At 52.6% G+C, this 68,732-nt stretch overlaps 3 protein-coding genes across 6 annotated transcripts in view; all 3 read left to right on the top strand.

Annotated features, from left to right (window-relative positions):
• The first annotated feature begins 7,275 nt into the window (after nt 1–7,275).
• Nucleotides 7,276–16,724, top strand: actr5 (actin related protein 5). Its single transcript, XM_088937507.1, has 9 exons — nt 7,276–7,658; nt 8,238–8,476; nt 9,558–9,727; nt 10,113–10,330; nt 10,517–10,681; nt 12,050–12,157; nt 12,724–12,863; nt 14,421–14,553; nt 15,136–16,724. The coding sequence occupies exons 1-9, from the start codon at nt 7,281–7,283 to the stop codon at nt 15,460–15,462; spliced, it is 1,878 nt and encodes a 625-aa protein (XP_088793633.1). The 5' UTR covers nt 7,276–7,280; the 3' UTR covers nt 15,463–16,724.
• Nucleotides 16,725–21,491: 4,767 nt separating this feature from the next.
• Nucleotides 21,492–59,086, top strand: ppp1r16b (protein phosphatase 1, regulatory subunit 16B). 3 transcript variants are annotated; one of them, XM_088937278.1, is made up of 12 exons: nt 21,740–21,912; nt 22,832–22,915; nt 32,426–32,799; nt 45,094–45,164; nt 50,328–50,473; nt 50,913–51,016; nt 52,524–52,648; nt 53,458–53,583; nt 54,103–54,178; nt 54,423–54,552; nt 55,504–55,642; nt 55,882–59,086. In XM_088937278.1, the coding sequence occupies exons 3-12, from the start codon at nt 32,556–32,558 to the stop codon at nt 56,314–56,316; spliced, it is 1,596 nt and encodes a 531-aa protein (XP_088793404.1). In that variant the 5' UTR covers nt 21,740–21,912; nt 22,832–22,915; nt 32,426–32,555; the 3' UTR covers nt 56,317–59,086. The 3 variants fall into 3 exon arrangements, with proteins under 3 accessions (XP_088793402.1, XP_088793404.1, XP_088793405.1); XM_088937276.1 differs by lacking the exon at nt 22,832–22,915 and having other exon boundaries at nt 21,492–21,912; XM_088937279.1 differs by lacking the exons at nt 21,740–21,912; nt 22,832–22,915 and adding an exon at nt 32,159–32,232.
• Nucleotides 59,087–64,613: 5,527 nt separating this feature from the next.
• Nucleotides 64,614–68,732, top strand: part of mims2 (mitochondrial inner membrane scaffold 2) — a 9,137-nt gene continuing 5,018 nt past the window's right edge. The window contains exons 1-3 of one of the 2 annotated variants that reach the window (XM_088937275.1): nt 64,632–65,173; nt 65,267–65,358; nt 68,034–68,194. In XM_088937275.1, coding sequence (XP_088793401.1) covers nt 64,822–65,173; nt 65,267–65,358; nt 68,034–68,194 — 605 coding nt within the window. In that variant the 5' untranslated portion in view covers nt 64,632–64,821. Of the gene's footprint in view, nt 65,359–68,033; nt 68,195–68,732 lie in introns of both variants that reach the window. The other variant, XM_088937274.1, reaches the window with a different exon arrangement.

The following is a 68,732-nucleotide window of genomic DNA, read 5'->3' as shown; positions in this document are numbered from 1 at the left end:
ATAGATAGAAGAGCATGTACTGTACCTCTATGGACCTGGTGTAGGAACAGGGCAACACAGTCTAATTATCAGTTGCGTTAAACTCTTAAGTTGTACCATTTTTGAAACATTACAGTGTAATTATTACCCGACTATTAGTCTCAGCTGCGTGTGGCTTGAAAGCCAAAAGAGCTGCTGAAAGTTACTTTGCTCACTGGAAATCTTTTCAAAGACTAAAACAACTAGCATCAAATACATACAGTACGTAGTAACAATTTATTAATATCAGTATTAGTGAAACAGGAACTGTGAAGCACTGAACAGTGCCAACTTTACGCAAAGGGCTGACTGATATATATCCACTGGACAGGATTCAGCATCTAAATATGTTATAACTTCCGTGGATACTCACGTTGAAGAACGTTTACTGAATACACTGGCTTATTGTTCAGTCTACAAAATTAAATATTTTTAGAAAAACATCAGTTCGGGGCAAGTTAAAGATTCGAAAGAACCGAGTCTGACAAAGCGAACAAAAGCGAAAAAGGGAAGGTGAGTTGAGCGCGGGCAGAGGGCCAGAGGATTTAAAGCGAATTAAGTCGTGGAAGCCGTGAGCCTGATGCCCTGTCCCTTCCTGCCCCTCTCCTGTCACTGTTCCCTGAGCTGATTATCCCTGAAGGAGCTGAAGATCTGCTTCTGATCATCCCGCGGCTGTGGCGGAGATAAACACACAGTCCGCTGCCCCCCCCCCCCCCCCAGCATCAACAATCCCACAATCCCGCCTGTCCATCGCTGCCTGGGGGGGGCGGGGCGGTGCCACTGGACACCAGCACTGGCCCGCTGGCCAACTGGGCCCTCACTGCCAGCTCCATCCATCACCCACGCGCCTGGCGTGAAGCATAATCCGTCTGTGGCGATCCTTCACACGCCTGGTTCAATAACCTCCAGTCACTCCCGTCAGAACGCAGGTACAGACTCCCCAGCTCCAAACCCAGGAGATTCAAGTCCTCCTTCACACCTGCAGCCATACCGTTACTTGACACTTGACCTTCTGCCTCAGTATGCGTGGATCTCGCTGTTTCTGTCGTTTTGTTTTTCTTCTGTCCGTCTGTACACCAACACTGCTGCAGTAAAACACCCCCCCCCCCCCCTCCAGGGATAATAATAAAGACTCTCTCTCTAAGACATAAACTGGGGATTGTTTTTCGGACTGGCCAAAATCTTGCAGTTGAAACAACACCCGGATAAGCAGGTGATATTTTATCTGCAGGCAATGAAGGATATCCTCCCGGTTTGAGATAAAATTGCTCCTTGCTCCCTCTCCTTCTATTTCCCCTTCCACGTGAATTTGCGCCCCTGTAATCCCACCGGCCTGTCCGGTTCACGCGTGGGGCGTGTGAATACAGTCGCGCAGAGGGGGAGCAGTGATTTGGGCTCCCGGCTTGTTCAGTCGCAATGACACACCCGGGTGTGCCAACGGGGGGACACGCACAGCAAGCGAGTATCTTTGGATAAGAGCGCCCGGCAGCTGAACAGATCACGATAGACCGACGTTCTCCAACATCCGTCCCACTCTTAAACATTTCACGAGCGTCTTTATTGTCATTCCATTATTGTCTCTTTAAAAAAAAAACATTTTTTTTTATCAGCTACGAGCTACGAAATTGCAACAGTAGGTGTTTTCCAAGCCTTAGAAATTATTCTTATTCTTATTAATATTTTCGGGCTTCTGCTATTGAAATAACTTGCAGCTTTTATCCGAATAAAGGGTATTGACAAAGACATTCTTAATAATCGGCATCATGATCGAGACCTCGTCCGCCTGCACAGACTTCGCTTTTCGCGTCGAGGTTTCACGATATCGCAATCCCGTGGCGTTTCGGGGGCAGCAGCAGCAGCCGCCGCAGCAGTAAGAAGGACACTATTATCGATAAAGATCATGTTCAGGACAAAGCAGGCACCGCCTACGTCTTTAAGAACCGGTCACAGTCAATAATCAAGAAGTAAAAAAAAACACAGGCGACCATAGCAACAAGTCCTTAGCAACCCAAAACTCTCGTTCATCTGCTGGACACCTTATTTACAAAATACACAAACAAAGGAAATAACAACCCCCACCACCACCACACACACACACACACACCATGAATCCGGCCTAAGTCTGGATCATAACATAACGAATAAATGTTTTTGTTTTTTGTCTCGGCAAGCGTTACTGAGGGACATCGGGAACGGCGAGAGCGCTGCGGGACCGGACGGAGCCGCCGGCAGGATGCTGCTGCTCGCCCTGTTCGCGTTGAGGAGGAGGCGGAGATGAAGAAGAAGCAGAAGAAGCAGAAGAAGGAGGAGGAGAGGCAGAAAAAGCGCAGCACTTACCCCGGAAACGTGCCTGCGGCCAGGGCATGCGGGCGGCGCGCGAGCAGTCTCCCCCCTCCGCGAGCGCTGCACGGTCAGTGCGCTCGTGCGACAGGTGCTGCCGCGGTACTTGCCCTCTGCGTGACGTCACGGCCGTCACGGGCGCCTCGCTGGGCACCCGCACGTGCTTGGGAGGTGGGGGGGGGCGGGACGCTGCGAGCGGATCGATACCAGCCGCCGCCCATAAACGGGACCCGACCCGGTCCCGCTCAGACAAAGACCGACAGAGACGCGACGATTAGAGTACACCCTCACTGGACAGGCAGAGGAGAGAGCACCTCTGGGTCAAAGAGTTCACGCTAAAAGCCCAGCCGCCGATCCAGTGTCCCCGGAGAAATAGTCAATGATTATCACCTTTTAGAATATCGACAAAGACACACCAGAAGAGACACACCAGACATGAACCTGACAGAAGAGAAAACCCGGTCCGGGCAGGGATCGTTCCAGGCGCCGGCCCGGGTCGGGGGCTTTCACACCCGCCCGGCCTGTCGGAGGGCCCCCGCCGAGCCCACGGGGAGGAGCGCAGGAGACGCGCTGTGGGAGCAGGGGGGAGCAGGGCGGCGCTCTGCCCCCCTCATCAGCTGGAGCTCGAGGGCCCGACCTCCACACCAAGCCTCTTGAAGCCATTCCCTGCCTGGGGCGGGAGCTCGGGCCTGGGAGCTCAGACCTGGGACGGTCTCCCCCCCCCCCCGGAGCACAGGAACAGCCCTGAGCCCCCCCCCACCACCCCCAGGCTGTCCGTATCTCTCGGCCTGCTGGGAAGGGAGCCCATCGCCGCTTCCTGCCATTGTGAGCGTGGAGTCGTGCCCGGGGTGGGGGGGCCTAAACTGTGGCTTCCCCCCCCCCCCCCCACCCCGTCCAGTGGGCCTGGCGTGGCTGTTTCTTGCCGTTGCCACGGAGACAGAGAGCGAGCCAGCCACCCCCCCCCTCCCCTTTGCCCTTTGCCCTTTGCCCCCTGTGTGGCCGAGGCGAAGGAAGGAGGGAGGCTTCCTCCTGAGGGTGTGGCGCGGCAGGAATGGAGAGTCCAGTCACAAAATAAAGCCCCTTCCTCCGTCCCAGTGCTGCGATCTTCGCTGCTGGCTGCTCTCCCCTAGTGGCCTTCGAGGGGCAAAAAAAAACTCTTCAGTGGGAGACGAGCTTCGTCTCCGTCTAGTGTCATTCTGCGCTCCGAAGATGATTTCACACAGGAAAGCACATCCCGCATATACCTGGAGATGCTGCGTCCCCGCATAATGCAAGAAATCAAAGAACGGATTCCACTTCTCCCCATGTTTATTTAAGTTATTTATTATTATTTTTTAAAATGCTTCTTCTTTAAATTAAATTTCATGTTGTGTACAACCCACTAAACATTTGCACGCCGTCTCTTGCATCGCCCAGCACGTACCCCAGGACCGATGCGGCTGTCTGTTAAGTGCCGTTTGGGAAGGTGTTAACGAGAAGCCTGCAGATGAGCAGAGCGGCCCAGCTGTGCTGGGGGGGGGGGTGCGGCTGCGTTTGCACACAGGCTTATGTTACACTGACATCAGACAGCTTTCAGACCAGAGTTCCTGTGGGCGCTACACACCTGTCACCTGTTGCATCAGCTCCTGTTTTTCTCCGTCTGCTGTCTCCTGGCTCTGTGGAGGACACAGGGAGTCACAGTGCAGCCCAGCAAAGGTTTGAAATGAGTTTTAGTTTGGCACAAAAAAGGCCATTCTCTGGAGAACACCCAGGAAGACACACACAGGGCATATGGGAATAATAATAATAATATATACAGAATAATAATAATTGCTTACACTTACAGTATATAGTGCTTTTCTGGACACTGCACTCAAAGCGCTTTACAGGTAATGGGGACTCCCCTCCTCCACCACCAGTGTTCAGCCTCACCTGGATCATGTGACAGCAGCCATAGTGCGCCAGTATGCTCCCCATACACCAGCGATCAGTGGGGAGGAGAGCAGAGTGATGGAGCCAGTTCATAGATGGGGATTATTAGGAGGCCATGATTGGTAAAGGCCAGGGTGAAATTTGGCCAGGACAGCAGGGTAAAACCCCTGCTTCCACACATAGCCATTCCTGATGAGGTGATCAGGCCAGGCCAGGATGGAACCCAGGTACAGTTAGGTTCTACAGATTCTTCGTGTTTCCAGGTGACACTCTGGGGCTCCGGAGTTATTCCTGACCTGTGACAGTGTGGGTCCCGGGACGCCTCTCTCTCTCCTGAGGGAAGACGCAAGCGGATTCCCAGCAGAGAGCTGCTGGGAACATCTCTTGGCTTGGATGCTGACATGTGCAGTTAAGCTGGATTCCTTTGAAAGTACTTAAGGCTCTGGCAAGCACTTACTGTACCCGACAAGCCCTCTGTGCATCTGCCATGAGTGAATCTCATCACACTTTCGGCGTGGCACATGTGTACGCGTTTGTGTGTTTGTGCACTGCTTACTTGCACTCTCTGCAGCTCTGTTGGCTACTGGAGAAGCGCTTTTTCAATCACTCTGTCTATTAACACCTTTCAGATGGAGAATTATCTACTGTAGCCACTACACATAAATTTTACATGAAAGACAAATACATAAAACATACACATTATGAAATTAAAAGAAAGAATTAAGTTAGGTATTGAAGGCCACTGCGAAAATGTGAGTCTCGAGGCGAGATTTTAAAACTTCAGCTTTTGTATGGAAGGAGCTTATTGCAAGGAAGGGCACTGCACTAGATCGTGTTTTCACGTTCCTGGTGCATGAGAAAACTCGTTAAACCCTCATGTACAAATATGACAAAAATAGCATCGTTAAAACAAGAAAAAAAACTAATAAAACCATAACCTTTAGAATGAAAAGGTCAAAAAACCCACCTCTTCCTGCACCAGTCTCACATTCTTGTGCTCAGTAAAACAGGAAATAACGGAAGAAAGTCCATTTGATGATTAGAAATAAAACATGTCCGTATCTCAGTGTTTGCATCTATTTACGCACGCAATTGTGCAATGTTTTTTTTCTTAAATAGAAACCTGTGTTATGTGTTCTCTGCAGGGACGTAAAGTACAGTAATATCGCGAAACATCAAGAAATATATTTTATGCAAAGGAATTTTTTTTTGCCCTGAAATGGGAAGAAAACGGGGACCGTAGGTGTAATTTCTTCCTCTCCTCTCTCTCGCCATGCCAGAGTGAATCATGCCTCGCGTACAGCACGTTGGACTGCCCAGAGAACAGGCCCGGACAGGCCAACGCCCACACACCAGCCTGCACCAGCGTCAGCACTAATCCTTCTGCGAGCGCGGAGGAACAGCAGCGCTTCTTGTGCCTCTGGCTGTGTGTGGTCTGCGCCTTTAACAGTGAACGGAACGAACAGTGGCTGCCATTACACCTGACAACAATTGGCACAATGGCTGTTATTGAAGCGGTAGAGTATCCCAGTGTTAATAGTTATTTTAAGGCTGCTGTTGTGCCACTGATTCATAAACAACATCCAGCCCTGGGATTAAGCCTGACCTCAGTGTATCACGTAGTGGGATGAGAGGCAGGCAGGCATGCCCTCACACAAACTGCAGAGGAAATAGCTAAGCAGCCTTGACCAGCAAGGCTAAACAGATGTAAAACTGTAAACAGGAAGGGGGGGCTTTTTATATCATTGGAAATGGCATCAGAAATCCTTGAGAGGCACACCAGCGTCGAAGCAGAAACTGCAGGTCACAGACTCCTGCCGTGCCCGACAGGAGCACAGGAGGGATTGAAGACAGGAGCGTGTCAAGCTGTCCGTGCCGGGCGAATCCGAGCGGAAGCGATGTTTTCCTTGGGCTCCAGGACAAACCTCCCTGGGATTCACCCTCTTCGTCTGAGGGTGCCGGGATGCTGGTCATTCGTTTCCTCTGTAATAACGGTTTAAAATTAGCGTGCTACCGCAATGAAAAGCATTTTCGCAACAGCATTGTTTAAATGTTGGTGAACTGTCGTCTGGTTCGGGGTTTAGGGTTAATCGTTCCAGTTTTTTCGGTGCTCGGAAGCTTCACAGTGTGAAAACTCTTTTGTGCATTAACGGCAACATCTCATCTCAACTCCCCTTTCACACTTGAAAGGCTGGTTAAGACGCCACCTGAGTCTTAAGTTACAGGCGGTCTAAGTATGTAATTAACTGTATAATTAAAATACATCTCATTGGATTCCACGGTGTTTCAGAGGTTGCTTTAGCATTGATAATGTAAATGTCACTGAAGACCATCAGAAAAGTCCTGTGTTTGCCTAACTATAAGTATAAGGTTGGAACAGAAACCCAGCCCTCAAATCTTAATTTTGCAAGATTTGAATGCTGCTATGTTCACATTTCAACTTGTTTCAGTTACAATTTATTATATATATATTATTTTACTAGAGCTGCATATCTTTAAAATGTGAGGTATGAATTGGCCATTTCCTTTTTTATTTTTGAAAACGTAAAATCGGTTAGAACACATTTCCAATCTTACTGGAAATCTAATTTTAATGCAAATCCTGACCTAAGCGCAGCCGTTAATACAGTCCAGACCACATGCTATATAAAACCTAAAACCAAACAAAATCCTTATATGATTCCTTATATTTATAATTTTTTTAAACAAAACGGTTGTGTAATTTGTAAAAGTAATTCAAATTATCGAAATGTTCTCTTACATTTTCTATAACGTTGCAATTCACTTTTTTAACAAGAATGAATCTAGATGTTTAAAAGGTACTACGGTATTTACGTTTTAAAAAACAATACTCGTTACTCCTGTAAAATGCAATATCGTGAGGAGAGGCGAACTGATGGAGTTTCAGAGAGTTTAAAAACTCGATTAAACTCATAACACCGACAGAAGGAATTCGGATCGTTGCAGTCGCCGTGCGCCACCCGGACGTATTTTGAAGTCACACGTCCAAGATGGCGGCGCCCGCGGCGGCTAAAATCTTCTCCTTTCAAGATTACCGGGCGGTGCCAGACCCGGTTCTGGAAGTCAGCCCCGAATGCCTGCAGCCGTCGCCGGTTCCGATAGTCATAGACAACGGCTCTTTCCAGACGCGGGCCGGCTGGGCCTGCGCCGGGGACGAGTTTTCCGCTCCTCGGCTCCAGTTCAAGTCCGTGGCGGCGCGCAGCCGCGGGGCGGCCCGCAGCGAGACCCAGATCGGCAACGACATCCCGAACCTGGAGCCGCTGCGGTGGCTGCTGAAGAGCCAGTTCGACCGCAACGTCGTGGTCAACTTTGAAATCCAGGAGCTCATGTTCGACTACATCTTCATGCACCTGGGAATCGCCACCGAAGTGAGTCAGGCCGTTTGTCTTTCTTCACAATTCATACATGTCATAAATGTATGCTTTGTTGATTAAACCACACAGAAACAAATGACTGCCTTTTGTCTTTCACTTGGGCCTAATATTAGTTTTCATATTCCTTATTAGGACATTACGGTTCACCTGTGTTGACTCGGGAGCACATATGGGTCGCACTGTATCTCGGTTTGCTGGGCACGGCGTTGCACAGTAACAGCATCCTCAATCGTAAAACTGTAGCTGACAGGATCACTTCTTGCGACTTATTACATTTCTAAAACGGAAAGCTCAGAGTACTAAAGCGATGCTTGCAAAACAATCTTCGGATTTTTCACGTCAAATATTAGACGGAGCCCTTTTCATCCACGTATGTGTTTGTGGTTTTTTTTTGATGCCGGTGCAGTGCAGTTGTGTTTTTCAGGCATGTGGTTTCATAATGTTGGCTTGCAAGGTGCCTGTCCCCCCCCCCCCCCCAGAACCCTCCTTTCCTCTGCAAACTGTTCTGAGACGACCAGGCCAAAGTAAGGAGCTGTGCGAGAGTGTACCGGGTGTTTGTCGCTGTCCTGGCAGGGTTGTGTGGAGCACCCCATCGTGCTGACCGAGGCGCCCTGCAACCCCCTTCACTGCCGGCAGATGATGTCCGAGCTGCTGTTCGAGTGCTACAGCGTCCCGCGGGTGTCGTACGGGGTGGACAGCCTCTACAGCTTCTACTACAACAACATCCAGCGCAGCCTCTCTCCCCCGCACACCGGCATCGTGATCTCCTCTGGCTACCACTGCTCGCACATCCTGCCAGTCGTCAACGGCAGGTAAGGCGCAGGGGCCACTCTCTCTCTCTCTCTCCTGCGGCTTGAGGATCTCTCTCTCTCTCTCTCCTGCGGCTTGAGGATCTCTCTTTTGTGTGGAAAAGCCCCTCACTCCCGGTCCTGCTGGGGATTGTGGAGCAACAGGGGCTTCTGGTTCTCTTAGTGGCCCTTTCGATGGTATCGATCATTTGATTCAGTCGATCTTCATTGCTAGAGGTTTCAGCTGTGGTGACATGGAGGGGTTTGCTCCGGATGAACTGCGGGCCCTGGAGAGACAGAACACTGAAGACCTCGATGTGCGGGTTGGACCCGTCTCATTTGAGGCCTTTCTGACGTTCTGTGTTCTCTAGAAATAAATCTTCAGTCTCTAGGAGCAGGAGTCTTAGTCTAGATGTTCTCAGACAGTAATAGGTAACACTGGTTCTTGAATGACGGGGTTCCTGCAGGGTTTAAAGATTTACTGCAGGGTTTACTTTTTAATTAACAACAGGAAAACATGGCTCTTTTCTTTTCCTTTCAGCATGGAATACACCTCTTTTTTTAAGTATGATCCTAGCTGGTCTCTTCAGGTGTGATTAACAGTTTTAATTTGTGTGCTGTTTTCTCTACAACTAACCACTGTCAAAGGAGAGCCAAAGTTTTTGTTTTCACCTGGCTGGTCATGATGGTGATGTTTATTTTCCACACTCTCTCTCTCCAGATGGTTAAGTTAATTAAAAGCCTGATTGTCAACACATGCACCTACAGTACGTGTATAATAGTTTGCTTTTCCTAGTACTTTCTAAATTGCAGAAAAAAATAAAGTTTTCTTGATTGACTTGTGCTGTCAAAGTAAATCCGGTGTCTCCAGTCCATGTGCAGGAGGTGAGGTGTGTCTGCGTGTTTTCTAGCTCTAGCTTAGAGCAGCAGGACCTGAAAAAATGCAACAAATTGGTCCAATTAAGTCATTAAGGAGTGGATTTAGGTGGTTGGCAGCAGACATGGAGTAAAAACCTGATGAGATGCTGGCTCAACGAGCTCGGAGACCCCATACTTGCGTCCCTAGGTGATACGAGAGTACAGCGTGTTTTTTTTTTTCTCGCAGGCTTGACGCCCGGAACTGCAAGCGTGTCAACATGGGGGGCAGCCATGCAGCCTCGTACCTGCAGCGCCTCCTGCAGCTCAAGTACCCTGGTCACCTGGCGGCCATCACCCTGAGCCGCATGGAGGAGCTGCTGCACGAGCACAGCTACACCGCCCTTGACTACCAGGAAGGTCAGAGCCCAGAGTCGGGGAACCTGGTGCAGCCATTCGCGATCTTTAATTGTTTAATTCATCCTCAACAGGGGTTGGTTAAGCAATTAATCGTCTGTTCATTGACAAAAGATCAGTCGCACAAGGAAATGGAAAGGAATCGGCTGAAGTTGCTCGCTCTTGTTGTAGATACAGGGCCAGCTCTTGTGCTAGGGATTGCACTATTAATGCAATCCTCCGCAGGTAACAGAATGATGACATGAATAACCAGGGCTTTGCAGGAACATGACTAGAGCCTTGTGGTATTGCATTAGTTGGACAAGACGAGCATAAACGTTGCATAGAAATAACTGCTCCTGCCGCTGCCATGAGCTTTGCTCAGCCTGCTCTGCTGCTTCCCCTGTAGAACTGGAGCGGTGGCGCTGCGCCGATTTCTACGAGAGGGAGGTCCACCGGATACAGCTGCCCTTCTCCTCGAAGCTGGCGGGCAGCACGCTGAGCGCGGAGGAGCGCCAGGAGAGGCGCACGCAGCAGCTGCGCCGCCTGCAGGAGCTCAACTCCCGGCGGCGCGAGGAGAAGCTGCAGCAGGATCAGGAGCGGCTCGAGAGGCTTCTGACGGTGCAGGTACAGCGGCGGCCCGGCGTCTAAACCCGCCCCAGCACGTTACTGACGCACATGGACGATCAGTACCAGGCACTCCTGCACAACACTACACCCTACATACCTGCAAAGTCCACTTTGTCCACTTGCTGCTCGGCAACTTCTAGACCTGCAGCACGGTTTCTCGTTTTGTGCGTTCCTCCTCTCCAGGAGCTCCTAGAGGACGGTCTCCTGGACCAGTTCCACAAGGCCCTGGTGGAGCTCAACATGGACTCTGCAGAGGAGCTGCAGTCCTACATCAGCAAGCTCAGCCTGGCTGTGGAGCAGGGCCGGCAGCGCGCCCTGCAGGCGGAGGGGCCCGACAGCAAGCCAGAGGTGAGGACGGCTGCGCACATGCTCCAGCTGCGCACAACACAGCAGTAAAATACAATCCTGCTGCGCATGGCAGAGCGGCGACGCATGCTCCAGCTGCGCATGGCAGAGCGTTGACACATGTGCCAGCTGCGCATGGCAGAGCGGTGACGCATGCTCCAGCTGTGCATGGCAGAGCGGTGACACATGCGCCAGCTGCGCATGGCAGGGCAGTAAAATACAAGCTAGTTGCACACCGAGGAGAAAGAAATAAGTGTTTAGGAAAGTTTTCCACAAGCAGGGTGGTCGCTGCTATCCAAGCAAACATGGGTTTATTTTTATCACTTAAGTACTTAATGCAACAAAGCTGAAGAACTTGAAAATATCCCCATGCCAAGTGTTACCACTGCAGAAGCCTCTCATCTAAAAAGAGTCATAAAATGAAGAAAAAAACGAATCCCCTGACTCTGTATCTGTTGATGAGCATGATGCACTACCCACCTCAACCACAAGGTGGGGCCATATATCACTGCAATATGGAGGGAGCATTCCTGTCTGTGTTTTAATTTTAATGGGACGTTGTTCTTAAGATAGAAATAACCCCATTCCCCAGTGGTGCCTGTGGTTAAACTTATTGACAAAAAATGGCACTTTATTTTAACGACACCCTTTCTTTTTTTTCGTTGTTTTCGTAAAACTGCGACCGTCTGAAGTGAAGCTCATCTTCTGGTTTAAAAAGGCAGAAGCGGGTGGAGTGTAAGACGAGCTGGTGCACAGTGCCCCCTGCTGTCCGTGACCGAGCCCTGCACCACCTCTGTGTCGGGTCTCTCAGCTGGTGAACCCCGGCTCCTCTCCCTCTCCCTCGCCAGTCTCCACTGCTTCGGCTCACTTGCCAGTTTGGTCTCATTGTCTCTGATTTTGTTTTTTGAAACCCCAGTGGTGACGAGCCTGAAACGGAAGTTAGAAGTCATTATTCCGCGTACTAATGGGGATTCGTTTTCATAAGAAACATCATGCCCCTTGTTTTTTAAAACCCTTCATTCAGCTTCCATAAAGCAGCTTTTTAATTTTTTTCCAGTAATGGGAACGCTGATCTAACCGTTAATAACCGTTGCTAACCGTTGTAAGTGAAATTCCCAAACCTGTGATTAGATGCAAGATGAAGATATTCCAATGGGCAAAGTCTTGGGTCAATCAAGGCTTCAGTTATGCAGTGAAGGTGGGGTGGAATGAAAAGCAGCAGGTGTGAGGCTCACCAGGACCAGCACTGGGCACCACTGCCTTACAGGAAGGCCCTGGCGTGGCTCGGGTTGCTCAGCAGTGCGGCACGGTGCTTTAGGACCCTTCAGAGTCGTTGTCGTGTTGGTACAGTCCTGTACCTCTGTCCTGCAGACCCCTGAGCTGGAGCAGTCCATGGAGGAGGGGGACGGTGTGGCTGAGCTCGAACCCGAGTTCAGTGAGGACCAGCCCGAAGCAGACAAGCCTGCTAATCCTGCACAGGTAATGAAGCATTTTATGGGTATACATAGCATTTGTTCTGATTGACCTATATGCTTAGTAGACATTTATTCAAATATATTTTAAGGAGAGAGTTTTTTGAAGTATATATATGTATTAAATGTTTATAAGCCTTCATATATACTGTGCATGTAATGACCGACATAAACACTTAACAAATGAGTACTGGAATTGATGGCATTAGTTGCATTTCAGTATATACAATGTATTTATAAACATTCTTTCCAGTATTTGCTATCGATATTCAAAGACCCAGAGAAGAAGTTGAGTTGAACCAGGACCAGAGGAAACCGTGTGGGAGTGCTTTTAAAATCAAGAACAGGAGGCGCTTCTTTACACAAAGGGCTGTGGGGGTCTCGACCCAGCTGCACAGCCATGTTGTTGAAGCCAGTACCTTGGCTTCTACCAAGAAGAAGTGTTGTGCCCCTGTGTTGATGAGATCCTTGGTTTAATAAGCTGCTGTCTGCCAGACGGACCGAACGGCCTGCGCTCCTTTGAATCTTTTCTTACGGTCTCATGTCTTCCTCCCACTCCTGCCTGCCCGCCAGCCTGTGTTTAACCTGGCAGAGTATCACCAGCTGTTCGTAGGCACGGAGAGGCTGCGTGTGCCGGAGATCCTGTTCCAGCCCTCCGTCATCGGGGAGGAGCAGATGGGCGTCATGGAGACCCTGCAGTACATCTTGGACAGGTGGGCATGTGCATGCACTCCCCCCCCCCCCCAGCTGCTGCAGCTCTCATCAGCGGCCTGCCATAGCCGCAGGGCTGCGTCGCACTGCGCTGCGAGCACACAAGCGTGTTCCTTCGTGCTGGCTCGGTGCAGCTCACAGGGGCTCTCCGGTGCGCCGGCTCTGTGTCACGGACACGCACGCACGCTGTCCCGCACTGCCTCTACGCTGCAGACGCACAAGCTCTGCCTCTGCACTGCAGACGCACAAACGCGCTGTCCCGCGCTGGCTCTGCTGTGGCCAGCCACATGCAGACTTGCAGCATTCCTTTCTTTTTCAAGGTTTTTGCTCCCAGCGGGGGAAAAAAACTGTTCACAGGTTCCTGATTGTCCACCTAACAGGATGCAAACTAAGCAAATCAAAGGAAAATGCATGTTTTGCATCTTTACTGTACTGGGGAGATAGAGATGTAAGTGCAGTAGATATAGACATAGAAAAAGCGAAGTGTTGCCATGGCTGCAAAGTCCTTCTGTCATGTTACTCTGTGAGCCTTGTGAGGACCTAAGAAACCATTACTGCTTCTTTTTTTCTTCCTCCTCTTATCTCTTCTGTAATCGTTTTGAGCTCAGGGCTTTTGCTTGTCATGTATGGGGCAGGTGGTTCTGTGCTCTCTGGGGACTGGTGCTTTTCATGAGGGGTAAGAGGGAATGGGATCAACAAACCAACCGTGAGCCACTGTCATCAAGGAAGAATACCAGTCCTCTAATGCACAGAATTACATTTCTATCAACACAGATTTAAAGGGAAACTCAATTTTAGATTTAAAGGGAAATGCAAGTGAGATCAATATAAATTTAACAAACCTAAATGCAAATTCTAAAGGAAACACAGCAAAACATGACATGAAAAGTTGATGGGGGGGGGGGGGGGAGCCGTGTGATGTATAGGTCTGTCGATCTTGGCAAAGGCGCAGGCATCGGTGCCCTTAGGAGCATCTGAGTTGTTTAAGCTGCAAGAGCCGCTCTTCCCAGCATCCCTCTGTCCGTCCCTCAGCAGGAAGACACTTATTCCTGCTGAGGCCCGTGGCACCCTGGGAGCCTTTCAGAGAGGCACGGGGTGCAGGGAAGGCCTGCGCCCTGGAGGGGGCGCCAGAACATCACTCTCTGGGTTCAGAAAACCAAAAACCAGGGCTCCTGGGTGGTGCAAGGAGACACTGTGCTGTAGGCGTTGCTGTCCATTGGATGAGAAGCTATATCCAGCTCCCGACTACTTAGTTGTTAATGACCCTATAGCACCCTTGGCCAGGACAGGGTTATTAACTGAAGTCCACTTCAAACTGGCACAGTTTAGCCTCCCTCCGTTACCTCCTTAATCAGATCTGTGGAGTGGTTTCACACGGCTGCCACTCTGCGCCAGCAGTCCCACTTCGGGGCGCCCTCTTCAATGTGAAAGCCCCCTATCGAGTTTTTGTGGCGGGGGGTGGGGGTGAAAAGCGAAACGAAGGGCCTGACGACACGCCCCACAAAGCAGTGCCCTCACGTCGCCCTCAATATCAGCTGTGGGGGTTTTTTCGGGTGCAGGTACACCCCGGAGCAGCAGGGGGCGCTGGCGGGGAACGTGTTCCTGACGGGAGGCAACCTGCAGTACCCCGGGATGAAGGAGCGAGTGGAGAGAGAGCTGCTGGCGATCCGGCCCTTCCAGTCTCACTTCCAGGTACGGAACGGAGGCCCCTGGGGGCTCCGGGGAGCGGCATGCCGTGTGAGAGTTCGGGTCCTGGCAGGGCGTCAGGGTGGGATTGACATTGAAGGCCAGGGTTTCACCATCCCCAACATCCATCCGTTTTCTGGCTGCGTCTTCCCATTCAGGGAGTGAGCGGGGGGCCGGAGCCTATCCCGGGAAGTAGGGTACACCCCGGACGGGATGCCAGTCCATCTCAGGGCACACACGGACACACTCGCACCAGGGCCGGTCTTCCCGGAAGCCAATTTACCTACCAGCACGTCCCCACCGCCCACAGCTGAATCGCACTTTCATAGACGGGGTTACCCGCTCTGACTCTCTGCCTGATAGGGTGGTAAGAATAGTTGTGGCGGGAAGGTAGCAGCTGAGCGAAGTGGCGATGGGCTGAGGTGTCTTCACGGTACCGTATGGGTGGCTTGAATCGGAGCAGAAAGCAAGGGTGTCTTAAACTCCGACGGAGTTCCAGTTTAAGCAAGGCGCTGTCAGGTTTGTAATAACCGCAGTGAATGTCTTCGCTGGGGATTTGCAGTGTCTTCTCTGCCTCGGCCTCTCTAGGTGACCCTGGCATCGCGGCCGGCGCTGGACGGGTGGTACGGGGCCCGGGAGTGGGCCCTGCGCCATGCCGGAGGGGAGGAGGGCTGGGTGACCCGGAAGGACTACGAGGAGAAGGGCGGGGAGTACCTGAGCGAGCACTGCTGCTCCAACACCTTCATTCCCATCAGCGTCGCCAGGCCGCCGCCCCGGGCTGCCGACCCGCCCCCGGCAACCGCCTCCGTCACCGCGACGACGGTCGCCGCCCCTCCGGCCACAGCCTCGGCCCTGGTCTTGCCTGCAGCTGCGGCCGCCGGCGCCCCACTGGCGCAGCCGCGGGTTCTGGCATGACCGCTCCCCCTCCGCAGCCGTAACAAACTGACCGGTCAGAGCCGAGCCCTGAGGCCCGGAAGCCAAACACACCCCTAGCAACCGCCTCCATCGCTGCGGCAACACGGGGAGCACAAGCCATCACAGCTGCCGTAAGAGAGAATAGTGCTGCAACAAGTCCCTCACCATTGGCTGTGATCTACTAGGAAGTGGATGAAGGTGTTGGGCTCCTAACACAGTGTCAGGGAGCCATGTGATCTCTTGCTGGGTTAGGCCACTAGGCCACATTCCGCAGTGTGGCCCCGCATCTCGGTTTCAGTCCCAGCGTGCGTCGGGGAAATATTGATGGGGAGCCTGTGTGTCGAGACTGCAAGGGTGGGGAACCTGCAGCCATTGTGGATCCTTTGAGCTGAAGCACTATGGCGGCCCTGCTCCTTCCAGCACCTCTCTCAATGATGCACCACGTTGTAAAGGAAGACGGAAGTAACTTCTCTTTTTTTGTACTTTTAGTATTTTGCCATCTTGTAAATACGTTTCTGCAGTCTTACCTTAAAGTGAATGGTGCCGTTTTAATAGGAATTCCCAAGATCCGAGAAAATCCCTGCAGATGGGGTGGCTTGTTTATTTATTAGACCGGCAGGTTCACCCTGGCAGTGAATTAGCAACGTCTGAATTAGCAACGGACCAATATTCAGAAAAACGGGCGCCGGAGTGAGCTGATCTTCTCCTTGCCTCTCCCATTTATAACCACCCCGTTATCGGATTCATCCCGTATCAGAATCTGGCTCTTCCTGATGAGTATCCCAGTGCTTATCGTGGACATACAGGACACAAGTGGGGCTGCTGAGAGAGGGGCTCTTGAGAACATTCTGACAAACAGATTTTTCTATTCTATCCATTTCTAAATGCCACCTCTGTGAATTGATGACAGATGTGAGGGCCCTGGCCGTTTCTCAAACCGAACGCCTCGATCAGCACCCTGGAGAGGCGCTGCTGTCGGTGCCCTCAGGGACGATTTTAGTAAGCGGACCCCTGACGCCATCTGGAATCGATCCGCCGCGTGGCCCGAAGAAAAAATTGGCGTTTCCTAAGGGCAGCTGCGCGAGAGAGACGGCAGAAGGGAATTGGAGCCATTGTTTTAATTAATCTGCAGGCTGTCGATTTCCGGATCGATCAATGCACGTCCCTTGCAAAGTGTTCAGATGTCTTGAAAAGAATCTATCTATTTTCCAGTGTTGGATTGGTCCACGATCCCAATAAAAAATGATTTTTAGTTTTGCAAACCTCTTTGTTTCGGGCTGGTTTCTGTAACGGAGAGGCAGGGAGAGGGATAGTGGGTCTTGGGCCCAGCGGGACGGGGGTTGGCAGCCACACTTGTGCCTGTCTGAGTGGGTGCCAGTGCGGAGGCCGGGTGGGGAGGCAGCGCGATGCTGGTGGAGAGCTGAAGCCGTGTGCTCCTGGGCTTTCCGCGCGTGGCCACAACTCCTTCTGCAGTCTGGAGTGACAGCGCTGCAGCGTGGGCGATGGGCCCTGGGCGGCGCTCTCCTGCTCCCAGCCTGCCGCGCGGCCTTCCCACAAGCCCCTCGCCCCCTCTCCCTTGTCCGCCTGCCGCTCCTCTTCCCGTTGCAGCGGGTCGCACGTGGGTTCGAATGCGTCTGCAGTCCCCCGTCCCGATGGTCCAAGATCGTATGCACGGGTTAAACACTCCCTCCCCCTCAGTGGGCCGGGGGGGGTGATCCGCAGTGCTCGCCCTGAGGGATCAGGTGAAGCCCAGTCGTGAAACCACTTCCCCAGGCTTGGCAAGTGGCTCTGAGGCCTCCTCTGCACCCATGCTGGGTGCCTTGTGAAGCAAGAGAGATGGGTGTTGATGAGAAGGAACAATCGGAAAGTGCTTTCTGCTCTCTGAGCAGCTGGGAGCTGTACTGAAGGGCAGCGTGGAGTGGGGTTGGGGTGGAGACTGCTTTTCAAAAGAAAGTCATGACATTTCTGGTGTGGAGGATTTTTTTTCAGGTTTTAATAACTGTATACACCCTCTTGTTAATTATAAAAGATAATCCTCTCGTTATATTACAAGATAAAAACTGCTAACTGTAATGGATTGGAGAGGCGAGTGCCTGAAGAAGACTACACAGCTTATGTTCTGCAGTGTTTCTTTACTGTACCTTCCAGCATGGAGTGAGCCTTCCCTCGTTCAACTGCAGTGGACTCCTGGTTTCAGAAGTAACTTCCCCAACACCCCACTGCTAATGGGGTGGTGTGAGGAAGGAGATGGTGCAGAAGGAGGCTGGGGGCAGAGAGTGGGCTCTGTTACAGCTGTATAGGTGACAGGCTTTAGAGAACTCAGGAATGGTAAGACACAAAGCCTGCTAGCCTCCTTGCAGAGGGGTTATTAACGAAGCTGTGTTTGTGGACAGTAGCTGCCCGTAAGAATCCGGCTGCGTTTAGCAAAGCGGGGAATTTGTGGCATTTTTAACATTATTTCCCAGGTTGCAGGTTAAAAATAAACAGTCCCTTAGTGAACAGCCTACAGTATAGCTTGTGCCTAACTTTAGAAAAATTGAATTTATATTTGGGTCAGGTGAGCTTCTCCAGCTGATATTAATGCGCTCTTGTATTTTTGTAGAATATATTTGCCCTTCCGGTTGATCATGCCTTGTGTGTTTCTTACAAAGCAGCATTTGTCCTAAAATACAGTGCGAGTTATTTTGAAGGTTAGTCATGTGTGCGAAGACTGTTCAGTCAAGAGTGCCAGAACAGACGAGCGAGAGTTGATAGATGTACATTCCCTGTGGCCGGTTCCGTGGCGGTACTGAAATTCTGCCCTCCGGCGTGTGTAGCTGTTCCGCTCCATGCGGCGCATCTGTAATGATCGGTTTCTGTGAACGCAGCTCCTCACACGTCTTCATCACAGGCTGAGCCTGATCTGGAGCTGTCGCGGCGTGTGGAATAGAAAACGCTTTTGGAAAAGGTGGATGATGTGACACCTACAGCACAGCACCGTCCAACTTCCAGCATAAGCCAAGGGAGAGAGGAGGGTTACTGCCATTCAAACCCTGCCAGAGCCGAAACACAACAGAAGGGAGCAGCTGCTGTTTTTTTTCATGCGAGAGGGGAAATGAAGTAAAAACAAACAGAGTACGCTCTAAGTATGCCTTTATACCCCCTGCACGGTGGCAAAATGGAATACCATACAGCGTCTGTGCCTGTTATTTCGTCTGGGTTCCATTTTTTTCTTGGGGGGGATAATAATGAAATCCCTCTCTTCCCCACGTGGAAACGGAATTCCCGGCAGTCGCCTCGGCAGCGTGATCGCTCAGGACGGCAGGACACCGCTGGCATTCCGGCGTTCCTAACGAGGCGCGCTGTCACGGAGAGAGCTCCGCTACCCTGCAGTCCCCCGGTCTCGCTGAATTCCAGCAGAGGCGCGTCCCGGTCTCTTCGTGCCTCGTCAGCCCGGGGGGAAAGGTGTCAAAACCAAAGGTGACGTGTTTTTTTTTTTTTTGCCGCCTTGTGGAAGGCTCGATCCACGGCGCTGTGACGCATTCTTGAGATGTCTCCCGCAGCACCGGCCCGTCGCTTTCCTTGGCTCTCCGTTGCCTTTCCCTGTCCCTCCTGGTCATGGCTGTTACATTGTTCTCCCCCTGCCCCGCTCTCTGCCTTTTGCAAAATTGCATTTTATCTTGTGACTCTATTGACCTCCCACTCTCCATAGGAGGACCAGGAGTTTACGTTGTTTTCTGAAATAACATGCAATCCTAAATCCTTAAAAAAAAAACATTATACTGAGATGTGTCCCAGACCTAACATTATTTTCCCCTCACGGATTTCTCTACATCAGGTCTTCAGTCCAGTGGGCCCACTATGAGTTTGTGTCTGTTGTGTGCTTAGTGTCCTCACAACTCTGTATAGTAACATTTACATCCATCAAGCGAGCTAAAGCAGATTCACCTTATTTTCTCAACTGCTTTCATTGCAATCGTGTAGCAAAGCAGCCACTCTGCGCCTGCAAACCCCCTCTGCAGGGGATGAACTATTTCACTGGTTGAACTGAGGGGGGTCTGTAAAGAGACGCGGGACCCCCCAGGTGATCTCGCTGTCCGGCCATTTCTCTTTCTCTTCCCCTCATTTCATTTGCGTTGTGCTCCTGCTCCAGGTGGGGCTCTGCTCAGGTGGGCTCTGCCCGGCCCCACAGTGTAGGCCTGTTCAGGAAAAGGAGGCGGAGGCGGAGGGGGGAAGGGGGGGTTGCTGAAATAGTGTGGGACACTGCGGATGTTTCCGTTCTGTTGCACGGCTGCCTGAGCGCAAGTCGGAGCCACAGGTGGAGGCTCTCTGCAGCTTCAAGCAGGCGGCAGGAACAGTAAGTGTCCTCTAGGGGGCAGGAGCGCGCCGTGTCTTCCACTTTTCTTAATGATATTTACATTCAAGGAACGGATCCATAGACACCCATCAGATCTGTTTGTCTGTATGCAGACACTTTGATCTGTTCTACGAAGGAGGCAGGAGGAGGTGTTTTGACAACAGCGTGAGGAAAGTATTTCAGTAACGGCGTGAGCTGACCTCACGGGGTCCGTATGAGAACTGGGACGACTGACGACTCTACGGTTTGACACAGAACCCATGGATTCAGCAGTTTTGGTGTGTGTGTGTGTGTGTGGGTGGGGGGGGGGACATAGTTTTCAGCCTCTCCATCTCTCTTTTGTGATGTATTTGAAGCGGCGGGACAGATTTAGTCCCACACAGCGGAAAGAAACCGTACGATCGCGATGCATCACTGCTTCTTTGAAATTCAGTTTCATTTCTTCTCGCGCAGTCCGCCGAGGGTTAATTTCCATTCCTCTTCGTTTCCAGCCGCACCTCCCAAACCTCTCATCGGGAGGTCCGAGCCGGCCCTGCGGGGGTGGCAAGGGGGTCCCAGGGTGATGTGGTTCGCGCGAGGGGCGCTTATGTCTTGGCCCCGGGTTCCAGGAGCGGGGTGGACAGCTGCCCGTGACATTTCTTGTCGGCGGTCCCTCATGGATCCGTAGTCTTCAGAAATCGCTGCTACTTCTCTAGAAGCCTCACAGCCGTGTTGCTGAAGCAGATAGCCTGGCCTCCTTCAAGAAGCAGGGGGATGAGGTGCTTGAATCGACTCAACTGCCACCGAACGGGGCGAATGGCCTACCGGCTGTGTTCTTATCTTGTGTATTTTAATCCGTAGCTTTCATCGTTTAGGGGAATCTCAGATTATCAAACAACAGATGTCAAGTTACGATTTACTCGCTTTTTTTTTCAGACGTGCAACGGACGCCCGAAATTGTTCCCGTCTTGACGCACATAACCGCGTCTAACGATCATTATTTTTCAACGCCAAAGTGACGCCGCGCACGACGAGCGGCCGTCTGAGCTGGGCTGCTTGTCCCTCGATACCTTCACACTCAAGGCCCTGCTATCGCCCTGCGCGTCCTTGTCCTTGGGTGAGAAATAAAAACAAAGTATTTTTAACCCACAGAACCGCAGCCCGTAGTTGCTGTAATAGTTGACCCCTCGCATTGAAGTTAAATAGCCCTACCACGAACACCACGGTGGCCCTGTTTTACAGTAACTGTGTCACTCTTCTGTGATCTAATATCACACAGCACGGGGACAGTCTGAAACAGGCTGCCTTCTCTTAGCGCTTAATAACTGAACATCCTCAATTAACACTTAATTAACGACGCGGGCTTCACGGGCAGAGCTGCAGCTGTCAGTAGCGGATACAGGGAGGCTCGGCGGTGTTTTAAGACGAATTTTGACAGCTATACCTCCGGGGTTCCCCCCGTGTAATCTTGGTACGTACAGTACAGCAAATATCCAGCGCGCTTCTGCACGTATCGCCCAATGGACATAGATGTCAAAACATTTTCCAGGGGGTCTAGAGATGGTATTTTATACACCAGTGAATAAGCTTGCAGATTCGTACTGTGCAGTTAACACTGCCAGTAAAGTCGCTGTTGGCCAGCGGAGGCGCTGTGGTTGCCATTATCTCGTTTCCTCAACGTTTAAAGCGTGCGGGCTTTGCCAGCCCCGGCGCTGTGCTAAACGAGCCCCCCGAATCCCGGGTCAGGCGGAGATGCGACGCAGTATAGGGACAACGAGCCGGTGGCCTCCGGCGCATTTTCCTGGATTTCCGTCGGCCAGCCGGTCCCCCAATCCCCGCCCCCCCCCCTAAGTCGTCTCGCCGGCCCCGCCCGGGAGGAGTGACTGTGAGTCGGGGGTGGAGGCGGTTCTGCATCCTGCAAGCGCTCATGTTTATCGTCTCTAACCACTTCCACGGCTTTTTTCTTTGCTTCTTGCTTTTTTGGGGTGTGTGTGTGTGACTGTGTTGAAGAAGCGGGCGGCCGGCGAGAGGAAGATGATTCCGGCGGAACGGTCGACAGCAGCCGGGCTCCGCAACTGAGCCCCGCGGTCGGGACGCGACGCGGAGCGGGGCGCAGGCTGGTACCTTTGACCACAGTGAGTGTGGAGTCTTTCCTGCTTTCTAGCCCTTTGAATTCTTTCGTACCCGCTAAAGTGAGCCGCACTGAGCGGCCGGTGTCCTCTTTCTGGTTGTTACTGGGGAGGGGGCAGTCCATTTGCCAAAGAAGCTGTGGCAGACGCGAGAAGTCGGGGTGGAGTGGTGAGGGGGGGGTCGGTCTGTTGCCCCCTGATTCGGGTGCCTGTTGTTACTGTACCGTTACGCGGTTGTCAAACTCCGCTACAGCCGCCAGAAGCGCCGCCAGTTTGGGAACGTGCGAGACGAGGGCAGCCGGGGGGGGGGTTGTCGCCGGGGGACCCTTCCTGGCGAGCTGCAAACTAACACAGAAGGAAGCGGATCGACCTGCGAGGCGGGCTGGTTAATTAATCCCAAATGTCGGGGCCGTACGGAGCCCATCGGAGGACGCAGAAGACGGCGGACAGTGCGCGCAGGCTTGGGGCAGCCCTGCCGGGTCTCAGGCGAGACATTCACATCACTTTCCCGCTGTGGTTGAGGGGGACAGCGAGCACATGCGGTTTTCTGTTTTAATGCTGCTAGTATTTTTTTTTTTACAACAAATGTTTAAACTATTTAACAAAAAGCTGGTCGTGGTAATTGTTTGTTGTTTTACTAATAAAGCGAGTGTGCTGCTTAAATCCACGCCATGAGCCACGCCGTATTCGGAAGTCGGGTTCGTGTCCCCTCATCGAGGGCAGTGACCGCTGGCTGAAATGCTGGATGGATTTGATCGCTTAAGGAGACGGCGAGGGGAGCCACGTTCGTGTAGAGGCGCTTTGAAGACGGAGGCTTCTCCCCTCGACAGACCTCCGGCACCACACTCGCGTCCCCGCCTGCGTCGTCCTGCCTTGCGAGCTCCCGAGGTTTAGCCTGACAGCGCCTCTTTGTAATCACTTTCAGCAACGGGCGATGCATGTCTCCCACGGGCGCGCGCGCACACACACGGGTGGAAGCGAGCGAGCGAGCGACGACGGGAAGACTCAGGTACTGTCGTTCGGCAGCTGTCCCTCCTCGCAGGTCAGCGCTCGCCGTGTTTTTGTGGCTGCGGTTTTGGCGAGGACCCGTCCTGACAGCTGCAACATTTCTGCGGAAAATCTTGCAATCTGTAAATCTGCGCGCCCTGCATTTCGCTGAGTGCAGGCGTCCCAGAAACCAGGGGTAGGTTTCTTGAAATTTGACAGCTCTTGATAGGAACTGCCTGGATAAGGGCTGTGGGGAATCTACCTCAATCTCCTTTTTTTAAAAGTTGTGCGTAAAACAAGAGTCACACCACAGTTAATGCCCTGTCGATGTGGTGCTCGAAACGTTTGCAACCCCTGAGATAAGACGACGCGACTGGAGGAAATGATGCAGTTTCTTCGTCTGAAAGCGCTGTCTGAGGCCGAGAGTAGGAAATTCGAGTGGGCTGGCGGCGATAGCGAACAGGTGAAAATTCTCCTTCAAATGCCTTCTTCCTGGTGGGCTGCAATTTCATTGCAGTTATTTTTGGCGTGCGAAGGAACAAATGTAGCAGGTTAAAACCCCCCAGAACTCCCCCGAGCCGCTCCTCGTGGGATGTCTCTTGCTCATTAAGAGTCTCATGCACTTGTACGCACCTAGATTAAAGTCGTTAAATACCAGGGACCATGTAATATTCATACAGGAAATAGCAGTGCCTACGATTGTCTCATAGTTAAGTGCAGCTACAGTAGCCCTCCACTCAAAGAGGAGACTTTGTTTTTAAATATTTATAATGAGACGTTTTACAGTGAGAATGGCCCAGTGGCACAGCGCTGGGGCCCTGGGTTCACTTCCTGACCCGGGGTGCTGTCTGTGTGGAGTTTGCACGTTCTCCCCGTGTTCGTGTGGGTTTCCTCTGGGTGTTCGGGATTCCTCCCACAGTCCAAAGGCATGCTGGTGGGATAAGGGGCTTCTGAGAAAACCGGCCGTGATGTGACCGTGTGTGCGTGTGTGTCAGCCCTGCCCTTGTGCCCTTGTCAGGATAGACTCTGGCTCCCCTGCGACTGGACTGGAATTCCTGAACCGGAAGAAGTGGCTCGGAAATGGATGGAATTTTAGCGCAAGTGGGACGTGTCACTGAGTCTTTTCCCAGATAAACCAGGCTGGATTCTTGTGGCGTAGGAGGAGGACCGTCCACTCCCACATCTCCTGTGCAGGGCGTTCCTTCCCTTGGTGATGATGTCACCCAGGTGCGCCGTGGGAGTCGGGGAGCTCGTGGGCCTGTTTCTCGATGTCCTGCTGGCCGCTCAACTGCAGCCACAGGGCGATGAGGAAACAGGCTCTTTTTTTTTTTTTCCTTCTGAAAGAGGGGTGACAGGAACTCTCTGGGACGGGCCCCGCACATCTCTTGAAAGCACGGGCCCGTAATTGCTTGATGAGGTGTGGGGGGTTCTTGAGAGCTTTTCCCAGCTGGTGTGTTTCGGGTGACGGGCCAGCCCTGAGCGGCAGGGCCTGTGTCCGTGTGCAGAGAGGGCTAACTCGAGAGCCTTCAGTGTCGGCAGCCGGGAGGCATTCAGAAGGGTTAGCCACTGCGTTTCTTCTTGTGTCCAGTTCCTGACTGCTGCACTTTTCACGGTACGCCTTCCGACTGAGAGCTGTAGTGACTCCTGCAGTGCGCTATTAATGAACCCTCTGTGGTCTGTCGGGACTTGAAATTCCGGTCAGTAGAAAAAGTGCGCTGGCCTGGTGGGACTGCCGAGTTCGGCCCAGAGATGGGGGACTGCACCGGCCGGCGGCAGTCTCCTGAAGGGCCAGGTGAGGCGGAAGGGCCACCGAACATCAGAATCGCGGCCACATTCACTCTGCGAAACGCTCCTTTGAGCGAATTCAAATAATGTCCACGTCCAGCTGCCTGTGAATATTGCACAACAGTGAAAACGTCTCCCTGGCACGTTTCTGACAAAGGAAGCATTCCTGCAATATACGAGCAAGCCTCGTTTGTGTCGCACCCAATCAAAAAATCAGAAGGGGTTGAAATGCTCAGGTGTAGCCCGGAGGAGTGCCGAGTGAAGATGTGAAACGTGTGGAACGCAAGAAAGGTTACAGACAGAGGGCTGTCCGTTCGTCCCTCTAGCCCCTTTGCTAGTTATTAGCTCAATATAAGGATTGCATCCATTCAGCTTCTTGAAAGAAGTCATTGTGTTGGCTCCAACAGCAGCTGGTTCCACACTCCTGCCACCCTTTGTGTAAGGAAGTGCCCGTGCGTCAAATCTCAGACTGGTACCTAAGCAGCCGCATTGATTACCCGGCCCTTTTCCGTTGCTTTTTCAGTGTGAGTGGAGCATGTCCGCCTTCCTCTTAGGTGATGGTCTGCATCTCAGCGTGCTAGAGAGGTCGTTTTTAGGATGTGCTGGCTCATGAGCTTGACAAAGGCTGCTAACCTGTGACTACAGTGCCTTAAACACTCCTGCCCTACCCTGACCTGTGCTTGTGCCCCACCTGATTGCCCTGAAATGTGATTGTGCCAAATCAGAGCAGCCTGATTGCAGCCAGCCTGCCAGCAGCCAGTGGCGATTAAGCCGGGCGTTTAGTGCTGTTGATTGAGACATGGGCATCTGTGGGGCTACAGATGTGTTTCGCCACTAAAGTCATTCATTTATAGCAGACGTCTCCAACTCCATTCCTGGTGGGTCTCCTGGCCTTTGTTCCAGCCTGAGTAAGTCAATTAAACAACCTAATTGTTTTCTAATTTAGACTTACAGGATTTTTCATAAGGTCTTGTGCAGTTGATTACACAAGACGTCCACTTTAGTAAAGGTACAGTCGGGTACCTGTATATCACCTCAGAGCCTGGATTGCAGCATTAGAGTGATGCTGTTTAATAAATAGACCAAGTATGTAACTGAGACTAAAGACCAGAAGACACCAGGTCCCTCAGGAACTGAGCCTAAGACCCCTGACTTATCAGCATTGTGATCTTCCTACCTTGATTAGTCGGCAAGGGTCGTGCTTGCAGGATTGCCATGTGCTTCAGAGCGATGTTGGGGTGACGGGGGGCGCCGCCGCCTGTGATGTAGGGGTACAGGCAGTGTTTGTGTCTGTCCTGCGGCGCTTGCGGGCCGGGGGTTGTGCCGCACAGTGAGTGAATGTGCGCGTAGAGGAAGTGAACTCGCCGAAATGGCCCTGTGTGTGAAAATGCCAGGAAGGCGTGGGACTCCGTTAGCCATTGTCAGCGTTCTTCCTTGTATTGTTGTGCGGGAGAGCGGCGTGTCACGGACTCGGGCCCTGCAGCCCAGAAGCGAAACTCAGCTGCTGTTCGGTAGTATCGGTTCCCGGCGCAGTCCTGGGGGGGAGACCAGCAGCAGGACGGCTCCAGCGAGCCTGATTGCAGTACATTTGCTCTTCACTGTATGAGCTCCCGGGTGAAATGAATGCTGAGCTGTATGATACTGCGTGGCTGTTGTACTGTAAAAGCAGAGCTGCAGCAGACTGGGACCATACAAGAGGCACTTAGCAGGCTAATTGCTTGCAAAAATGTGAGCGGTGTGCGTTGAGGCAGTGTAGGACGGGGCTGTACTGGGGTGCTGTCCAGTCCTGGTCCTGGGAGCACCCCGTTTGGCTGAACCAGCAGGCCCTTCCAGAGGTGTCTTGAGGCTAGCAGGAATTTTCATATGCCATTTCCCATGCATCCTCTTATCTGCCCGAAAGTCAAGCTATTGCACATGTGCTCACACTTACTGTTCCAGTAAAACACTGCACAGCAACGCGTGCTGCCTTCCCCCAGCTCATTCTGGCTCTTGAAGTCGAAGGACAAGCTCGTATCGGAAAACGGTTTCAGGGTGTGGGCCTGGAATGCAGCTCTCCTTGAGACTCGCCTGTCGGGAGGGGGCAGGAGTCTGTCCGGACCCTGGGCTCCCGTCCTCCGGCCCAGCACTGTGGAGGGAGCAGGAGCTGGGAGGTGTCGGCTCTGGGCAGCGCTGAGCGGTGGCTTTGTGTGGCTGTCCTGGTTTGCTCAACAATGGCCCACAATCGGCCTGGGCTGAGAGCATTAGATCCAGGGCCAAGTGGGGTAAATGAATTCTGTCTCCCGAGCCAAGTAGGACAAGTAATCTCTGAATGAGCAGCTCTGTACGCAAGGCTGCTGTGTGGAGGTCAGGGTAGGAAGGGCCTCAGTGGTCTCCCTCTTTCGGGACACACCGGGGGACGAGCCGGAGAGGAACCCAGGTTGTTCCCTGAAGTTAAGTTGGGAAAGCGAGAGGTGAATCCCATAATAACCGCTCCGGAAGGAAGCGAAGCTGGGCTTCAGAGCCGGAAACACGAGGCTGGGAGAACAGACCAGTCTGGCAAGCAGAAGGAAAGTGTGAAAGTGTTTCTTTGTTTTGGAAATTCCCGAGAGCTCGGTGAGGGGTGTACTGTGTTTGCAATGTGCCGTCGTATCTCCTGTCGGCCATCCCGTGCCTGTTTCGGATCTCCATGCGGGACTGCTGTGTGGTCGCCGCAAGGCCCATCCATGTGACCCTGAAACTGCTCCTTTCCCGTGCTGCTGTTGAATTGCAGTGTTTCAGCAGCACTGTTGTGGTCTCTCTCCCCACGTGTTTCCACCAGGCCTGGGGAGGCAGTGTGGGAACCCTCTGGGCCTGGCCTGGGCAAGGTCGCGTGGAGTTCAGGGTGAGGGGTCAGGCAGAGGTTAAGGGGGTGTGAAGGTGAGAGGTTGGGTTGTACTTTCAGCCTTCAGCTAGAGGGAATTCTCGGCTTTCCCTTCGACAGAAGGTGCTTTTGTTTTTGCTGCTACTGCAGTGTAATTTTGCCTGCCTAAGTGGATTTTCTTTTAAGCCTTATAACACAAAATTGAGATTAAATTGTTTATTTGGCACTGACAGAAAACCTCACCCAGGCTTAATATCCAGTAATGAAAGTCTGTGCTTCCTGCGTGCGCAGCACAATTACAAAGGGGGTATGATTGTCTTTTTTGTGTTGTTTTTTTTTTTCAAGGACAGGACTCCTAGTTTTCGTCAAATCACATTCCGAGGTGTGTATGTGTGGGGAAGGGGGGGGGGTTCTGAGATTGCGGATATGGCTGTCAGATACAGCCATACTCCAGCCCCCTGCTCCTCTCCCTCCTGCTGAAGGGGGCAGTTGTTGCGCACATGTGTGGTCCGGGGCAGAAATGGGTGCCTGCATTCGCAACGCAGTAGGGACGAATGTTGCTCCTTCTTCTGTCTTCGGTGGGGGGTGGCATCATGCGGTGAGCTTGTGGTTCCTGGCCTTAGCCACCTCCTGCGTGTCAGTGGAGCAGCTGGCCCTACACTAACTGTGGCAGAGTCACGGCCGCTCTTCCAGCCAGCTCGGCCCCCCCGTGGGGGGGGGTGGGGGGGGGCGCTCTGTCCGTGCTTGCAAGAGGAAGCAGTTATCTGGATAAGATCTCTTCCTGCTGAAGGTTGCCTGCGGGTGAATGAGGTCTCCAGCGCTCAAGGGCCGGCGAGCTCCCGCCTGAGCAGGTGCACCTCGCTAAGCAGTGGCAAGAGAGAGACCTGGGAGGTGGGGGGGGGGGGTATTTAAAAAAAGACAGCTCAGTCGAAGCATTTATCAAATGACGGGAATAAGGCGTCGGAGAATTATAGGATTGTTACCTCTGGAGGAAGGGAAGGTGAAGATGGCAGGCGGGGGGGGGGGGGCTACTGGACCAGCCATTTCCTGAAAGACACCAGGTTGTCGGCTTTAACAACGTGGCTGGGTTTGCTTCTTCCACGCTCCCGCCACCCTTTGTGTAAAGAACTGCCTCCTCTTCTCTTTAGAAGAAATGTACTTCCCCGTCATTTCGACATCGGCCCACTGGTGAGTGTTTGTTGTGTTTCGGGTTGACTGACCTGGTTAAGAAAGTTAAAAGAAAACGACTCCAAAACTTGGGTCTGCCCTGCCAGCGCCTGTCGGTGTTACAGATGTGCAGAGCTGCAGGAGTTCAGCCGAAAAGGCCCTCAGCTCTCTTGCGTGGCGGAGATCCAGCTGCTCTGCTGCAGTATTTCTGTGAAAAGTCTTTCAGAGTGGCAAGACAGCGAGGCGCATTCTTAAGGTAAAAAAGGAAAATAAAATTGAAACACCAGAAAAGAAACAGATTACAAGGAAACACAGGAGTAATTTACATTGAAGAAGCTGAACGGAAGTTTTTTTTTTCCCTGATCGTTGTTTCCTTGTTGCAAATGATGTTTTTTAGTGTGTTTTGCATGGAGAAGGTCACGAAGGAGCAAGACAGAAAGAGTGAAATAATGCTTTTGTTGTGATGAATAATGAAAACCATGAAGGGGTGAAAATGTGCCGGGTTCGGGATGGTTCTTTCTCGGGACACAGGGCCCCGAAGGCTTCCTTGTGCATCTGCACTGCAGTGGCCTGTCTGCTCGCTCCTGCCTGTCCGTGTCAGTCTGTCTGCTCTGTGTGCAGCGCTGCTGGTGGGGCTGGCTTGTCTCTCTGAGCCCTCCTTGGAGCCGTTTTGGGATCTCCCTTAAGATCCTTGGTTTGTGATGTTTAGTCCTTCCCTCTCAGTGCAGTGGGATTTCTCTGGGCTAACTTTAGGCCTTTCCCCACCCCATCCTATTCCTGGACACTAAGGTCATTACCATTGTGGCCTGGCAGCCGAGCTATTCTCAGCTGTCTTCGGTGCCCCTTTGTAATTCCGAGAGCGCCTGTGCGTCTTACACACATCACACTGTGTTTGCTCTGGTTTTTCTGGGCTGTGCGGCTTCCTCTCCCACTGTCAGAATGCAGAGCGCTGGGGAAAGGGGGTTTATAAACACTGGATCAGGAAGGAGGAGATAATGGGGACTCTGAGCTGCAGCAGGAGCTGGGAGCTGTCCGTGTCTGTGCCGTGCACACCAGACAGCGCAATCACTCTCAGGAGCTGATTAGATCAGTGGGCTCCCAGACCCCCGCTGCATCTTCATAATATAATTTAGCGTGTATGTTAAAATAAGAGAAATAATCTTGTCTGTTGATTTCAAGGCCTGATGAAAAACTGACTGTTTTTTTCTGTTTGGGCTTTGAGGAGATGAGGCGGAACAGGCCATCTGTATCTTCTGACAGCAAGTGTGGAGCACAGGTCTAATAGCGCCTGCTTTTCTGATGTCACTGGTGAACGACTAGACAAAGACAAATGAAGCCGACCCCCTTTGAAATTTCAAACCAAATGTCATTGAGAGGAATGGAAGAAAGTACAGAAGAAATTTGGCCCATGAGAAGAGGCTGATTGGCCCATATAGCACGTTTGGTGGTTAGTAGTTAATCAATCCCAGCATCCCACCCACCTTTTTCTTGAAAGAAGCCAGGGTCTCGGCATCAGGGATATGGCTGGGTAGCTTGTTCCACACTCCCACAAACCTTTGTGTAAAGAAGTGCCTCCTGTTCTCGGTTTTCAGTGTACTTCCTACTTGACCCTCGGGTTAGTGATCCACTGGCAGCGCCTTGAAGGAAAAGGAGAAGTCCGGACAGGTTTGGTCCCGATAATGGGATTGTCTGTGCACTTCAAAGCCAGCCCAGATTAAACCTTGAACTTTTGTTTAGATCATTATTAATCTGCTGTAGCTGGGTGCTGTGGGAGGGAAAAGGTTGAAAAACACAGATTTCAGGGCTGTTGTGTTCTCTTTTTTTTTCTGTTTCGTGCCACTCCTTCCTGGTGGGGGCAAGACCAGATGCAGGCAGCCTGGCAGTAGGGCAGCTGTCAGGCGGTTCCCCTCCCTCTCTGCTCCCACGCTGGCCCTCTCTCCAGCAGAGAAGGGTGCTTTTGTCTCCAGAGAGGAGCCCGGTTAGCAGTTCTGCCTCGTGTCTGGCTCCGGGAGACCGGGCTGTCTTGGTACCCTTAGCACGCAGATATTTATTTGTAACTCAGACCTGCTTCTTAAGAGCGGATTCAGTAAAACCCATCAGAAGACACTGAGGCTGCATGGTGAAAGAGGTGAACTTGAGAGTCTTTGTTCTTGGGTTCTGTAGAACGTCCCCTGGTCCTAGGCTGTGCTTCCTGTGCACAATCACAAGAAACATCGTCTTAAAAATTGTAATTTTTTACAACTTCCTTTCTTGACTTGAGAAAGCTTCTTCTAAACAGCTTGGATATGGGAAGCGGTTAATTCAAGACCACATTTCTGCACCTTCTTCAATATGGCAGATGCTGGCGATTTGATTTTAAGTGCATACTGCCTTGTGTTCTTTCCAGACCGAGCTGCAGCATAAATGTTTTAGCGCAGTGAGGCCTCCCAGCTGCCTGCAGGTTGCAAGCTGGAGCTCTGAAAGTTGTTCTTGTTCGTGTTTGAGGCACAGGAGAGGTGAAGGCCAGGAGCAGCTGAAGCGAGAGAATAAAAAGTAGGTCAGTCAGGAAAGCATATAATAATGTTGCTGGATTCAGAGTTTTGATAAAAGGTTTGTCCAAACAAGGAGCAGATGAAAGTAAGGTCAGTGGCCCGATACTGGGATCTGAGGGTGGGTGTCTCGGACTGTTTCTGGAGGAGCACTGCTTTTTGTCCCACCTTGAGGAGTCAGTTCACCTGATGATTTTGTCCTCTAGACATGCTTAGGAGTTTTCGGAAGGTCTTTCACAGCCTCTGCACGACACATTGCACCTCAGGCGCCTTGGCCTTGTGTTAAAAATGCCTCGTGCACAAAGGTGAAGCAGTTATGTGAGAGCACTCAGGTGAAACGAAAGCAGAACCCGTTTGAGCCTCGTGTCTCGGGCGGGGGCTCGTGCTGTAGTTTCTCTCCGCGCTGCGCCAGCTGCTGGGGGGCTCCTGCCCTCCCCCTGCTGTTTGCCTGGGCAGACTGGGCACAGGACTGCCTGGCGGGCAGCTGGTGGGCGGCTAGCAGGCGCCTAGCGTGCAGCGTACCCGGACAGAGACAACAGGAAGTGGTTAGCCGGCCGCAGTGCGCAGTGCGCAGCGCGCAGCGCTCTCTCTCTGCCTGCCCTGACAGGATGCGGGGCAGGTGAACGGGGCTCTGCTGCACAAACAGAAGCTTCTGACGCTCCAAATCGCTGTCGCCTCTCGGCCTCTCTCTCTCTCTTTCTTTTTGTTTTGTCAAGTTGGCTGCCTTGGCGCGGAGCCGTTCGGTCCAGGAACAGGCCACCCCCCCTCGGTCGGTAGGGCCCTGAAAAGAAACAGATGTTCGAAAAGTCTCTTCTGTCCCGGTTTAACACGTTGTACACCGCGGTGCCTGTTCCTGTGTCTCCTTGAGCCGGGGCCGTGTGCCTGCTCCGCTGTCGCCTCTGGGCGGCGGAGCGAGGAGGAAGGGCCTGGTTTCTCTGGGACTGATGCGATGCTAATTGAACAAACGGAGAGGGCGTCCACGATTGATTGCCTTGGACTTCTTCCTTCACTCATGAGCAGGTCATTCCACTGTAACTATTCCTCTGTAACGAGCGTGTTCTCACCTGGACCTGGAGAGAGCGCCCGGGCCACCTGGCTGTGGGTTTTAGTGTCTCAGCAGGGCGCCCAGATGCTCGGCCATGGTGGAGTGTCCGGCCAGTGTCCGGCCAGTGTCCGGCCAGTGTCTCACTGTGCTTCTCTTCCTCCCCTCCAGGGTCCCTGCTGAGCCCTGGCGAATGATGGGCAGTGGCAGCAGCCCAGCAGAGAGGAGGAGCCCCCAGTAGCCCCCCACCCCCCCACCTGCCCGAGGACCTGTGTCTCCGGCCACCTCCTCCTGCGTTGCCATGGCGAGCCCCGGGGAGCTCCCGGGCGAGCTGGAGAAGATGCCCAGCCTGGCGCGCCTGCAGGCGGCGCAGAAGCGGCGGGCGCAGCAGCTGAAGCGCTGGGCGCTGTACGAGAAGGAGATGCAGAGCAGGAAGCGCAAGGCGGACAGGCGGCGCCCCGCCCCCCCGGGGCCCCGGAAACGGGTCTCCTTCAGCGCCAGCGTGGCCCTGCTGGAGGCCTCCGCTCGCAACGACTCCGAGGAGGGTAGGTGACGGGGCCGTTCACTTCCTCTCTGCTTCATCTTGGGCTGTTTCTTTCCCGCTTCCTGTGATTCCTCCCGCTGCTCCTCATCTCGCTCGCTGCCAGGCGTCTGTCGGACGCACGTGGAGTTCTTCATGCACCGTGCCAGTTTCCTGCTGGGGGCGGCACAGTGCCAGGGCTGGTTCAGCTCTCCTGCCTCACGTCTCCAGTGTCCTCCGTTTACTTCCAGCTGTGTGCCTGTCTGTGGGGAGTTTGCGTGTTCTTCCTGTGTGCTTGTGGGGGTCGGGGCACAGCTGCTCCAGCCAGGAGCACCGGGAGAGGAAGCTGCTGGTGTCCAAAAGCGCAGGGACAGGGATGGTTTGGACAAGGGGGTCATTTGCCTTCCCTGAGGAATCTTGGGATGGAAGTGGGAATGCTCTGAGTCAGTGGACGTGCAGAGGCAGTTCCGACCCAAATCGCCTGCTTCCGGGGAATGGGAGGGCCAGACGATGTTTTGTAGAGATCCTCATGTCTTGCGTCGGAGCTACGCCCGCAGCGAGCTGCTCGTGTGTTTGAGTGCGGGGCAGGGCTGTGACTGCCCCTGTAGCTCCTCCCCGCAGGTAGCGCATACCAGGAGCAACTGGTGCTGCTGAGAAAGTGCCCACAGCGCTGATGGAGAGCCGTGGGTGAGGAGGGGGCCTGGAGCAGGGTGCGTGTGCGTGTGCGTGTGTACAAAGGGGGGATTGTCTGTTTTTAATGCTGGAAGGCAATACCTGAGCCCTGGGAGGCTGCAAAGCCCGTACATCGCCTCTGATGTGAGAGGTCTGACCCAGGCACCTCCCGTGTGACCCCCAGTAATAGCTGTGAAATTGCTGCTCTGTGAAGTCGTCTTGATCGCCTTTGTGTCGGGGCGCGCTCTGTAATAGGGGCTCAGATTGCTTTCCTGGCTGCGGCTCGCAGCTCGGCAGCTGAGCAGCAGTGGTCCTGGAGGGCAGAGAGGGTGGGGCGGGGGGGGGGGGGGGTTGGGCTGTGCTAGAGCGAAGCAATGATATCCTGCTCATCTTCGAGTCATGACAGTGAATTGTCCAAAACCCAGCCGCAGGCTCCTGTGGTGTTAGGACGGATCGCTATTCACATCTGAAGGATGATCGGACTGACATCCACTTGTAATACCGTTTAGCTTGTACCTCTAGGACAGTCCTATTTATTTCATGAACAAGGTTTACAGGAGGATCAAGCAAGGAGCTGCTCCACTGCTTCATCGGGTACAAAGAAACAAGAAGAGGTTAATTCCACACTGAACAACCCGGCACCTCACACCAGAAGACTCGGGAGCTGAAACGATGTGGTTTTTTTTACTTTTCACTGCAGATTTAATCTCTACTAGTTCCTTCATATCATTCATAGATCAGTTGAACTACACCAATCTATAAATGATACTAAGGAACAAGTCAAACAAACCAGTTCAGGGCCTCCTTAAGAGGTCGGTCATCATTCTATAGGCCCTTGTCTTTGCTGAGTACCTCTCAAGCCCCACTGAATGCTGGTTAAGGACTTACTTACCGGCTCCACACAGGCCAAATCCGAAAATTCACTCCTCTGAACGTACCTTGCTTGGCTACATCCAGCGTATACTTGCTGCTGGTACGTCTGAGGCTGCACAGCCAGTTACCCTCCTCCCCATCTGTCTGCCTATCCCCTGGTGCTCCGGTGAGGGGAAACACGGGTCCGACTGCCGCCGCCGCCGCTCAGGGAGCAGGCTGGTCACGGGCGGGAGGGAGCCAGAGGCTCGCCGTTTGATCGACGTCAAATGAGAAAGTAGCAAAGCCGCGCGTGCCTCGGGCAGAGGAAGAGCTGCACGGCGGTGCTCTCAAGGATCTGAACAGTGGCTGTAAAATTGCATTCGTTGGAAATCTTTTTTTTTTTTCCGAACCTCAGTATCTGCAGAGATCTGCAGTGCGCGAGTGGTACTGGCTCGGGGAAGAACCCCCCCCCCAACACATTCGTTCAGGAAACCACACGCGTTCCCTCTGGTATTGTGGGCTCTGCTCCTGCCGGCAGTTGGACCGAGGGGTTTCTGTCACGTGATGCATGAAATTGTTGGACGGTCTTCAGAATGACTGTTTCTATTTTTTTTAAAAAACATAAGGTTTTAGAAGTATCAGAGCTTTACGTAACGGAGAATTCAGCGGCTGTGACTGAGTTGTGGAGTAAATTATACATTTTGTTGGTTATCAGTCTTCTGCTTTCATCAGACGGGTAAGCTCACTCAGTCGGAACAGCCTTACAGCTGAGAGGACGTGCCGTCTGTCTCGGGGAGAATGCGTTTTGAAATAGCAGGAGAGGAGAAAGGTCATTTGCTGGCGGCTCTGTTGGAGAATGCTGTGGGTTAGCCGGGGCCCGTTTCCACTCTCCTAGTCTGGAGAGGCGCGAGAAATGACTTTTCTCCCCACGGTCAGGACAGAAGGGGACGTTTGTGCCTGATTTTCCTCCAGTCCCCAAGGCTTGCTGTGTATCCAGACACGCTGACTGTCAGCACATTTCCTTCACAATTGCCCTGATTCAGCCTTTCCCTAATTACAGACTTCAAAACTACAAATTTTTCAACCGAAATCATACCCTCCACTTGACGCCATCCCTTTACTGCCACTCCCCCCTTTAAATATTAACAGTTTCCTTAAAGAAACCACACAGTCTCTACGCTTCATTACAAGCTTAGTGTTTCTGGGCTGTAAGCATGCATGGGGGTTTACCCATCGGCAGAAGGCAGATGTCTCACACTGAAGGCTGAAAGACTGAATCTCTTTCGTCCAGAGGAGAGTGCAGGAGACCTTGCCAAGGTATCCAAAATCCTCAGAAACGCTTCAAAACACAAGCCAGAGTAAAACACAAACCAGAGGGCACAACTGGGAACTGAGTGTCAGTGTATTACATCTTTATGCAAAGGGTGGTGGAGGGTGGAACAAGCTAGCTGCCCAGCCATGTTGTTGAAGTCAAAGCCCTGACATCTTTCGGGGAACAGCTGGGCGAGAGCCTCCGATCAATTAGCTGTTAACAACAAAATGGGCCAGATGTGCTCAATGGCCTCTTCTTATCTGTGACCCGTCTGACATCTTTCTGAGAAGGCGGCAGTAACACAACTACGCCGTTCCCCGCATGTCAGACGGGAATGAGGGTCTCCCAGACGTGTAAATATTTAAAGACAGACTGCAGCATGCCTCGCGCTTCGGAGCTTTGATGTTTTTTGTATTATAAATTTAAGGCCTCGCTCTCGTCTTCAAAGTGCATACACGTCTCGGAGCGCGCGTGGCATCTGAAGCCAGAAGTTATCATTTATTTAAGGCTTCGCTGGCCCTCAGGGGAACGCTGCTGATAGTCAGTGTTAATTCTTCTGTGGAAGAAGAGCTTGTGATAAGAGACGCGTCCCCAGTCAGCAGCCTGATGCAGGATAAGCAGGGCTCTGAGCGAGTGTGGACTTCTCTGCAGTCATGTCTTGGCATGTTGGAGTTGCGGCTGAGGGAGGAGAGTCTGTGTGGTGGCTGGGAGGGATCGAGGGGCATGAGCCCCCTTGGTCACTGGATCCCTGGGGGTCTGGAGCAGAGGGCAGCGGCCCGGGACGGGCAAAAGTCTGGGACCCGGGTGTCTGGGTACCTGGGTGCCAGCCTGTAAGCTGAGGTAAAGGCCGCGCAGTTCGGACAGAGAGAGTGGCCGGCGGTCAGGGCAGCTCTAGCAGCCTCTGTCCAGCAGTGGCCCACCTCCCAGCCAGATACACACACACACACGCAGGCTTGCCGACCCAACTCGCACACCCCTCCCTCTCTCCCTGTGCCGCCCTCTCTGGCTCCTGTCGGGAGAGGATGCCCTAATTCCGGTGTTAACGTGCGTTGCCATGGAAACCAGAGGGGAGATCGCCTGAGGCAACCCATTTAGCTTAATCAGGGACTGTTGGCAAACAGTCCCCACAAACACGCACACGCACCCACAGAGCGGCACACGGCGGCGGGGAGGGCAGAGTGTGTCTAACACAGCCGGGGGGGGGGGGGGGTTGTTCAGCCTGGCAAACAATAAATTATCATTTCTGCACACAATTCCAGGAAGCACTCTTTTTTTTTATAAACTTGGGTTCGGTAGTTTGTAGATGAGCTGAAAACAAAGAGGAGGGGGAGGAGGGCGTTCATGCCGGGGAAGAGCCTGCTCTTAGCCTGCCGGGATCAGCGCTCGCTTGTCTGGCATCGCGGGGAAGGCTGTTGATCCTGGCGGGCCGCAGAGCCAGGCGACAAGTTAGCGTGGTTATGCTGTCCCGCAAGATAAGGAAAGCGAATGGATAATGAGGCCATGTTTAGATTGAAAATAAGTGGCTAAACAGCAGCCTTTGTTTAGACAATGAATTGTGCATGAAGTGGGAGATATTACATTTTTATCCCCATTTTTACGTTTATGCCTCTTCATAAGTGTATGCATGCTAAGAGAAGGTTTTTAATTTTTGGGATCATATATTTCTATACTATACATGACCTAGAAGAACCCATTTCCCTTTTAAGCTTCAGGGAGCAGTAACATAGGCAGTATCTGAGTCATATCAATACTGTACAACTTGACTACTATTTTAATTGGCTCTGAGGTCAGTAACAGACATTGATCATGAGACCAATGAGACATACTGAAAGTTTTAAGGGTTGAGTGTTAAACTGCTTTCCCGTATATAGTTTCAAGATGTGTAGTAAGTAGCCAAGTTGTTTAAGCCTTCGAACCACACCTGTGCTGCCCTTGTTTGGAGCAGGTGGTAAGTCAAATCAGGTTTGCTTATATGAGTAGTATGTACACTTCTTACCCCTGCTGGTCAGTAAAGGCCTTGCACCTATAAACTACTTTGCTTAGTTTCTTTGTCGGAAAGATCACCACTTACAGGGTTCAGAGATTAGGAGCTGAAAAGTTCCCCTGACTGCTGGCCTCAAGCTTGTTCCCTTTTTGTGAAGCCATGTTGATCTTTCCACTGTGTCACATGTCCTGCATCTCCGTCTGATGAGCTGGAGGTATCCCGCTGTAATGTTGTGACCACCTATACGTGTATATTGTGCTGGGCAACGTGTTAAGATTTGTAAAAAGGCTTCTGGGAGGACAGTTTAAGGAATAATGCAGCTGTACTTTCGCAGCGAAGGAGTTAATGCAGTCTCCTTTCAGGAGAGGCGATGCTGTCTGAGGCGCGGGAGAATTTGGGGACCAGTTGCCCAGTTTATTGCAGTGCCATGTTGTGCTGTGGTAGTGACCCGTACTGAGATGGGGAAAGAGTGCAGTGCCAGATGAAATGTGCTCTGAGCTCTCGTGAGGAGGTGGAAGGTGGGCCCGGCTGCTGGAGGGAGCAGCAGGAGTGTTGCCTTGATGCTTCAGGAGCTGAGTGCTTGCCAGGCAACAGCTAATGACAGACAGGGCGGCTGGGAGCTGATCTGAAGGCCCTGCAGCGTGCGTGCGTGTGTGTGTGGCCATGATGCCACCCTCCGTTCGTGTGGACTCGGCGCATCTCCAGAGACAACTGCAGTTCCAAGCCTGCAGGTCTGCGGGGCAGGGATTAGCCCAGCGGGATTAAAGAGGCCAGCCTCTGTAATCCCGGGATGAGAGGCTGGGGGCCAGCCCATGCTGCAGCGGGTTCAGCGCTGAGCCCAGGCCTCTCCGTCCGGCTCCAAGCCTGTCCTGGCTGAGAGAGACCGAGTGGACACTGGTTGCAGCTCTGGACGTTTGGTATTCGTTTCTGATCACGTGGTGCCCCTTTAAACATCCTCTGATCTGATTTGATTTATTAAAACCGCAGGTATTCATTCTTTACAAAACATGGTAACCACTGGCGTTTGTCCCCGAATCTTTGAACCCTTGTTTCCTCCAGCACCTTCGTTAAGTCTGGGTGTTTTGTGCACTTTGATCATTTTAACCCTGCTTTTTGTGAATGAAGTCTGCTGAAAAGAAAAGAGCCTTATACTGCACATGCTATCCGTGAGAAAATCGCTGATGCTAATCGCTGATAAAATTTTAATGATGTACATAATAGCATACATAACTCGGGGAGCATCAAATTCTTTTCTCCTGATTACGATTTAATGAGAAATTAAGAGTTATTAATTGCAAGACAGTATTAAGGGAGGTTGCTGCAGAATAAGCACTGAAAGCCAGAAGCCCTCAGCAGATTTTCAGGCACTTGAAAGAGCCCTGCTGTGTCAAAGACACAACACCAGGCACAAGAGCAGAGCAGGCAATAACAGAGCAGTCCTGCATTTGGTACCTTGACTTTGTGCATCTCCTGGGACCTGATGCAGCTGTTTATTCCGGAGGCAAACAGCTGGGACACGAGTGCATGCTGCGTTTGAGGGTCTAAGAGACTCTTGAACTTGACTTGGAAAGGGTGCTGATGTCACCTCTGACGTGCATGCTGGCTGTCTCAGGCACAAGGCAGCCGCAGTTTCCTGAGCTGGGGAGGGTGACGGAGAGCCGTGGGGGTCACTGACCCAGTTGAACGCTGCTGTGTGAGCACTGTCACAACTCACGCTGCTGGTGCCTGACACAGGCCTGGAGTAAAACAGACTTCAGACACTTAGTGCTGAGGTTTTTTTTTGTACCGCCTAAATGGGGATGCAGGAGTGGTTTCTGACTTTGGTCATTCTTTCCAGTGCTGTGCACACCTCATACCTCTAAATAGACATTATCTTTGCGTCAGAAGTAGTCTGTTCTGCTCTAGAAATTATCCTTTAGGAAAAAAAAAGTTCACTAACACCCACACTTATTACTAGATCTCTGCTGGTCTAGGCCGATGCAAATCCTTTTTCTGAGTGCCTTGAATTTAAAAGACTTCAGCAACTTGAGAAGATTTTCATTCACGAAGCACTTAGCTCCAATCTGTTGCTTGTTATGAAGAATCATGTCTTCTGTGAAATACGGGAAAATGTGAATGTAGAATATAGTGGTGGAAGGCGTTTTTTAGATGCTTTATCTGCTATGCTCTGCATGCCTGATCCTGAAATAGATGTGTTCCTTTGTTTATTCAAGATTGGACTACTGCAATGCCTTAATTACTGGAATATCTTCTCAACTTCAGTACACACCTCGGTATGGCTAGATTTCAGGGCCCTGTGTACCACCTAAGTGTTCTGCATCAGCACATAACTCCTGTCCTGCCTAAACTCTCTTTAAGGTTTTCCTGTTCTAACTCAGGGGGTCTCCAGCCCTGGTCCTGAAGAGCCCCACTCCAGCCATTTTTATAGGCCACCCTAAATCACCCATTATTTAGAACCTAGGAACACTTGTTAAGCAATAGATCAACGAAACAAGTGTTACTTGGATGAAGGGAAACACTAGTTCTCGAGAGTTGAAAGATATTGTGATTTTTGTTCTCTTAATTCAATTGATCACACCCCCTGTTTCATTGATCACAGTCGAATTGTTCCAGGCCTTTAGAAATTGATCATTTGTAGGAGGTTTCCAGGTGAAAGACCTCTGGTCCAGCTCGGGTTGACTTCAGGACGTCTTGTGTGAACGTGGTCTTTGCGTAAATGTGAGGTCTGCTGCTTCAGACCTTCTTACTGTGGCCAGGCTCTGTCCAGTGGGCAGCAGGGCCTCTTCTGTGGGTCCTGCTGTCCTCTGCACCACAGCTGCTGTTGTGTCTTTGCACTACAGCTCTTAATTTCCATTTATTCTTGTTGTTACCTGCTGGCATCTGCTACTTCTTTGGCTTCTGTTATGTTCATTGCATGTGTGCTATTGGACACATGTACTATGTGCTTTGAGTGCACATAGGTGTTGGACTAGTTGGGGTGGGGAGCTGCGTCAGCATGCGAAGGCAGCAAAGGAACAAGTTAAAGGTTTCTTCCATGCTGAAAAGAGAAGAAAGGAAACGCAGTGTTTCAGCTGTGGAGCCGTCTTCGGGTGTCATGAGTGTTGGACGTTTCTCTGTATGTTCTAAGTTTTGGGAGTTGGGAGCGTTATTTTTTTCCCCAGACTTGTTAAAATACAAGACACTGAGCTTTGGAAGCAAAACCAGCATCACTGCCCTTTTAAGCTCCTCGTTAGTGGAGCGTAAATATAACTCATTATTTCAGATCTAATTATGAAACTGACCTCCTTCCTTTCCTGATGTGCGTGTCCTATTAAATCCAAAGTCGCTCTGCCTGGAACCATACCCAGCTCTCCGACTGAGCGGCCCAGTTCTCCATCAAATAGGAAAGGAAGCTCCTCTGTGTGGAAGAAGTAAGCCTATAGAAAAGTCTGCTTCTTAGTGAATGTCTGAGGGCGGCAGGCCACAGCTGCAGCTATATTGGTCCCTTATGCAAATCCTCTCTTATCTCTCCCCTCCCGAGAGGCGGCTGGTGAGCGTTTTTGAGGCCTGTGCTGCAGTACAGCGGGAATTTATTTTTCCTCTGGTGTTGGGCAAGAAGAGGGGGCTGTGTGTGCGCTGCAGCCTGGGGCCCCAGTGAGCCTAATGCCTGCATCACACAAGAAAGCTCCTCAGTGCAATACCCGGTTAGCCACGCAGTGAAGCCATGGTAAAAACTAGGTAAAGCAGTGTTGTGGGTTGAAGCCTGGTGCAAGCTGTGGGCCGGCATGGAAAGGGCTAGTACAGACGTAGCACTAGTGCAGAGTAGTGTTGAGGGCTCTGGGGCCACTGCCTGTAGAATCGGGGAGTAAAACATTACCCAGTATAGATGGTGCTCTTCATCCGTAATCCTTGTACTTTGCTGCGGTTTTTCAGCATCATTCCAGCTGTGAAACAATGTGTACCCGAACAGGTGAAGGTTTTTTCCATGCTGAAAGGAAGAGCAAAGAGAAACAACGTTTCGGCCGTGGACTGGAGGGGTTAATCTATCCTGGAGGCGCCCTCTCCGGAGTGGACCTCCCAGGCTGTTCCAGAGCGCAGCCACCTCCTTCATAACACGATCACATTCCTTCTACACGAATCTAAGAAATGTCAAGGTGCATGTCGATAGCCTTCTGAGGAGTGAATTGGAATGTGTGGTATGCGACTACCCTTGACAAGTGCAGTGCAGCCCGAGGTCATGGAGAGTAAACATCCAGCATAAGACCTGCGGCCCGCTTCCTGAAAACCACACCCTTCTGCAGACAGGCACCCTCACCGCTAGCACAGAGCCGACTGCACTCCAGAGGGAGGAGGAGTGTCAGCCTTTAAACGCCACCTCTACAGGGAGAAGGGAGCTTCGAGAGGAGACAACACGCTGCCCCGCAGGGCCACAGCCCATCCGCATGCGGAAATCTATTAACTCAGAGCTCAGGTTAGCGTGATTCTCATCGCCATGACCGCCTTCGTGATTGAGGGTCATTAACATCATATCGTCATATCTGATCTCAAACCAAGAGCTCGTGGAGAATACGGAGTCAGAGTCAAATGACTTCCTGGACCGCTAGGGACTCCGGACGGGTAAATTCAGGACGACGGAACAAAAAAATAATCTCGAAAGATAAATGGAACGTCAGTGAAACTAGCAAACTGGAAGCTGCCGCCCTCCTTATCTGCTGGTCATGCAAGACGGCTCCCGGAAGCAGGAGACTGGAGCCACTGGCTGCGATAACGCCCTGAGTCACCTCTTCTGCTCTCTTCTGGACCGAGAGCAGGCACGACCATAAGGCTCGAGGGACCGGAGTTTATTCTGGTTTCTGGTTTCACTTAGTGAAACAGTTGTGTCTATTTCCTAAGTACGAGGAAAACAGCATTGTGAACTCCAAAGGAAAGTTCTCTCATGAGAGATGGGAGCTTCATTCAGACTTTTAAGAATCTGTGGCCCTTAAGGTGCCCCTTCATGCCAGCAAGTCCATTAAAGAGCAATGGCAGCCATTTCTCCAGGATCTTTTCCCCTGCAGATTTTCGGTGGTACGGACATGCTGGAGCATCAGACTCATCTTTAGTCTGGCCTTCTCTGTGAGGAGTTGGCCTCTCCTCTTCCTCAGCTCAGGCTCAGTATTGGAAAGCCTCTGGCTGGGATCCCTGAGGAGGAAGGAAGAACCGCTTCCTTGTTGACCTTCCTCGTGTCGCTTGTTCCGAAGGCCCACAAGCCCCCTCGCCTGTCGATGCTTTGAGGGAGGGCTCTGACGCAGCTGTTCAGATTCCTCTGCTCCGGGGGCCAGCCCTGGCTGTGGCTCTGGGCAGGAGCGGACAGCAGGAGCTGAGCGTGAGCGTGCCCTCCCCGGGCTCTCCTTTGCCGACCTCGGCGTGGCGCTTTGCGGGCGGTTCCCCCTGGCGCCGCGCCGCGAGCTGGTGGTTTTCAGCCGAGATCGGGGAAACCCAGCTCGAGCAGCTGCGTGCGAAGGAAATGAGTCTACGTGAAGACCCAGGAAGGCACCAGCCCGTCTCTCGAGCACTTAACCCACTTCCACAGGCCTTAGTCGTGCAACAGCAGGTTTCCAGGAAACTAAGGGGCACTTTGGTTCCTGTCATGTCTGAATAAGTTTTCACAGCACAGCGTCGTGAAGCACACCTTTTCACTGGGGCCGTAATAATCATTTCTAAGAAATCCACTTGCTTATCCTGTTGTTGTGTTGCTTGGCGCATAGCTATGGGCTTGTAGTTAGATTTGGTTTTAAACGGTGCTCGTGCAAGTTGAATTTGATCTGTGTTCTGCACTAAATTCAAAGGAGGCTTATTTTCTTGTTTTCCAGTGCTTGGATACGACCTCAGTCAGAGTGTGTGGGTTTTAATCACCATTGCACAATAGGAATGTCATAGGTGTTTCATCCACATTTCGTCACTCGACTGGGTTCCTCAGTACAGTTGGTGGACTGGCCTGGCTGACTTCATAAGCTCCCCGTTTTTGGCTTGTTCAGCAGAAAATGTAGCCAGAGGGGCTCAGCGAAGAGCATCTGGTCCGGGGGTACAGTTCTGTCTCGGAATTAGCCCTGGGTCTCATTACGGACTTTAAAAATATCACCGTAACCAGTCATTGTGCGTCTTGCAGACAACGGGAGAGTGGAAATTAATCCTCAGTGTGCTGATGAAGGCAGGAATCTCTGGGGGATAAACCTGCTATGACTGGGACTTGAGAGTATCGGTGAGAAGGGCCTGCCGTCTTGGGAGCAGATGCCTGTCGAAGGATTATACAGTGCTAGTAATTATCAGCCCAAACCCCTCATTCTGCTAGCTCTCAATCCCTCTGCCCTGTTTCAGAGCTGTGCTTGTGTTTCACCCATTGCCTGCTCTGGGATTTTATTTTTTTATCATATGACGATTGGCCTGAACCTGACATTCCAAATTTTAAGAATAGCGATGCAAAAAATAAAATAAAACTGCTAAAGTGTACGTGCCAGCTGTTTTTGGAAATGTTCATTTATTTCCAACATCACATCGGCTGTGATGGTCAGTGGCAGCCGCGTAGAGTGGTGGTCAGGGTTCTGGACTCGTATGGGGAAGGTTGTGGGTTCAAATCCCAGGTGAGGCATAGCTCCAGCAAAATACCCTACTGTGTGAATAGGTGCATATGGAAGCCAAGTAAATGAGCAATTAGTTAATCATTGAGCATGGAAAGCAATGAGGAGGCTGGGATTTGAGCAGAATGTGCTCAAACCTCAGTTGATTTCGCCTCTGGAATAGGGTGTTGATTTTCCAGGTCAGGTCAAAGGACATGCAGTGCAGCTGAGGCCTGGCCTGTGCTGCTCGCTACAGGGTGCGAACTCTGCAACACTGAAACCCCTAGGCTGTGGCCCTGGGAGGGTGACTGAGTTGGTGTTTTGTGGACACTGTAAGCCTGTTGTGTTCAGTTCCAGTGCACTGACAAAGCAAAATGAAACTCTTGTGAATCAAAGTTTCTGCTTTCAAGCCCTGTAGCGTGAAAGTAACGTGACGGTGTAATGGTACGTGATTGGTCCTACCACTATTATGGTCCTACCTTCTGTGATTCTGCCTGCGTCTGGCATGGAGTTGTGCTAGACCTGGAGCGGTCCGAGTCTGATAGAGGGCATGACCGGCTCCGTAATAAATCAGCTCGGAACAACAACCAGGGACAGATGATCACGAGCTCAGGGAGCTGGAGTGGGTGTGTGGCATGAATTGTAGAGCCGTGGTGTGGGTGCTTGATCAGTAGGGCCATTCAGGAAATGGTAGAATGGCGTCCTTGAGACTGCAAGCTTTTTAAAACCTACACAGACAGCACGAGGCAATGGCCTTCTCTCGCTCGAAGCACCTCCCAGTCCTCTCTGTACGTGCTTCCCTCAGCCGCCCGTCTCTGCGATGGAACCGTTGACGTGTTTGCGGCCCAGGGTCGAGAGGGGCTCGCGTGGCGGCAGGGCTGTAGCCAGTCTCCTGAGTCTGATGTCTCCTCTCTCCTCTTGCAGTGAGGTACCTGCTGAAGAACAACGTCAGCCCGGACCTCTGCAATGAAGACGGCCTCACTGCCCTGCACCAGGTGAGGCTCTTCTCTCCTGAAACAGGCCTGTCCGGAGCGCGGGGCGCGACGCCACCGGAGGAGATTGAATCCGGGACTCGGCAGGCTTCATGGCCCTGGGGCAGAAATCTAAGCTGGAGGCTGTTGATGGGGCATAAAACGGGCATGTGTGGGGTGGCAAGGGAAAATAAGACTGCAGCAGAATCTCTTCTTCGATTTACTGTACTGAGCATCCTTCCCTGGACGCCAGGATAACATCGCCTGGGTCGAGCCCCGACTCTCTCAGCCTCAGTGGGAATCTAAAGGCGAGCAGTGTAAGAGGGCACCCACAAATCGTCAGTCTCCCCTGTTTCATGCACAGGATGTTGTAGGCTATCCAAAGGGGTGGCAGAGAACACAGGCGGGGTTGATTTCTGTATGAAGAAAGTCTCGTTTCCGTCCCGCTCATAAACCGTTGCAGCCGGTCCCGTCTCTCTGTTCCGAGGAGTGATCTCGTTATGGCAGAGGACACGAATCGTTAGCTTCGTTTTCCCCTGCTTTCCAGGCTGCAGATGGGCTTGTTTCAGCTGCCCAGCAGTGCAGCCGCCCCCCCCCCCCCTCCCTCCTGAAGCCAATTCGATAGTGAAAAGTTAATGTTTCATGAAAGTAGCTTGATTGCTTTCTGCGCGGCAGAGCGGCGTGCAGCGGGTGAGTAATGCGGAGCCTGGGCTCCGTGCAGCACGAGCAGGCCCGGGTCGCGGGCGGAGGGCGGTCGCTTGCAGAGTCGGATGAAATGCGCCCCTGGGGAGGCAGGGCGATGGCAAAGTGCAGGCGTTCTTTTTTTTTTTGGGGGGGGGGTGGTTTGCATCATTATAGGCTTTTTAGATTTGATTTCCTTTCTGTTCCCTCTGAATTTGGAACGGACTTGTGCACGTGGTTTGGGACCTGTGGATGTTTTGCTCCAAAGCCTGTGCTGTTGGGTGCCTCGGCGACACAGAGGTCACCACGGCTGCCTGCCTCGTGGCTCCGGGGCCCCGTGTCCAGTTCCGAACTGGGGCACCTCTTGCGCGCAGGTTTGCAGGTTTTCTCCACACCCATGCTCCTGGCTGGCTTTCTTCGGGGTGTCCCAGGTTCCAGTCCCCGCTCCCTGCCGTCCCAGCTGGGTTTTGTTAGTGTACCCTGGGATCCCTACAGACAGTTGTCCCACTGAGACTGTCGTCCCGCCACACGTCCTGTGCCTGCCGGGCTGGGCTCTGGCTCGTCTTGACCTTCTGAGGATAAGATGCCTGCAGGAAATGGATGATGGGAGATGGAAGCTCTCGTACTGTTGAGCCCCCAGCTCCTACAGAGGAGCTGGCTTTCACTAGAGAAGCAGTGCAGCTCCCGTTGGCGTCACTGTCACCCCTCGGGCCCCTGGGAAGGAAATCGTAGAGTTTGCTGCAGAGCGACAAGCTGTAGGCGCCTGCCTGGGGTTCCCAGTCACAGCTGGCCAATGAGACCTTTACAGGTTGAGCCACTGTGACCGTTTTCCTGTGGTATTCTCCCCACCGCGATTTGAATGTTTTTGCTCATTTACAAGTTTGTTTTTTCTAACAAAGCTTTAATCCAAAGACACGGAATTCAATCAGGCTTTTCTTACAAACGGCCGTCAATGAGCAGGTCATCTGCAGCCTGTAGGTGTCCGATGCAGCGTGCAGAGAGAAAGCGGTGAGCTCTCCGCTGAGCGGCTACATTATACTTTCAGCACTCCTGGTTCCCTGCCTGTCCCCAAAGGCCTTGGCTGTAATTAAAGGCCGTGCTACAGTGAAAGATATCCTCCTGTCACAGTCTGCATCAGCGGACTGAGTCGCTGTCACTCTCACTGGCTGCAGTGCAGACGGACTCACGCTGGAGTTAGCGTTCTTATTTTCATGGTGAAGGTTACCTGTATCTCTGTTAAAACCCGTGAGCCAGGGGGCTGACAGTTTCACCTGCTAACTACCTGTTATGGAAGCATGTACTTGTTTAACACAGTATGATGTGGCTTGAACAGCAATGTGAGTGGAGTTTAATGGGCTGATCTGTCACCCAGACTCGCTTTGCCAGGCGTGTGATTGATGAAGGACAGCTGTCTGGGCTGAGCAGCCCCTGGTGAGGGGTTAAAGCACTTTGTGTCTGCGCCAAATTGAAGCAAGGACTTTGATTAGAGAGTGTCTTCAGCTTCTCCAGAGTTGGGAGTCTGGCCAGGTTTCTTGACCTCCTTTACATTCATAAGACATCTCTCTGAATATTTTGCTTAGTGTTCGGCGCCTTATCACACTTGTGGCTTCTCTGAAAAGACCCCCGAGACATGCAGACAATTTACAACTGAATTCTTGATGCCCGTTCTCAAAGAAGCGTTGTGCACAGACAGGATAACGGACCTGAATCTCTTTAGGCATAAACGGAGGAAGATATGAGGGCAGTTGGTTTGCATTTCCACCGTCCCCCAGGGTTTTGATGGAAGGTGGCTGAAGGAACGGCTTTGAGCTCAGTGAAGAAAAATGGAGATGAGGTCACAAGTGGAAATGAACAGGGGGCGGGGCTTCCTTACACAAAGCGGTGCAGGAGCTGGGGACAGGCCAGGCCAGCTGGATGAGATTTTGGGATCACAGGGATCACAGCAACTAGCAACCAATCAAGAAAAACAGGGTATATAGCCTTCCTCTTGTTTCTAACCTCTTTAGCTTTCAGTGTCAGAGACGTGTTCAGTTAAGTCCCCGTGGAGCCCTGGGCTGGAGCTTGAGGGCACACACAGTCTTCAGCTTCCAGGAGGGGCTCCCAGGCCAGCCCGGGCAATAAGAACCCCTCACCTCTCGCTGATTTCCTGCTGGCATGATCTAACAGCAGTTTACCAGCTTAACCCCCCACCACTGCCACCCCAGTTACACATCTGAACACTAGCTGTGTTGTTGTTGGGGGTGCGAAGGCGTGCTCCTCTTTCTGAAGAATGCAGTGGTTCTGAAGGCATTGTGCCGCAAGTCATGAAAGAGCTGCCTTATTCCTCCCTGGTGGCTCTCTGCACAATAGGGGTAGTAGTTCTGGGGGGGGTGGTTCTCTGCACAATAGGGGTAGTAGTTCTGGGGGGGGTGGCTCTCTGCACAATAGGGGTAGTAGTTCTGTGGGGGGTGGTTCTCTGTACAATAGGGGTAGTAGTTCTGGGGGGGGGGGGGGTGGAAGGGGATTTCAGAGCAGGGAGCGGGTTTAATTACCAGCCTGTGCTGAGCAGCATGGGCTTGTAGCACCGGGTTTTAACACTTTGCACGCCCTCTGTGACCAGAAGGGGGGTGTACCTGCCCGGCCTGTGTAGAATGGGCCAAGACCACTGGGGGAGTTCGGGTAGCGTCAATGCGTGGTCCGAAGTGATGTCCAGCTTCCTGGACTTGGATTTGTCGCTGACGAGTTGTCGTGAGTGCTGCCCTGTCTGTTACTGGAGAATCGGTTCTGTTAATACACTGCAGAAGAGACCTTGCGACTCACAAGCCTGCCCTATTTTTTTGGAGAACAGAACTGAATAGAGGGGTATTTCCCCTCCTGAGTGTAATGTTCTGGGCAAGAGACTTGCCTTATTTTTTCCTGTGTCTGTGCTTGTGAATGTTGCTCAGTTCCAGCAGGGAAGTATCTGAGTGATAATAACAGTCTTTATGTGTGTGTGTGCGCGCAGCTGACACACGCGTAGGTGCAAATGGATGCAGCTGACTTTTCGGGGGGTAATGAGACAAAACAGCAGTGTGCTCTCACAGAGACGTCCTCCCACATGCAGAGCTCGGCTTGTCCTTCCTGTGTGCACACGCTCTCCGAAGGAACTCTAGTGCTATTATTTTACTTCTACTACTGCAGGAGACTAGAAGATCCAAGGAGTCACAGTAAAGGATTTGTTAGCAGGATGTTTCTGGTTCAGGTCCTGACTGTGTCACTTCGGGTGACCTAGTCTCCTGCAGTAGTAGAAGTAAAATACTAGGGTGCACCTAGTGCAGATCCTAGGGCGTGGACAGTGTGCCAATACTTCAGTCTCTTTGCATGTGTGATGCATCTTGAAACATTCTTCTGTGCTGTGTACATTAAGTGATGTATAAATCTAAACATGGCGACTGTCCGATGCTGGAACTTGGGTCTGTGATTTAGAGCAGATGCAGTTCACCACTGCCAGTCCGCACAGGACAGCACACAGTCCAGGCCCAGTCAAGCACTGGGAGGGAGTTGGACACAGCTCTCTGCAGCCTATCAGCTGCGCACACAGCTCTCTGCAGTGCAGCCTCTGGTCTGTGAGAGCGGACTGCAAGCAAGTTGTCTTTCCTAACCAGACAGCCACCCTTCCCGCAGAGAAGACGAGGGGTTTCTGCGAGGACTGGGAAATGGCCGGTGTTTGTGGAAACGGGAGGAGGGGATCGCTGATTGAGGAGCTCGGGCCGGGCCGCGAGGGCAGTGGAACAGTCCTCCGGTTCTCCTTGCTATCTCTCAGTTCCCTCCCTCTCTCTGTCTCCTCACTGGGCCAGCCCTGCGGCAGCTGCCAGCCGCCTCCCTCTCCAGACTCGGCACGCTAATTGAGCCGAGGGCTCTTGGGAAGGGAGTGGGTCCTGCCAGGCAGATTAAAAGCTGTTTTTGTTCTAGTTTAAATTTTGATGTAGACAAATGCTAGATCCCTCCCAGCTAATTGTTCCAGTTGGAATGTGAATTATGTTTTTGTCATCTAGCTATGCAGGAACAAGGAGTGAAGACAGTTATCTAAACAGTGCTTAACCTTTTGATCCAGTACTACACAACAGTCTACTTCTGACACATACAGCTGCAAGCGTCTAAGGGAATGTGTGCAAATAGGTCAATAGTTTGCAAATTGCAAAGTTTTCGATTGATGTTTTATTGAGGTGTTCTGTATCCTGAAAGTGTGCATTCAGGATTGCCTTTAGCAAGAATGCAAGGACACAAGTGGAGAATGGGGTTTAGGGCCATTTAAGACTGAAATTGGGAGGCTGAGGGAGCCTTCAGCCTACTTCCAGGACATGTGGTTGAGGCCAACTCAGTGGGATTGTTTAAGAATGGAGACAGAGGTTTTTAAGTCTATAAGGTAACAGCAAGAAGATGGGCTGGGCAGCATCCTCTCACTGGGTCTTGGTGTGATGTACGACAGTGCCCACTCAGTCACTGTCGGTCTGTATTAACCCCTCGTCCCCTCTCTTTCTCTCTCAGTGCTGCATTGATAACTACGAGGACATGGTGAAGCTGCTGTTAAATCGCGGGGCCAATGTCAACGCCCAGGACAACGAGCTGTGGACACCACTGCACGCGGCCGCCACCTGTGGGCATGCCAACCTCGTCAGGATCCTCATCCACCAGTGAGTGGGACTGTGGGCTCGGGGGCCAGCAGGGACGCAGATCGGGCTCGTGTTGCGTGACGCTTTGATCTGCTGCAGCTTGCAGCGGACATTGTGTTTCTTCATTCCAGTCGAAGCCTCGAGGCAGAAAGGCTTGCAGGTGCACTCGAATGGGGTTAGATTATCTACTCGGCCCTGCAGCTTCTAGAGCCCGAAATGGATCAAGCTGCTCGGCAGTGGGAACCCTATTTTGTGGCACTTTAACAGGGTCTCGCAGACCATGCGGAGCTGGGTTTACACCAGGGCTGAGCGCAGAGGTACTGCAGGGCCTGGTCTCGGACGGGCAGATAGAGAGGGGCTGGGTGTCTGGCCGTTGCCTGTGTGAATGCTCTCGGGGGAGGCTGTGTGGGGAATGTGGAATTTTGGTGTCCGACTGGCCTCTCTGTCTCTCTCTCCACAGCGGTGCTGACCTGCTGGCGGTGAACTCGGATGGGAACATGCCCTATGACCTCTGTGAGGATGACCCCACCCTGGACATCATCGAGGCCGCCATGGCGAACCGCGGTGAGGAAGAGAGGGGAGATGTGCGGGCAGAAAAGCCATAGAAGGCAGGCGGGGGGGGGGGGGGGGGGTATTGCTGGGGGGGGAATAGGGTGGTTAAGACTTCAGTGTGAGCCTCCAGCAGCAGGAGGGATGCCCTGGCTCAGTACACCTGTGGAAGAGAGGTATTCCAGGGAGAAGCTCCGGAGGCGAGGGCGCTCGTGACGCCGGAGCAGGAGCAGGGCCCTGAGAGAAAGGGAAGTGAGGGGACAGGACGGCGAGAGAGCTGAGGAATTCTGCTCCTCGGGTGTCAGCGTGCCAGTCTTTGCCCTGTGCCTGGTGGGAGAGGGTGACAATTGGCATTTTGCCCAGCGTCTAAGCAGGTGCAAGAATAGTGGCTCAGAGGAGCTAAATACAGCGCTAATGCTGTTGAGCCTAAGTAGTTGTGTGCTCATTATCTGATCCCTAAACTGCTAAATACTCCCTCCAGGAACACAAATAGAAGCTGAACTATTCTTTTTCCATCTTGAAGAACAGAAAGGCATATTATAGTGTGAAAACATCCTTTTTAATTGCCTTCAGCTTCACTTTGTAGCAGTCTTGGTCTAGTGTGTGGTGTGTTCGGTGGAACATGCACAGAAAGAGCCCCTGATCTTTACTAGAACTCGGACTCTGAGTTAAACAGTATTGGATTTTCTTTATACATCTCGCCTAGGTCAGGACTCCCCAGATGAGCTCCTGGCTAGCTCCTGTCCAGAAAAATCCCTAATATCCCCAGAAAGGGAATAATTGAAAGTCATTGATCAATTTTAAAGTGTTGATCTCCATTGATCCCTAAAAAGCACATCTGCCGGAGGGATTTCAATTGAGTTCTGCAGATTCACTCCCTGCCTGGCTAATGGAGTCCAGCCTGGGACAAGTGTTTAATTATTAAATGAAAGAAAGTGATCATTTAAAAAAATCACAGCTGTGACTTGTGCACAAAACTCAGGGAGAGTTAAAAGAATGAAAACCTTGGTGTGTGTTCGTGCATTCATCGCACATGAGTCCCAGCGCCAACAGGTCATTTCTCTCCCCGGGAGGAAGCTGGATATTCGGCACAGGAAGTGTCCACCCAGAGCAGGAGCCTGTTGACGGGTGTACACAAGCACACTCGCGCCGCGCGCACAGGGGCGCCCCTGGGGCTCCTGGTTCTTACGCCCGCTCTTAATCACCTTGATAGAATCTTAATTGATCTAATTAGCAGGTCAGCTTGAAATATTCCAAAAATGTTGCTCAGGTGTCAGCGGATCTTAAGAGCTTAAGAGATGCGCTTGACTCAAGGGCCGATAACCGTGTAGCTCGTCCAAGCCTGAACAGGAGTGTTGTTATTTCAGTTCGTCGGATAATTAGGCCGCTTGAATAAGAGGGGGGACTGGCGTGGATTGGAAGTGGAAGGAACCCCCATTTTCCTCCAGGAAGTGAGTTCCACCCTCCCGGTGTTTTGATTGGTCCCTCGGTAGCCGTTGTGTGCCTCTGCGTTGGTCGGCAGGCATCACCCAGGAGATGATCAACGAGACGCGGGCCGCCGTGGAGAGGAGGATGACGGGAGACCTCCAGACCCTGCTGCAGGAGAACCGGGACCTCAACTGCGCGGATTCCCAGGGCGTCACACTGGTGAGAATCTTGCAGGGGCGCGCAGACGTACGTAAACAGACGAGCGGACTGGGTACGTTTCTAAGTTAGTGTTGCTTAATCCGTCAAGTTTATTGCTGGAAGCCAATCAACACAGAAGACAGATCATCCCTTTGCCTAGCTGGGATGCTGCCCTTCTAAAGCACTTTTGTGGTATCTGAGCCTCCATCCTGCTCTACAGCAGGGTTGTGTGTATACGTACTGCATATACAGTATGTGTGTGTATCAGCAGGCCAAACACGGGCCAATTCTGCCCCCTTGTGATGAAAGGGGGGTCCTGCCTCTTCTGTTCATTCCAGCGCAGGGATGATAAGAATGCTCAGCATGAAGGTCGATGAAGGGATTAGGGCTTCATTAAGGAGTAAAACTGCTGGCGGCCGTGCAGTCCGGCAGTGGCCGGGGGCTCAGGCGGTGGGATACAGAGAGCACCAGAGCTTCGCTGCCCTGTGGAAGGGTGGACTGAGTGCTCTGCCCTCCAGCACCCCGAGCCTCACCTGCTCCATCCACCCGGCTTCCTTGCGACCTCGAATAGAAGCCCTTGGACCTGGATTATTCTTTCAAATCGCTAAATAAGCCCACGAAGCAGCAGAAGCAGATGCAGACAGACGTTTTGGTGGCGTCATTCGCATCGTCCCCCTAGGATCGCGGGGTTCAGATGCGGGGGTGTGGCGCGGTGGTGCGCGCGCGATCGGGAAGTGGGGGGGCAGCGGCCTAGTGACCGAGTGGGGGTCGCACACGATCAGAGCGCCTTGGACCAGTAACGCCTCTCTCTCTCTCTCTCTCTCCTGCAGCTCCACATCGTGGCTGCCAACGGCTACGCCCAGGCCGCGGAGCTCCTGCTGGAGGGGGGGGCGCGGCTGGACGTGCAGGACGTGGATGGCTGGCAGCCCCTCCACGCGGCGGCCTGCTGGGGGCAGGTCAGTCGGCCGCCCCTCTCGCCCCTGGGGTCGGTCCGGGGGGGCTCAGATTGTGCCCCCTCAGGGGCTGCAGCTTAGAGAAATCCTTCAGGTTGCAAACGGCCCGGTTGGTACTGAGGAGTTAATCGGTCCCGGGTTCTCATCCGGCTGTTTCTTGAACAAAACCAGCTCCAGCACCAAGTTGAACAGCTTATTCCACACTCCCACAGCCGCTGGGGTACACACCTGCCTCCTGCGCTCTCAGTTTCAGATGCACATCCATGCTTTGTGTTTCTCCATCCATTGTAGATCTTGTCGACTTGCTCTTCCCCACACCTGCAGCCATCTCTGTTCACACAGCTGCCAGTGTGGCTGGTTAACTGGCACCGACGTCTGTAGGAACGTGAACGCCCGGCCCATCGCGGGTGATGTGTTAGCCAGCTCTTCCTCTGGCTCCTGGCTCGCAGAGCGCGCTGGCACACACCTCCTCCTCCTCCTCCTCCTGCACAGCAGAGCGTCACCTCCTCTCTCTGTCCTCAGATGCACGTGGCGGAGCTGCTGGTCTCTCACGGTGCCAGTCTCAACGCCAAGACCTACATGGACGAGACGCCCATCGGTGAGTCCAGTCCTGTCCAGCCCAGCTCTGTGCTTTCATCTCTAATGGGTTGGATAGCCCCTCGCTCATCCATACTTGCTTCATTTTGTGGGCACTCTGTTAACATGCAGTGTTAAAAAGGGGTACCCGTGCTAGAAATTAAGACAACCGCTGTACTTAAGATCTTGGCAATCTGTGTGAAACGGTGACAGAGGAGGCTGTCTGAGGATCCATGTAATGACCCTGTGGTCTCCATGATTCTCAGATCTGTGTGAAGACGAGGAGTTCAGGGCCATGCTGATGGACCTGAAACACAAGCACGACATCATCATGAAGTCACAGCTCAAGCAGAAGACCTCCCTGTGCAGACGCACCTCCAGCGCCGGCAGCCGCGGGTGAGTGGCTCCCTCTGCTGGTCACTGGCAGTACTGCAACGTACTCTGCCTGACTGGTTTCTCCTCTATTTATTCCAGCCTAGCACTTTAAATTTACTTGCACTCAAAAACTGGAGATCTTAAGTTACTTATGAAGCACAGTAGTTAAAAGGCAACATGTTTAGGAGATGAAAGCAATTTAAGCATTTAAGTTAATCCTATTAAAAGGTCAACTTAGGGTTCAATTGTGTAATAGGAATGCAGATGCGATGAAGACCCTAATTTACATAGTCAACTCCACAGTTATTTAATTGATCACAAGAACGTCATGACAATTAACAGCAGGGCTGTGGGTTGGAGGGGGGGCAGGTTGAGAGCCCCATTTTGGATTGCAGCCCATGCAAGTTCTTAACTCTTTAAATATATCATAAGATCACTTTATTGGCCATACACAATTTCTTGCACTAGGGATTTGTCTTTTCGCAGACCCCTGCTTGCGCTCCATGAGACACACAGACAGAGAGAGAGAAGCTTGGGGTCAGAGCACAGGGTCAGCCATTTATACGGCGCCCCTGGAGCAGTTGAGGTTAAGGGTCTTGCTCAGGGGCCCAACGGTGTAGGATTCCTCTGCCGGCTGTGGGATTTGAACCAGCAACCTTTCAGCCACAGAGCCACCGCTCCACCCAAGTATCAATGTGTCATTATACATGTTATACCACAGCAATGCACAGTATGTATGTGAAAAAATATCATGTCTAACATCAGATGTATACAGGTTACAATGACTAATAACTGATTTTTCTTTGCTGTTCAGTCCTGTTCAGTATCAGCATTTTCAAATCCGTTCTGCGTAGTATTCGTGTCTTGAACAGCTGCTCACTGAGGACGCTGGTGTCTGAAAGGCATACTGTGAGCAGCAGGTCAAAGGTCAGCAGCGCTCATGCCGTGTTGTGTGTGTCTGTCCGAGAGCAGTAAGGTGGTCCGCAGAGCCAGCCTGTCCGACAGGAACAACCTGCACCGCAAAGAGTACGAGAAGGAGGCCATCCTGTGGCGCAGCGGGAAGGAGGAGGAGGAGCGCGAGAGGGAGTCCGACCAGGAGAGCACGCAGCCGGTGAGTGGGGTCACAGCGGGGTCATGGGTCGCGGGGAGGTCATGGGCAGGTCAGGGGCCTCACGACGGCTCCTTTCACAATACTTCTCGGGTTCTATTTCGCCCCGGGTATTTTCCGCGCGGTCCTTGCCGGGTGGCGCACCCTGCTGTCTGACGGCAGTGCTGATCCTAGCGGTGAGCGGTGCGAGGCCTGACACAGCTGAGTTGCCTTCCTTTCCCATGTGCCTGTCCCGCCTCCAGAGCAAGCCCGAGGAGACGCCCCGGCCCTGCAAGCCGGCCAAGCAGCCGGGGGCCCAGAACGGCTCGGTTCCGGCCGGCCACGGCCCCTGCAACGGAGAGACCCGGATGCCGCCCCCCTCAGACTCTGAGCCCCAGGGCTCCCCGTCTTCCCAGGGCCCTCTGGAGCCCTGGATGGCCAACCGGGAGCGCGGCCCCCAGACGCTCTCTGAGCTGAAGAGGCAGAGGGCCGCCGCCAAGCTGCTGAGCCACCCCCTGCTCAACGGGCACCTGGGGAACGGCCCCGGCCCCCCGGCGGACGCACGCGTGCCCCAGGTGTCCTCCAACGGCAGCGCGGTCTACTTCACGCCGGCCAGCGGGGACCCGCCCCTCCTGAGACTGAGGCAGCCCGTGGAGGAGGTGGCGCGGAAGAACCAGGGCTGCTGTGCCATCTCCTAGTGCTGGGCGCAGCGCGAGGGGGCCCGTGGGCGTGGCGCCCAGGTGAGGGAGGGGCCAGTAGGAGTGGCACCTGAATCAAGTGGGTGCAGCACTTGGACAAGGGCAGGGTCAATGGGTGTGGTCCACAGGTGGAGGAGGGGCCTGTGGGTGATGATAGTCTGCCTGGTGCATCAGCCTGAACTAACAAACGGTTAGTTTGGAAAAAAATACCTTTTCTCCATCTCTTAAGCAGCCGGGATCCGTGCTGCAGCGGTCTCCCCCAGCCAGGAGTGATGAAGGCGGCCTGCGCTCATTCAGTGAAAGGACAAAGGGCTCTCGTCTTTTCCGGCGGTTGTCTGGTGCGCCACCAGGGGTCGCTGTTGTGCCACAAATCCAAGAATAACCTGATCAACTAGCGTTGCCCCGGTTATTGTCTCCCGAGAATACCAGTCTCAGCCAACAAACGCTAGAGCCCGTGTTGAAACCTGCAGTCGGTAACCTGTACCTCTAACAGGCATTTTTAATAGAAGATGAACTGAATATCCCAATTCTGTCTGTTATTTTCTAACACACTCAGTGTGCCAGTATTATTTTTCAGTATTGCTTAAAACACCGAGTGTATTGTTTAGCCAAGATTAAATACATTTTCCTGGTAAGAATAAACGTAAATTGAAGATCTGAGAGACCTGTAAAACAGGTGTGGTTCTGGCTGCAGGTTAATTATTTGTGAGCGTTTTGCTTTAGTTTTGGCGACACGTATCAGGCAATGTGTCCTTATTGTTAGTGTACGCATACTGGCCCTTTCTAGGAACGAGAGACTTGGATGGTGGGTGGATGTTATCAGCTCCTGACCGCACCCTGTGGGGAAGCAGTTATCTGACACCCATGTGCTCCAGGCCTTGGGGTGAAACCCCCCCCCCCGTCCTGCAGCAGGTTCTCATCGGTGTTTAATGAACTCTTGTGAGAAGCACAAAGCAGTATTTCAGTCGTCTGGAGAGCAAGGGTACCATCGTACTCAGCAAGGGATTTGTTATATATATATTTATAAACCTTAAGTTATTTAAAACTATTTCTTTAAAGAGACGGTATATGTTCTGTCCTCCTTCTTCGTTGTGGAGTTAGTTCAAGCTCTGCTCGGCCCGGCAGACTCTCGATCCCTGCAGCCTCTTTCCTCTAACCTGTGTATAGTGTAAAACTACATGTACAAATGTGTAAATATTTTCTGTTGGCTTAAATATCAAAGCGATTACTGGCGGTTTTATTTTTTTTTGTTTTTACAAACGGCAGAGGTTAATCTTGTTCTGGCAGTGCACAACTGTTGATGGTCCAAATCTGTGCTTATTGAAGCCTTCCGTAAGCATGCGGTCAGCTGCCGCTGGCGCCGGAGCTCGTGTAAGAGCATCGACTGGGTTACCACAGTAAAGTGTTAGATGGGCGGTAAAGCATGGCGGTTTGTTCGTCTTCCGGTCAAGTCTAAAAGCGGCTTCAGCGAGGATTTCATTCTCTTGTGTGATATGGGGGAGAGGGACTGGAAGATCTCAGGGTTTGGAGGAACAGAGCAAAGGGAAGCTATCGCGTCTGTTCTTCAGACCAATATCTCACTCCTGGGCCAATCAGGTGACAGACCGGAAGCCGGCGGGGGACATCACGCGGGACGTGTCCCGGGGGGGGGGATCGGGTGTCGGGGCTGGGGAGGAGGGGTTCCAGTCGCTTCACGCGTCTTCCACGTGTTTCACCTTGAACGCACATTGTTTGTCTTACACCTTTACCACTGGAAACGGGACAGCGGTCTGAGTCTGTTTTTATTCTCTGTTGTGGTCGCTGTTCCTTCTAAACGTAGAATCGCCGATGTATTCTTTTTTTTTTTCTTACACCCACCCGATCTCGACACCCCAATCGTGGTTTTCACGTTTCCGGTAGCAAAGAGGAACCCCACAACTACACTTCCTTGTTCCCCCCCCCGACCCTACGGCCCGCCCACCTGCGAGCCAATCGCCCTCTAACACGTCACGATAACCGCTAGAGGCTGGGCGCTGATTGGAGGAGGGGCTGGCTCTGCACTCGCTGCCTGCCTGGGTGCGGGGGGCCGCAGGGGTCGCTGTGTAGCCGAGAGTCGATGGGGTTCATGCTGGGTGAACCCCCCTTTTTTGCCTTGTCGCTTGTGCGCCCCCGCTGGAGAGTCACGGTCGCAGTCCGCTAGAGACCCGAGCACGGAGAGCTCAGAGGGCTTGTGCCCGTCGGGAGCACCCAGATCTGTAGTAAAACCCTGCGTCTCTACAGTTTAGCGTTGGCAAGTGATCTATATACAGCCCCACAGTAAAGTTCGCACCTTCTGTCGTAAAAGAAATTAGTTACAGCACAGTCGAAGATGTAGATTTAACGAGACAACGGGTATTGAAAACAGGAATATTTATTTTTAAATGTTATTTATTTGGGGGCTTAGCAGCAGTAAAGCGGCGAAACCATTTTTGCACTGACATGGAAGTCGAGGCCGGTAAAAACACGTGTGATGAGATGCGAGCAGTATTCGCGAGTGCAGTTTAAAGCGCACGGGATACAGGATATGGCTGAGAGGTGATCTTTCTTCCTGTTGGCCACACACGCCAAGTGATGTCATATTATGGACTGTCAAAACAGGAAAACATTTTGAAAAGCAGGTCTTTGGTAGTTAAGAGCTCATGTTATGTAAAAAGTGAAACAATAAGGAAAAAGAACTACTGATTTTGTAATTACTGGAAAGCACTGATGGTGGTATTAACATTTTAAATAAATTGTATATTTTTGTTCAGAGGTGGTTGCATGAGCACGTGTGTTTTGTTTTGGTTTCTGTGTACGTTTTTGGTCACAACACTGGAAAAAACAAAAAAAATTGATACGACAGGTTTTGCTCACAGTTGGTCCAAGCCTCTGCTGTCTGAAAAGGAGGGTTTTGTCATCTCAAAATGGGGGACTTGAGTCTATCTTCAGAACCGGCACCATCAGAACCTGTGTTGTTCCTGCACATGGATATTTCCAGCGTGACAGTAAGGTAAATCATAGATGACCCCAACCTGTTAGCCTACCTGACTCAGCCTATTAAAAAGCTTTTGAAACCGCAATGCAAAGTTTGCAGACCTAAAGGTGTGGCCTAGGAAAATTTCCTAACTGCACACAACCCTTAGCAGTAATGTGTTCAAGAAGACAGCATGGCAACACCCAAGCACTCTAGTCCACAGAACTCTCCAGCCACAGGTGTTCTGAGTCATGGCAAGCTTTGTGGTTGTCTTTGTCAATAGTTCTCTTGCCTTCCTCTTATTGGGCTCTTGGGGGTGGCCAGTTGCACTGTTGCATCAATATGCTAGGCCTTAAGCTGTTGCTAATGAAAAGAGATCTGCGTGTCAGTTGCTGTCAACACTGTAAACACCTGATTTAGAGGTTGTACAAGGTTGTAAACGTCATTCCTATGGTATCCTGTTTTGGCATGCAGTAACTGCAACTGTCCAGCAGGGGGAATCTCCTATTGCCTCGCTTGGAATGTTGTTTTCCTTCCCAAGTTCAGAAATTAAGGGCAGCGCAAACTGAACTTCCTTTGTGCAGGATGGAGCCCTGCTCTATTGTTCGGCAGGGCTGCTATGTCAAGCAGCTGTCGGAGAGGCTCTCGGCTCGCCCCCCTGGGTCCATTCAAGCCCCTCTTGGCGAGACAGGGGATGCTAGACGAGGGGGCTCCCAGAGGTCAGTGGCTGAAAAGGCAGCACGCTGCTTCCATCAATCAGGGCTGTTAGAGCTCCCGAACGGAGCAGGAGTCATTAGGAAAGAGTGTGAGGCTGAGTGCTTTCACTGTCATCTGGTCTTTCAGGTTCAGATTATGGTGACCTTCTGTATAAAATAAACTTTCTTTTCCATAGAACCATTGGAAGCAATCATCTTGAACAGCATGCACATACAATGTTATATAAACAGGAACAAAGCAGTGTTACAGGTCCAGTGTGACTCAGGATCTGTGCCTGTGGCTGGAAGGTTGCTGGTTCAAATCCCGCAGCTGGAATCCTGCTCTGTTGGGCCCCTGAGCAAGGCCTTTAACCCCAACTGCTATAAAATATAATATAAATGGCTGACCCTGCGCTCTGACCCCAAGCTTCTCTCCCTATCTGTGTGTCTCATGGAGAGCAAGCTGGGGTATGTGAAAAGTCAAATTCCTAATGCAAGAAATTGTATAGGGTTAATAATAATAATAATAACAACAACATCACTTTATTATTATTATTATTATTATTATTATTATTAACCATCTCTGCTTCTAGGCTAAACACTTTATTTTTGTTGTGTTTTTTAAACGTGTTCTGAAATCTGTTGCTGCAGCGATTGGAACCAGATCTCTGTGGAATGTGGTGCTGGATCAGGTTAGATTTATTTTAGTTTCCGCCTCGCTGGGGTTTCTGTGTGAACAAAAGACGATTTTAGAAGCTACAATGGCAACAAACATATACATCAGAAAAAGCTGCTGCAAAGGGAGACAATAGTACTAAATCACATGACTGGAAAAGGCTTAACCCCCCCCCATTCTCTCTGTCTGTGCAGCTCCGGGCCTCAGTCTGCTCGCTGTATTCAGGCCCTGCCAGCTGGCCAGGACCCCAGCTTAGCTCAGCTCTCAGCCTGGTGAGAAAGAGGATCAGAGCCAGTCGTCATACCCACAGGGTCTGGTCTCCATCGCTCTGTACTCATCTCAGGGGGGGCTCATTATAGTCACCACAGACTTGCAGCGACGGTACTGCAATTAGGCACATGACTGGTTTTGTTTTCTGTGTGCCCTAAGTAAAAAGTAGCTTGTGTGTAAAGTGGAGCTGGAGGTTGCCTGTACAAGATGTACGATCCTGTACCACGGTCCTCAGTTTAACAATACTCTGTTGGAGGTGTTTAAATAGAAGAGGCTGGGATACAAGCTGAACGAAACGATCGTTAGACATTAAAAGATGCTGTAGGATTTCTGTGCCCTTAATGGTTTTTTTCTCGCTGATCTTTTACAAGGGGGCATCACGGTGACACACTGCTTACTGTGCTGCCTTGCAGCGCTGCAGCCCTGGGTTCAATTCCAGACCTGGGGTGCTGTCCGTGTGGAGTTTGCACGTTCTCCCCGCGTTGGCGTGGGTCTCCTCCAGGTGCTTCGGTTTCCTCCCACCGTCCAGAGGCAGACGGGTAGGTTTACGGGCTCCTGGGAAAACCGCCCCCGGTGTGAGAGTGTGTCAGCCTGCCCTGCGATGGACGGGCGTCCTGTCCAGGGTGTACCCTGCCTTGCGCACATTGCTTGCTGGGATAGAGTCCGGCTCCTCCATGTCGCTGTACTGAATTAGGAAACGGCTGGATGGATTGTCTACACGGGCGCAGCGGCTCGGGGGCAACGAGGGCCATCAGAAGGGGGAGGGGAAGCCTGGGACGCCATCGTCTGGACGCGCGCAGGACTGTCGGCAGGACAGCCGCCGGGCGCGGTGGGTCAGGGCGGACAGGGACGGGTGGGGGGGGGGCCTCTGGCCGCGAGGAGCTGTGCGGCAGGGAGCTGCTCCGACACGCACGGCGCTCCAAGGAGCCGAGCACGACTGGAATGCGGAGCCACCCCAGCAGGCGGGATACCAGTCAGCTCAGCGCCGCGGTGCCAAGTCACGACACCCTCCTCCAGAGCCCCTGGCCCTTCCCTCGTGGTCGAGCACTGCTGTATCGGCTCCCTTCAGAAACACCGGTGAAGCAGTCCGAGCTGCCGCTCTGAACTCGCGCACTCGATTGCTGTGGCCACGGCTTAGTTACTCCAGCACCTACACCCTGGAACGTAAACACGCTGGGAATCCTCCTAAAATTCCCAAACTCAGGCAGCAAGCTGTATTCTCGTTCTCTTTTTAAACCTGCTACTGGTCTGTGCAGGGGTTAGAGTATTGACCCACTTTAGCATGAAAGGAACTAGTCCAAAACCAAACCCCTCCTGAAAAAGAGGGGGGGGGGGAAAGCTGAGTCATCGTGAGGTGGCAGTACTGGGTGTGCTGGCAGGAATCGGGATGATCAGTTTCTGTTTCTCCTCTCATTTGTTTTATGTGATTCGTGTTGGGTTTGGCCTCGGTGACCTAGAGCACATTTATTCAGAGGGGCCTTCCGCAAAGAAAGGTGATGCCAAACTCTGTTGACAGCCTTCAAAAAGATGATCTCATCTGTGGTTTTCAAAGACTGCTGACAGTTCCTTCAAAGCAGACTGTCATGCTGATAAAGGCTCATCTCTCCTGCTAGTTTCCCGTTTTCTTGCATAGAGATTCTTTTCGTCTTTAGCCTAATAACTCACCCCCAGATCAACGCTATAACATCGGTGCAATAGATCACAGCACGCACCTCATAGACTAGCAGGAGCTGCTAGCGAGAGCAGCGGCATGGTGTTGAATTCCTAAATAAAACAACCGCTGAGGTTGAACTATTTTAACCTCTCATTTCTTTGGCTCGAGTGAGAGTCTCATTCCTGGCACGATTTAAGACAACTAAAGACCAGCGGAGTCGACACCTGCACACGCACGCCCACCCGGTCCACCACCCACGACAGTGCACGCTTCCCCCGCTCTCTGGGGGGGAGGTTTAGTAACCGCCTGACTAACAGGAAGGGGTGACATTTCACTCGTGCGGCTCACTCAGAGCCGGGCGTGTATGTAGCCTCGCTGGCACCTGCGCCAGAGCCGCCCCACGGCTGCTCTCTGCAGCGAAGAACAACACAGACATCGTCCGATGCGCCTTCCAGACCTCTCATAGGCCCGGCGACCCGGGGCGCTCATGCAAATACACGGCGAGCTGGCGCCGGTGTTTCCCCTTGATCTTCCCGTGCGACACGCAGATAAGAGAGTGGGCATGTGAAAAGCTCAACACCCACCTAGCCAAACGAAACGGGCGGCGATAGATCACGGGGGTTGTTCTTGGCTGTTGAAGCGGAGTAGCGATCCCGAATCGCGTTTTGATCAAAACGTTGTTAAAAAAAAGAAAAAAGAGAGGGGGGAAGAAGGGAACAGCAGCTCTTTTCTGTTCCAGTGTTCCGGAGGAGTCCCGCGTGGAAGCTGACCGAGCCGAGCGACGCGCTTGTGCCACCCGTGGCCGCACACGGCCTCCCGTGACCCGCTGGACACCCCGCCGCTGCAGCGCTCACCGGGGCTGAGAGGGGGCAGCGAGCGTGAGCAGGAAGGTCATCTTCTCACAACGCAGGCCTTTCCTGCAAAAGAGGGAAAAAAAAAAAGCGAGTCTGGGCATTTCCTGAAAACGAGCAGACAGAAAGCACTTCTGCTTCAGGGCACCCTCTTATTGGCAAAGTGAATCCCTCGCGTATCGGTTTGAAACCTGGTCGTATCGACAGATGAAACGTACCATCACGCGAGATGAGTCACGAATGCCTCCAGAGCCAGGCGAGAAACACCCGTATCTGTGAGTCCCCGAGAGGACGTGAGGTGTCGTATCATCTACAGGCATCAGTGAAATACTTCTTTCTGAATGCGAAGAACGGCGCTTTATGAGGTACTAGGGATTCTTGCTGTAAATTTCAGTCCACGTCATCGGCGAAAGGCGCCGAGGTGGCGCCGTCTTGTTCTGCTGGGCTCTCGGGATGCTGTTGGTCAGTTCTCTCTGTGAGCCGAGGTCCGAGCGGACATATTCTGAACAATTGCCATTTTTTAACCTACGTTAAAGCAATCGCATAACTGTCAGCAGAACTACAAATTGCATTAACTAGCTGTAGTAGGTGGTGGTACGAACACCCGCGGTGTTGTGGGTAGAAGCAGAGGGTTCAGCAGTTTTACTGTAGTATTTTTCAAGTTCCAATCCCGCTCGCCGAAAGACGACCTTGACATGACCTCGCTCGGGTTCTCTGCGCACGAGCCCGACCCTTCGTCCCCCGCGCGCCCGGGACAGAGCCCTCGAGGGCCCGGCCTCGACCCCTGCAGCCCCGCCCGCGCGTGCGTGCTCGCGGGGCTCTGGGGCGCCGCCTCGAGGCTGGCCGGTGGCTGCGGGTGCGAGGGGCATCCACACCCTCCGTGAAACGAGGAGGAGAAAAGGTACAATCAAACTGGAAAAAATAAAGGAGGTCATATTTATCAGCCACTATCACCCTCATGAGCTTTCACTAGCTCAGAGACGAATTTTTCGAAGTCCTCTCAACGTCTCTTTTTCATGCGTTCGATTTTCCACCGGGCATCGGGTGCAGCTGGGAAAAGATACACAGATCACGGTCAACTTTCTGGAGTTTTGCGTGTTTTTTTGAAAGCCCGTATTTGCATGGAGGGGGAGGGGGGGGCGGGGGCGTGTCCTGTGCACCTATTGGTCGCGGGAGGCAGCGCACAGTAAACAGCTCGGTCACGAGCGCCCGGCGCGCGGCGGCGGCGGGGCTGGTCTCGGGGTGCTGCGAGACAGTTCGGCGCAACAAGCAGGGGAGACGCGGCGGCTCCGAGCTCTTGCTCGCTTCTTCACTCGCTCGCTGTTGAGCGCCGCGCATCGAAAACAAGAAAGGAGCGAAGGAGCCGGAGAGGCAGTCGCGGAGACGCAATGCTGCTTTGCCGGGGAGCAAGACTGCAGGTAGCGGTTCGAGACGCCGGCGCCCCGGGCCGGTGCTGGAAGTTCCCGGGAGCGGGGCAAGTCCGGAGACTCCGGAGGAGTCCCGCCTGCGCGTCGCACGACCAGCCCGGTGCAGCGTTCGCCCTGGGCGGCAGCGCGAACACCGGCCCGGCGTCGGCACCGGCACCGCCACCGCCGCACGCAGAGGGGGAAGGAGACGCCGGGGACTGGTTCCCCCACCGCCGGACCTCCGTGGATTACAGCTCGTGCAGGAGTCCGCCGGCGAGGGCGGGGGAAACAGGACTGGCCGCCGGCGCGTGGTCCTGCGGGATTCGCCCCCCCAGTGGGTATAGTCACCCGCCGTGGATGCCCCGGGGGTCCGGCGGGCAGACGCTCTTCCCGGCTGGAAGGCGTTTCTATCTGCTCTCTCCCGCAGGCAGGGCGCAGCTGAAAGCCGACTCTCCCGCAGTAGCCGCCCAGAAACTCGCGGCCGGAGCCGTGGAGACCAGCTCGGCACCGAAATGCGAGGTAATTGTGAGTTTCCCTACTGCGGGGGGGGGAAACAACTTTCAGAGAAGTTCTCCCTGGTTGTGCGCACCTGGGTTTGATGTCAACTGGCGCACGTGGGCTGGCCCTGTGCCGGGATGGATGGCTCTGGTTTCATTTCCAATAATAAAACGGTTATATAAACGAGCCGCCCTCTCACGGATTACAGACATATCGGACCCGATGGAGCTGTAGCTGTAGTCTTTCTTTTCTTTCTGCTCGGTGTGTGTGTGTGGCGTGTTCCCCAGACCCGGTGTAAACTAATCGGCAAGATGTCAATTTCGTCTCAAGCGGACTTTCCAAAAGTAGGGTACAAGTTCACAGGCATACTGTTGTCGTCTCCCGTGGCTGCGACGCAGGTGGTGTTAACAGGAACCAGGAGGCACCGCGTCGCTCACCGGCTTGTGTGTGTCTGTTACCCTCCCTGGTTCCTGGGAGGAGGTCCAGCCCCTGGGGACCACCGGGGCCCTCCTGCAAGTTCGTTGCGCAGGTTGCTTATCTCGGCTCTGAAGTGTGCTGTGCGCCGGCCCCCGCCTGTTATCTCTCCTGCTCCAGCCCCCTGACACCCAGAGACTCCCCTCCGCGGGGGCGACACCGCCCGCTCCGCTGCTCCTCGCCGCCTACGAGGAATAATGTAATAGCAGCGGCGGGGGTTGTGTGGGGGTGCGTTGGTTTTTTTTTCTTCTATATATATATATCGCTCGCTTTCGTGACCTTTAACTCTGATCTGGAAACGCGGTGCTGTTCTGAAATACGAACTTTCCCAAGAAGCGCAGAAATCTGAAACTAGAGAGAGGCTTGGGTGTCTCATGTGCCACCTGAGATAAATGAGATGAACTGGGTTTAGGAGCTCTTGTGTTGAGGGTGATGATGATGTGCTGTGTTTTGTCTGATTTAGAGAACCAAAAATAAGGCAGTAAGACAAAGAAACCGTATGATCCAGAAACAGGTTAATGCCTGTGTTTTATTCCACTGTAAGATAACGCCAGGTGACTATTCAGCTTCTGTTTTCCATTGTGTTTTCCTACTCAGCCCGGGCGGAGGCATTCATTAAAATGAGTGCCAATCTAGGGGAAATTTATGTAAATAAGGTAAAAAAACCTTATTTACATAAATTTCCCCTAGATTGGCACTCATTTTAATGAATGCCTCCGCCCGGGCTGAGTAGGTAGAATCTTTCCCTGAAGAGGAGACGGATGACACACATCCTGATCCGCGCGTTTTATCTCGGTGAACGGTTCTGTAAATCGAGCCCTGCTTCTGCTCACGCTGCCTCCCGAATCAGCCCCCCTCTCTGTCAGTCACCCCCCCTCGCGTGGGGAGACTCTCGAGTAAAGAGGATTTGTGAGTGTGCGTGCAGGTGGAGAGGACTGTTGTGTTTTCTGATTCGGCCTTCATGGGCACACTGTAAGGCAGCAGTCCTGTCCATGGCCAGAGGCAGCTCTGCTCCCCCCCCCTCCTCCGGGCCCAGCGAATTCCGAGGACTCGGGCCGAGACCTATCCCGCTCGGCAGACAGGAGTCCGTCGTTCCTCGCGATTGGCTCGGCTGGTGGTGCTCCAGCAATGGGGCTGCTGCTGGCTTTCGTCGGATTAAGAGGTCACGGTTTTTCTAAAAATAGTGCGGGACATAATGCAGAGTTATTTCCTGTGCTGTGTCAGACTGCGTCCTTTTATTTCCTTTTCTTTATTTCTTGCAATTATGCACAGCTTCTTCCTGGCTTTCTGCTCCTTCCTGTTTCCTTGAGTCGGGCTCTGCCCTGCCACCTGAGACTGGGCGCACAAGCAGCGCTGTGTCCCCAGTGGAGTCTGCGTTCTCCTGTTTACTGACACCGGCTCTTCTTCTGGGGTGGTGGCGAAACTGCAGTTTCCGTGCTCATGTGTTGTCGTGCTCAGGCTTGTCGTTGTAACAGTGAAATGGTCATTTCCATGCAAATTGTTAGTATCCATGAGCCGCCAGCCCTGAAGGAGCCCTGAGCAGGCGAGGGCTGTGCGTTGAAGTAAGAGCTGGCTGCTCGCGGTCTGTCCAGCAAGCTGCATAGCAGCCAGAGCCTGCTGGCACAATTAGATCTGGTGACTCTGCCTGCCAGTGCTGGGAGGGCTCAGTTTTCACAATGCTCTGAAGACCCAGAGAGCTTTATTTCTGTGTTTTTTTCTTTCAAGAGGAACAGAATAGCAGAAGCTATCACCTTAATTGCACAGCACAGTCCAGCAATTTAGCTTGAATTCCAGCCCTAGACCAGGCCTCTGCTGTCTGTGCTTCCAGAGATATTACAGAATGTTTGAGGGGCCATCATTCCAGGTGGAAAGTGCCTCTGGAGGTCTGTGACACTAATTGAAGAGCTCAGGACCTCAGCACGTGTGAAAAGCTTTGTGTTTGTGTTCATTCTTGAAGAAAGGAAAAGTTCCCTGCACGCTGTAGGGTGCACAGCTCGTGTTTTGAAAGAAATGAAAAGCTGGCTTTCCTGTTGAAGTCTTTGAAGTCTCGCGCAGGTGTGTGGGAGACGGGCTGCTCTTGTCTTGACTCAGTTCTCCTACGCACATGTGGCAGACTCAGAGGTGTGGGGATGTGTTTATTTTGCCTGTGCGCTCAAGCTTCAAGCGTTCGCCCCCTGTCAAAGTGGCGGCGGCGCGGATACTGACGTCTGCGCCTCTCTCAGCCCCCAGAGGGCGTCCCGAGCCCGGAGCAGTCTCAGGACGGGCGGCTCGGCAAAACCCAGCAGCTCAGGAAGGTGTTCAAGGAGTACGGCGCGGTGGGAGTGACGTTCCACGTGGGAATCTCGCTCGTGTCCCTCGGAATGTTCTACCTGGCCATCTCGAGGTGAGTCGGCCCGCGAGCCCGGGGGAAAACGAGCCGCCTGTCGCGAATCGGGTCGTGCTGGTGGAGCCGAAAAGCTGAAGTGTGCAGAAGTTTGACTTTCATCTCGGTCGCGGCAGGCTGACTCAGATTAGTGTTGCAAGCACTGACAGCTTTTTGGCTTGTGTAAAAAAAAAAAAAGAAGCTGCACCTTAAAAACACTGAACAGGAGCGCCCCGCCTTTCAGTGGGAACCGTTACTTTCACTGCGTGTGGATGTCCAACTGGGGGGGCACATATCTGGTCCGGTCTGACACGAATGACGAGAAACCGAGATGCGTGCGGATGAGGACGGTAGATGTGAGGGAGGTTCTTTCTGACGTTGCCCTCCTGACGGCGGCAGGAGTTATTCTCGAACCGCAGGTGCGCAGCTCCAGGCCTCAGGGGTCAAAATCCAGCAGGTGTTTTAGGTCTGTTTGAACCCTCAACAGCTGGAAGGAGTCTGCGGGTCTGTGTAAACTACAGTCTCCCTGAGTGGATCCTGCAGACTCTACGGCCCCAGG

Source organism: Atractosteus spatula, chromosome 19 (genome assembly GCF_055471065.1).
Source record: "Atractosteus spatula isolate fAtrSpa1 chromosome 19, fAtrSpa1.hap1, whole genome shotgun sequence".
Taxonomy (NCBI): Eukaryota; Metazoa; Chordata; class Actinopteri; order Semionotiformes; family Lepisosteidae; genus Atractosteus; species Atractosteus spatula.
Note: the sequence above shows the minus strand (reverse complement) of the source record. Positions and strands in the feature narration are given on the sequence as shown.

Bases quoted from the DNA above. Each gene is read 5' to 3' on its own strand.
- actr5 (XM_088937507.1), top strand. From the start codon at position 7,281: ATGGCGGCGCCCGCGGCGGCTAAAATCTTCTCCTTTCAAGATTACCGG. The intron at 10,682-12,049 runs GTGAGGACGGCT...TCTGTCCTGCAG, and splicing joins GGCCCGACAGCAAGCCAGAG to ACCCCTGAGCTGGAGCAGTC. The intron at 14,554-15,135 runs GTACGGAACGGA...CGGCCTCTCTAG, and splicing joins CCTTCCAGTCTCACTTCCAG to GTGACCCTGGCATCGCGGCC.
- ppp1r16b (XM_088937276.1), top strand. From the start codon at position 32,556: ATGGCGAGCCCCGGGGAGCTCCCGGGCGAGCTGGAGAAGATGCCCAGC. The intron at 32,800-45,093 runs GTAGGTGACGGG...CTCCTCTTGCAG, and splicing joins TCGCAACGACTCCGAGGAGG to TGAGGTACCTGCTGAAGAAC. The intron at 51,017-52,523 runs GTGAGGAAGAGA...GTTGGTCGGCAG, and splicing joins GGCCGCCATGGCGAACCGCG to GCATCACCCAGGAGATGATC.